Source organism: Bombyx mandarina, chromosome 23 (genome assembly GCF_030267445.1).
Source record: "Bombyx mandarina strain Sakado chromosome 23, ASM3026744v2".
Classification (NCBI taxonomy): domain Eukaryota; kingdom Metazoa; phylum Arthropoda; class Insecta; order Lepidoptera; family Bombycidae; genus Bombyx; species Bombyx mandarina.
In genome coordinates, this window is record NC_143229.1 from 8814507 (window position 1) to 8886595 (window position 72089).

The window sequence follows — 72089 nt, forward strand, 5'->3', positions numbered from 1 at the left end:
ACTATGCGGGCGAGTGAATCCGGCAGGCAGTTACGACGTCTGAAGTCGTCGCGGCCTAACGGATAAGACATCCGGTGCATTCGTGTTGAGCGATGCACCAGTGTTCGAATCTCAGGCGGGTACCAATTTTTCTAATGAAATACGTACTCAACAAATGTTCACGATTGATTTCTACGGTGAAGGAATAACATCGTGTAATAAAAATGGAACCCGCAAAAATTATAATTTGCGTAATTACTGGTGGCCGGACCTCTTGTGAGTCCGCACGGGTAGGTACCACCACCCTGCCTATTTCTACCGTAGTGCGTTTCGGTTTGAAGGGTGGGGTAACCGTTGTAACTATACTTGAATACTTGAGACTTGAGACTGGAGACTTGAATACTTGAGACTTTAGAACTTATATCTCAAGGTGAGTGCCACATTTACGTCGTAGATGTCTCGCCTCCGTAGAGGGCTCCAGTAACCACTTAACACCAGGTGGGCTGTGAGGTCGTCCACCCATCTAAGCAATAAAAAAAAAACTTAGCAACACAAGCTCACGAATGACTTCCACGACAAAAGAATGAGCAATACAAAAACAAAAAAATATCTGAGTATATTTTCCCTGTAGATCGAGCTTTTTCTGTGTATCACTTATTCAACATGTAAATAACAGTCACCTTTGATATTAAATTTTAGTACAAGATTATTTCATTGCAAGTTTAACTCATCAACAGGAACACTTTTTGAACGACATTTATCGTATTAATCGTCTTGCGCTGTCCCAGCTTATTTTAAAAAGAAATGAAAGCAAAAATTGGATATCCAAACAAGTATGGAGTTGTCGAACGATCCACACAGGTTTTATTAAATAAGAATAACTGGTATATTCTACTCTGTTTAACCAACGATATTTTTTTTGTTGTTTATCATATTGTTTTTTATCGTATTTTAGTCAAACATGACAATTATTTAAACAGCTATTGAGATTGAAACGATAAGAGCCCTACAGAACGTGCGTCATTTCGATTAATTTTTTTTGTATATATTGTCGTTTTAATGCTAATATTTTGTTTCAAATACTTAGAATATGTTCTGGAAAATTCTTAAGTTTTTCTTAAAGTGTTTTTAAAAATTTAAATCTTCTATCTATAAGTATATTATTATACATAAAAATGAATAGCTGTTCGTTAGTCTCGCTAAAACTCGAGAACGGCTGAACCGATTTGGCTAATTTTGGCCTTGAATTATTTGCGGAAGTCCAGAGAAGGTTTAAAAGGTAGATAAATATGAAAATGCTCAGAATTAAATAAAAATAAAAAATTTGTTTGTCCTTTGATGTGACCCCCGTTGACGGATTCCTTTTGTTTGTTTTAAGTTTATTTTATACATAAGTTTAGGTCTTTTATTTATCGATCGAGGCACTACGAAGTCTGCTGGATCAGCTAGTTAAAGATAAAGAAACAAATGACAACGATACACTCGCCTATTCATAAAATTGTACCGTTTGATTAACCGTTGAATATAAAGAGTTTTGAATTAAGAGCGCTCGAACTTAAAAATAAAATATAAAACTTGTTTAAGGGATATTGCCATAATTTTTAGCGGTGTTCATGCTAAATTTGACAGCTATCGCTTTACCAAGATGGCCGCTATGAGGTGTCAAAGTTCGAGCGTCCCCATTGAAAAACCGTATATTGAATTGTCTATGTAGCTAATATAATTTTGCTGAGAAATGCTGTTATCTGAAAGAGAGAGAATATTTTATTAATTATTCGATTCACATACAAGGCCTTTAATTCCGTATGGAGGTATTCACGGTTCATCTAGTATTAAGTAGAGCTATCAGATATTGGATTTTAGCATTCACTTTTAGTTTGAAGTTTCTATTCATTTGTTTAACGTAACGTACGTAATCTATTTTAGGGTTAAAATTGTTACATGTCACTAAAGTACTTCGTAAAGATATAGGCTAGATGGAGGTACCTACTTATTCACAGGGTTCATCGACATCAACCCCACGAAAGGCACAGTGGTGGTCTTCAAAAGGGGTCGCCCTCCGAATACCACTTCGAGCATCCCACTCCCGAATAGGCGTGTAAGCACCTCCACCATTCGCCCATCACCCACCCACCCACCATCACCATGTACGACAAACCCATACCGTGGGCCCCGAAGGTCAAATATTTAGGCGTCACTCTCGGCAGAGGGATGACATTCTGCCCCCACATAAAGACGGTACGCGACCGTGCCGCGTTCATACTAAGACGCCTCTATCCGATGATTTGCAGCGATTTGCAGCGAAGTAAAATGTCCCTTAGAAATAAGGTGACCTCCTACAAAACTTGCATACGCTCCGACATGCCTATGCAAGTGTAGTGTTCACTCATGCGGCCCGCACCAACCTGAAACCTCTTCAAATCATTCAATCCCGTTTTTGCAGGATAGCCGTCGGAGCCCCTTGGTTCATCAGGAATATCGACCTGGACCTAAAGTCCATCAGTAAGTATTTACAGTTGGCATCAATGCGCCATTTCGATAAAACGGCACGACACGAGAACCCTCTCATCGTGGCCGCCGGTAACTACATTCCAGATCCTGTGGACCGAATGGTAAGCAGTCAAGGTCGCCCAAAACACGTATTTTCCGGTCCTCCCGATCTACTAACGGTGCTTTTAGGTACCCCGAACAGCGGGCATCGTTCTCGTCGAACCCGTCGCTTGCGACGAAGGGCTAGATAAATTAACCCACAGACACAGACTACTGAGTTTCTCGCCGGATCTTCTCAGTGGGTGGCGTTTGCGATCCGGCTGTAGATTCTGCGAACCACAGCTCTTGTTAGGATTCGTGTTAGCAACAACGTCAGGTTTGAGCCCCGAGAGAGAGAGAGGCGTCAGCTGAGGTAGGATAAAAAAAACAGGCTTCAATACCATCTATCACAATTACGCAAAATTGGCGGGTTTTAGTTTATAACACGAAATTATTTTGATATCTTTGTTTTATTGTTAAAATCCTTTAAACCAGCCTGCCGTAATATGTTTTTATATTAAAAATAAAACCCAACTGCTAAAAGTAATAATAAAATTGAGTAGCTTAACTATAAATAGATTATTTTTTCTTAAAACCGCGCTTACTTCATAAATTAACATTCATAAAATATATATACGTACATGAGATGAATAGGCTACATGCTTGACAACTTAGAACAAAACTTCCTAATTGCGAGTTCTGTGTTGGTCACAATATTATATTGAACTTTGAACTCAAACTAATTTGCGTCATGAATAATTTATTACAGCACTAAGAGCATAAACACGTGGCTCTAATGAAATATTCAAAGTCACTTAAATAACACCAAAAAAATCAACAGGATTTCTGTAAATTTAATAAGTTTTTACCTTGATTCTCCGCCGGCTCAAAGATAAATGAAAAGTTTGGAAGGGTGTAATCGTAACGTAATTTCCACGGCTATTTCACGGATGCCATAAAATATCGGCCAAGTAAAATCTGAACTCGCTCAGAGAGATCTGTACTTTTCCGTTATCTGTGAAACTTTTTAAACTGTTTTTTTTTATTGCTTAGTTGGGTGGACGAGCTCATAGCCCACCTGGTTGTTATGTGGTTACTGGAGCCCATAGACATCTACAACGTAAATGCGCCACCCACCTTGAGATATAAGTTCTAAGGTCTCAATATTGTTACAATGGCTGCCCCACCCTTCAAACCGAAACGCATTACTGCTTCACGGCAGAAATAGGCAGGGTAGTCGTACCTACCCGTACAGACTTATAAGAGGTTCTACCACCAGTGTTTTTTTAATCCACACATTTATTTTGTATTACATGGTACTTTGTGTTTTTATATGTTTGTGCTTTTATACATGGTACATATATTAGCATCGATTAACAATCAACATATATAGCACTAGCGACCCGCCCTCGCTTCGCTTCGGAAACATTAAAACACACATGAAACAAAAAAATAAAAATAAAAATAAAATAAAAAAAAGTAGCCTATGTTCATCAGGGACAATGTCGGCTTCTAATGGAAAAAGATTTTTTCAAATCGGTCCAGTAGTTTCGGAGCCTATTCGAAACAAACAAACAAATCTTTCCTCTTTATAATATTAGTATAGATTTGTATAAAAATTAAGAACTATTGTTAAAATCCTCTTCTTCGCGTCGTTTTCCTCATTACTAAGGTCGTGACTCCCCCGCTGCATCAATTTCTCCCGTACGATTTCCCTCCATCTGCTGCGATCCTTAGCTTCATGAAGGACATTGCGGAAGTTGATGTTTAGAGAAGATTTGGTCCGACCATCTCGTGGGACTGCGTCCTCTGGGACGGTTGCCATCTACCTTATCTGTCACCATCAGCTGTTCTGGATTGTGACCCTCTTTACGAGCAATATGTCCGAAGAATTCCAGCACCCTACGAAGGCATATAGTGGAAAGTGTTGTTAAAATAGTATAGTATAATACTTAGTATAAATAATATAAGTAAACAACAAATCTTAATCAACTTGAACCTCCTCGATCTATTATGTTATTACTTCATCATGGTAGTATAGAATTCTATGAACCTCTGACTTTTCTCTTTTCCTTTAAAAAAGTTCAGATACATAAGTACTCATATCTTGACCATTTATACCGCAACTATGATCTCTGGTATTCGCCTAGAGCCTTTTCTACCTTATTTGTTCCTGTATGCCTTTAATTTCAATTATATACTCCAATGGAATCGGATAAAACAGGCTGTGAGAAACTTATGGATAATTTTAAAGATCATGAATATACCAATTCCAGTTGTTTTAACGGGTACGGAAACCCCAAAATAGGCAAAAATCTAACGTAAGTCAAAGCATGTCGGTTTTAAGTGGTTTTATACGTTTCGAATTTAAAATGTAATGAGAAACGAGGATTGATATTAAATGGTATAATTTCGTAACGAAACCCAATTTTGAGAGTTTTATTAAATATTCACGAATTTCTCCCTAGGTTTAATTGTTATGAGCCCGGATTGAGATTAGGACCTAATGAGAGTGGCGCATCTTATCTCATATACTAATTTTAATATTTGTTATTGCAGGAATATGATGAAATTGATATTCCGCACTATTGAGACATTGTAGCGTTGTGGTGTGTGATAAATGTAAGTCTATGTCCGTTGAATACATATCAGCATAACCCTAAAAGTCGTATCTTCGTTAATTAGAGGTATCCACCAATAAAACAAAACAAAATTCAATAATTATTATGATAAAGGAAAAATGACTTTAAAACTCGCTCGCTAATTTTAAACCTTTCTGTTTCTTGCGTGTGCATTCGCAAAAGCGGATCTTTACGAAAGGTGATTTATTTAAAAACACGAGAAAAACCCAATATAAATGTATGTAATTCTTTTAATGTTGTTTACGCAAAATCACTACAAAAATATTCCATTAACGTTTTTTACACCGTAGCGTAATGCATACCGATTCGCAGTCTTTACGTTCTTAAATAACAAACAATGACAATAAAATATGAAATAAGGGCATACGATTTGATTTAATACAGCAATTAATTTGTCTATTGGAAATATATGAACACTTGGGTACCCGGGAGATAATTTAATGCCACGGGCAAGCAAAATAAAAAGAGAAATTGTGGACTCTATATTGATTCTATATTAAAAATAAGAGTAGGTGGTGTACTGCGTATCTTTTATGTGTTACAGATAGAAATTATAACAAAATAAACGAAGCGATATGACTTAACTAGCTTTTGCCCGCGACTCCGTCCGCGTGGAATAGTTACTTTGGCATAACGCTAAATTTTACAATCCCACTTCATTTATGTAGAAAGTGAAAATATTTTGAAACATTCTTTATTGGTGCTCCACTTGTATTGGTCTTACCGTAATGTTATATAGCCTATAGCCTTCGTCAATAAATAGGCTATCTAACACTGAAATTTTTTTTTCAATCGGACCATTAGTTCCTGAGATTAGCGCGTTCAAACAAACAAACTCTTCATCTTTATAATATTAGTGTAGATTAGTTGTTGGTTCTAATGAAATGAAATGCTTCGCACTGTTGTAATACTTGCTCACGATAGTGTGACTGATGCCGATTTGTTGAACCGGTCTATGAGCGTGACGTTGGTATACCTTCCAGCAGGAGAACGGCAAGACCGCCGATCTGGTAGTTATTGCAACAACCAGACTGACTGCGCACGCGACTTGTTTTGAAATACGTTCGCGAACGGTCGTAAACTGAATTTAATACAAAAATATTAGTGCACATCTATTCCGTCCGAGAAGTGAATTATTTGCAGTGAGTAGATAAAATTGTTTTGTTTATACTAAATCATAATCTAAGTATTTAAAATGCGGAGATAATACCAATTCCTTCTCATTATTGTACGAACTTCATTTTTATATTCAAGTAGATTATGGAATGGTCTGGTTCTAAGACAGTACAGTTGCACTAAGGCTATTAAGCTGAATTCATTGAAATTAAATCTTAAAAAGGTGGCTTCTGTTTACATCAATTCACTGAACTATTCAAAATATTTCATTAGACTACGACATCACGCTTAAGCGCCGACACTTGTGAAAGGACAGAACAATAGAATTATCTCGTATTCTTGTCTTCAAAGCGATCCCGTACAATAGGTACCCGATAAGGCTATATAGCATTGCGAATAATACGCTGTTATTAATAATACGCGTTAAATTTGAACGTCTTAATAGTATGTGAATTAAAGTATGTCGAACGAAAATTTTGGATTCGGATCTGGCAATCTACATGTGTATATACATACCTTTGTACTCCTGCCTATATTTACATACCCAATCCTTATTTTATGAGTATTTTAGTGTGAACGGGTTTGTAAGTCGCTTGGTAAGTACGTATCGACTGGCGCAATTATGCAGGAGCATAAATTAATCTAAAGCAACCAATTAAATGTAATCAAATCTTAGTTCTATAATTTTTTTGTTGTTGTTAATGCACTGTCGATTGTACCTATAATTGAGGTGACATCTGCCATGAGCATTTGTTAATTGTTCAATAATATGTTCAATAAATAAATGCTAGAGGTGATCTTTTAAATAGATACGTACCTAAAACTGAGAATTTCCAATGGAAAGAATAGCTTTAATATCAATATTGCAAAGCTTAGAAGTCTTCGTAAGTAGCAATAGAGCGTAATCCCGCGTGAATCCACGACTGCCCACACCCGTCTTAAGCGTTCTAATTTTAACTACGAGACAGCCAACAATACATTTGAGATGTCGACCATATATTAAGGTGGGTCTGAGATCCTTTCCCTATCTATATAAAAATAAACATATATGAACGTTTCTTTAGTTGAGACTCAAATTTTCCCTTTTTTTGTTATCGCAATGTATTATAATTATGTATGTAATTGTAACGCAATGTATGTAATTCTATAATTATTCTATAATTTTTATGTAAGTTATCGATCAAATTATATGCACCCAGGTAACGTTGATTTTAGCATCAACATACGATAGGATGAGGTCGAGTACTTTTAATAAATCTATGGTTTTCATACAATTATTGGTGGTCAGAAGAGCGTAATTCGCTTCCATTAGTGAAGCATAAGAAACAAAGGATTAATTATTTTCACTTGAATCGTGACATTTTACATAATCTCGTTATTTTATAAGCAGTAACTTTGCTCATTACTCTTAATTAAGGTTTTTGTTCTTAGTTCAGTGAAGACTGTCAGTTTTCGCGACTAGCAATTTAGTGACGGTAAAAACGCGATAATAAATCGTAAAAGTAGTTTCTATAATAAAAAAGATGCGATTAAAATATTTTTCATCCTAATCACTGTTTAGTTCGCTGTTTGAATTGTATTTCGATATGTTTGTTTTGGTAATATGTAGGAATTCTCAAGGAAATGTAATATAAAATAAGGAAATACGTATTAATCATTGACTATCGCACTGAACCAGCGAACGGTGGTCGGTATCAAGCGCGCACGAGTGCTTAGCATACATAATGGCTTTTTAGTACGCTGCCATTGTCTTTAAAATGACTAGTGCGGAGCCATGGACGTGAGAATCCACGTAAACTTATCGTTTATTACGCCTCTTTGTTCGGTAATTGATGCTATGTTAAGTTCATAGCACAAATTTTAGTCAGATATTTTCGGTTAATCAATTTAGACAAGAAGAAGTAAAATATTGAGTAACCTTTCGGTCATAATTAGCATGATAAATAATACTCACTGGTGGTAGGACCTCTTGTGAGTCCGCGCGGGTAGGTACCACCACCCTGCCCATTTCTGACGTAAAGCAGTAATGCGTTTCGGTTTGAAGGGTGGGGCAGCCGTTGTAACTATACTTGAGACTTTAGAACTTATATCTCAAGGTGGGTGGCGCTTTTACGTTGTAGATGTCTATGGGCTCCAGTAACCACTTAACAGCAGGTGGGCTGTGAGCACGTCCACCCATCTAAGCAATAAAAAAAAGTTGACCGAGTAAGTACGTTTATACGTATTATAACAACGGAAGCTTCCTCACAAATTTAACTTCCATTGTTTGGAACTTTGGAAGCTTCGAATTTGATTAACGGGTCGACTGATCTAGGCATGTACTTTTCAATTCGGCATTGACATTGTAAATGTCTATGGGCTCCAGTAACCACTTAACACCAGGTGGGCTCTGAGCTCGTCCACCAACCTATGCAATAAAAAAAATACATTATGATTAAGGCTTTAACCTCTGAATGGGTTTCAAAAAGGGTGGTGGAATTCACGTTATAATATGTTTTTCTTTTTTTTTTATTGCCCTTGTAGGCAGACGAGCATACGGCCCACCTGATGGTGAGTGGTTACCGTCGCCCATGTCTATAATATGTCCTTTAATCACTTAAAATCTTTTTATCACGGCTATCACACTCTTAAAATCAGACCACACGACTGAGACAGAAATATACAGGACGGTGGTACCTACTTACCCGTACGTGTTTACAATAGATACGCCCAACTGATAACAAGCCAAACTTATATTTTGCGGGTTTGATTTTTATGATCTTATTCGTGTGGAATCGTGAATTAATGTTAGGTACGAATTTACTCAAAAAACATTGGTCCTGCCTGTGAGATTAGACCGCTGGTATAGTCACATCGCTTGAAACGAGTACAATGATTGTGTTATCCTTTAGGCTATTATGCTTTTAACGGTGAACGGTGAGAACTTTGTTTTGTTTTATTAGAACAGATATCGCATTACATGCTGTTTAGACGAGGCGAACTTGCTCCTGTGTAGGTACTACAGTAATTCGATCGAATTCTCACGAAAGTTTAAAGGTCAATTCGATTTTAAGCCAACATAAAGTATGTGCATACAGATATATCCCCGGTCATCGTTCTCGTCGAACCCGTCGCTTGCGACGAAGCGCTCGGCGAGTAAATTAACTCACAGACACAGCCCACGGTTTCTCGCCGGATCTTCACAGCGGGTCGCGTTTCCGATCCGGTGGTAGATTCTGCGATGCACGGCCCTTACTAGGGTTCGTGTTAGCAACAACGTTAGGTTTGAGCCTCGCGAGCTCACCTACTCGCCCGGTTACGCTGAAATGGTCTCTCAAGACCATCAGCTTAAGTAGGGAAAAAAAACGGATATAAAATATAAATACTAATATGTTATCACTATTCCGATTTTTTTTTAAATTTTTTTTATTGCCTTTGTAGGCAGACGAGCATACGGCCCACTTGATGGTAAGTGGTCACCGTCGCTCATGGACGTCAGCAATGCCAGGGGCAGAGCCAAGCCGCTGCCTACCAGATTGGACTGACTCGAAGATCACACGCTGTGTTGTTCTTCTTTTGATTGATTTGTTTTAATTTACTAATACAAAATCTAAGATTAGAACAATAATTGACCGTTTTAGGATTACAAATTTTAATATAGTACAGGAATATCGAATTTAACGACTTTCTGTTGAAAGCCTATTCGAAAATTCTGAAGTTAATGAGTATTAAGGCGAATAGCGATTATTAATGATGCAATTAGCCGTTTGACTCATTCACTGAGTCTATCAATGGAAGTTCATTTTGTGTTCAATGGTACGAATTAATGAAAGTTAGATATATGATTTGGGTATTACGAGGAAGAAAATATTATTTTCACTATAATTTTGAAGGATTTCATTGAAATGTAAGTCGATCATTCGAATGTTTTTAAAGTATTGTTTTGAAGTATCAACCTGCTCAAGTGAAATTATACTCTACGTTGCGTTACAATAAAGCATTTTTTTTTAAAAACGTTCTAGCAGGCAAGTAGTTTTAATTAATCAGTCGAACAAACTCACGCTTGACCAAGCTCTTGTTTCCTCTAGTTTCGAACAACATTTTACCTTTATTAAATACTTCGTTTCATTTTAGTGACGTGTAGCAATGACGTGTAGCAATATAATGAACACACCATACTTGTCAACCACCGTACTCGTCGAACTCGGCAATGAGTTCAGCAACGTCAGCCCGCTGAGTTTCTCGCCGGATCTTCTCAGCGGGTCGCGATTCCGATCCGGTAGTAGATTCATTCGTGAAGCAGCTATTTTTGAGTTTTTAAGACTTCTGTGGAGGCGTTCTGGTAGCTGTTAGTAAATCCCACCCGTCCTGGCTGAGCCCTTGCTCGCCCACCTGTCCTGGTGAAACTGGAAAGGCCTCCGAGCTATCAGTTATGCCCCAATCATAAAAAAAATACAATGAACACTAAATTTATGAAAATAATAGAAAATTATTTAAAAGACAATTTCAATTTAATTCGTCTTATATTCTATATAATTTATATGATTGATTCACAAAAAGTAATAATGATTAAAATAAGCCCTTTTATTTTATTATATTTTCATTATTTGATATAATTAAATTGAAACAGAAATTAAGCTCTTTCCATTCATTGTCTGTTTCTTAGTATTTAATATGTACAAAGGTAAAATTTGCGTTATGAAATTAATTCTATAACTAGAGTTCGTCAGGCACGAAATTAGACTGAAAAATACACGTTCTTATTCCGAAAACTGCTATAATGAGCAATGTATAAATATAATAAATATAATATAAAATATAAATATAACTTACTGGTGGTAGGACCTCTTGTGAGTCAGCACGGGTAGGTACCACCACCCCGCCTATTTCTGCCGTGAAGCAGTAATGCGTTTCGGCTTGAAGGGGGGGCAGCCGTTGTAACTATACTGAGACCTTATATCTCAAGGTGGGTGGCGCATTTACTTTGTAGATGTCTATGGGCTCCAGTAACCACTCAACTCAGGTGGGCTGTGAGCTCGTCCACGCATCTAAGCAATAAAATAATAATATAATAAGTTCGCGTATGGTTTTTTTTCTAGTAGATACTTAACAAATCCATACGAGAAATTTTTAAGCGAGGCTGTATTTTAGGGCATTCGGATTAGTTGCTACATACAGTACCAGGCAATAAATATTGCACATCGATATTTAGAAAGAGACAGTCGTCTAATTTTGTTATTGTTGTAGACTGTTACCTGTGTGCGATGAAACACCAACGATCCCGTATCCTATCTATGGAGATTAAATGTCAATTAGGTAATGTGCGACAGAGATTGAAGTCGTCGTGGCCTAAAGGATAAGACTTCCGGTGCATTCGTATGTAGCGATGCACCGGTGTTCGAATCCCGCAGGCGGGTCCAATTTTTCTAATGAAATACGTACTTAACAAATGTTCACGATTGACTTCCACGGTGAAAGAATAACATAGTGTAATAAAAATCAAAACTCGCAAAATTATAATTTGCGTAATGACTGGTGGTAGGACCTCTTGTAAATCCGCACGGGTAGGTACCACCACCCCGTCTATTTCTGCCGTGAAGCAGTAATGCGTTTCGGTTTGAAGGGTGGGGTAGCCGTTGTAACTATAGTGAGACCTTAGAACTTATATCTCAAGGTGTATATACATTGTAGATGTCTATGGGTTCCAGTAACCACTTAGCACCAGGTGGGCTGTGAGCTCGTCCATCCATCTAAGCAATAAATAAAAAAATATAACGCTCTACAAAGCAAAAATTAACCGTCTCTTTCCCACGATCGATGTGCAATATCTATCGCCGGGTACTGTACATATGTTTTCTGAACTTCCAGACAACGATATCTTCTCAGTATTGAGCTTTGTTAAATTTTAATTTCTTAATAGATTACATTTTCCCTATCGTTTCAGAATAATGTAGACTTATATTATAGTCTTGATAAGCTACAGAGATACCTTGTATTCAAATCCGGATCCAAATCTTTAAATAATTTGAAAAGGAACGTCGATTGCGTTCTTGTATCTTTAAGGACATATTGGCGATTGAAGAATGGAAATTGACACCGCATTCTATTACATGTATCGAAAAAATGTATAATTAGATATTAAATTTTATGTATCTCCTCCTTGCGTCGTATTCCTCATTGCTGAGGGTCGTGACCACCCTTTTGTATCACCTTCGCACGCACGATTTTTCTCCATCCATTCTTGTCTCTGGCGGTGTGGAGGGCGTTGTGAAACGTGGAATCAAGAGCGGTGCGGATCTGGTCGGACCAATGTATTGGGCTGCGCCCCCGAAATTTTATGTATAATTAGATATAAAATGTATAATCAGATATAAAAATTATTTTCAACATAGAAAAAATAACAAAAAAATATCTTACTCGAAATAAATGAAGTATCACCGAAACACCTTTCATAAAACTAAAACAACTTAAGGTAAAAATCGAGAAGTAAAAAAAAATGTCCCTTGTAAATTGTACTTGGCATTTACTGAACTAAAATTACCTTTAATAGTCCCTTTCAAATCCTAAATATTAAATTAGGCTCTAAATGCGAAGAATAGATCTCGTAATAGAATTTTCTAAAAGCTTTACGCTCAGGTACAGAAGACATGGCTCTTTACACCGACAAATATGACTAATGGACTTATTCTGATGGAAAATTGAATTTTTCATAAAACTGCGGAAAAGACGTTTGAGATTTTTGTTTGATATTTTAGATATTTATTTAATAGCTCAGTAGGTAAAAACGTCAGAGGTTCTTTTAAAAGTCAAACAACTCACGTGCACGACGCGCAGTCTAGGAGTTTTTCGTAATATGCGTATCGGACTATACACTTAAGACAAGAAAAATTGCATCCAAACTTCCAAATATTAGCATTTTCGAACCGGAAATCAGAGTGGTATTCCATTCTGGGTCCATGACAAGACCGTCGAGGAGATAATCTTACACGTTCAAACACTCACAGCCAATGTTTATCTCGAACGAATGTAATTCATATAAAATGACGTAATACAGTGAAAGTGTTGTAGAGCTCTGACGACTCGACTGGTTTGATGCAATGTGTAGTCAGATTTAGAACACAGAGATGAATTTAATATAATATAAAAAATAAAGTTGCAGTAATCGTTTTGAAAAGTAATCATTTGGTTTTAAATAATGATGCCAGCCACCCTCAGCTGTGAGACTATGGCTAGGTCTGTGAGATTAACTCGTTTGTTGAAATTACACATACAACACATGTCGTCCGTTGATTGTGCTGTAATAAAAGCCGATCCTAAGGTGTCAACAACATGTTTCGTAATAATTCGATGAGTGTGAGTCGTTTAGGGACGTATTAAAGACAAATATTTATGAAATATGTTTTATACATATATATATGATTGGATTAAAAATATTAAATATTTGTACGAAGCGATTTGATTGTGCTTCTCGACTTTTCCAATCTGTAATAGCGTCGGTAAATAATTAAAATCGGTGGCTCGTTGAGTCATAAGATTTTATCGAAATTAGTATTATCCATCCAATAAGTTTAATTTCGACCAAAACAAGACTTTTCAAATTTATTTATTAGAAAAAAGAAGAAAAAAAATGTTAGCATATTTCATACAAAAACAAAAGTTTATCCTAACGCATTTATCTCGAATGCTATATTTAAGACACGTGAATTGCGAACATCCATTTCAAGTGTAGGATCCGATCTATAACTTATTGGGATCCGGACGTTGAGTAATTTCCATAGGTCTGTCCAGGTAAGGAATTATTCGTCAAGCTCATGAATAAAGGACCTCTGATGTTGCCGATAACATTCCGATTTCGGATTTGGTACGGCGAGGAAAAGCAGAAAGTTTCAATGTCTCCGTTCTGCATATTCAAATGTTTTACCTTTAAGTTTACTACGTATTTGACCTAACTTAAAAAGTTATCCTTGAAGATATAAATGGCTTGAAAGCCAGAAAATACGTTGAGAAATGTAATACTGTAGATATCGAAATAAAGAGCTTATGCAGAAGGTATAAATATTCAATTCTAGCTTGTATTAAAAATATTGCCGAGTGATTCCTTCCAATTTCGTTATGAATAATTTAATTTTCCATTATATCTTAAATACTATACATAAATATCGTTTTGACATCAATTTGCATATTATTATCACGAAAAGAATTTTCGAAACAATTTTGGCTTATGGAAATATATTTGCATTAGTTATGTAGACATCAGCTCACTGCTTGCCTTTTATTAAGCTTCTACCAAAGGCCACTCAGACATTAATATGAACGTGAATGTCTAGTGAATGCCGAAAGCGTGAATGCCTCACTTCACGTGAGTTCGAAGTCTCAGTTGACCCCTCCACAATGCATAGCTGCTCCACGGATGAAATAAGCAGGACAATCTGTGATTGATTTAAAAAAATTATATCATGCTTTTCTGTTAGTTAACGCTTTGACGCCTAGGCTTTTAAATATATTAATATTGCATTTGTTTCAAAAGAAACAATATAACTAGTATTTTAATAAAAACCTGGCACAGGGGTTACAGGTTATTTTCAAAAATTGTATTCACGTTTTTGGGTACATTTTACCTTTGACATGATTTTACGAATAAAGAAATTTAGCTAAGTTATGTTGAATTGCATGCGACGAATGTTAATAAAATTTCTAGAATTTTCCAATGAAGAATATATCGAAAAGCTATGTGTATCGTAGCTTATGAAATTCTTGACACACATTAAAAGCGTACCCTTTATTATTAAAAACAAAATTAAATGTGTGAGCTCCTAACTCATGTTATGCGGACACCGCAGTCCATAGAAAACACTATTATGCGCCGGCACCCATCTTGAAACATGAAACCTAAGACGAAATTGTAATATCTAACACACCCCACAAACTAAAAGGCACGACTGTTTCGCGGAATAAATATGCAGATTAATAGCAGCTTTTTGTGCGAGTTAATATTACGTCCTATCTTGAAAGAAAGCAGTATTCTGGTGTATTTTCCTATATTTTCCTTATACATATACATACACGTATGTATGCAAAATCCACAAACATCTAATTGTACTTTTTGTCATCATCTATCATCTATATATACTATAAAAATGAATTGCTGTTCGTTAGTCTCGCTAAAACTCGAGAACGGCTGAACCGATTTGGCTAATTTTGGTCTTGAATAATTTGTGGAACTCCAGAGAAGACTTAAAAGGTAAATAAATATGTAAAATGCTCGGAATTAAATAAAAATAACATTTTTGTTTTTCCTTTGATTTGAAACCTTCGCGTCGGTCTTTTATTTATCGATTGAGGCACTTCGAAGTCTGCCGGGTCAGCTAGTTTCTAATAAAACTTTAATATGCTACTTTGTAAAAACGAAGTATTTTACTTTATTTATCTCTATTACATACTACTACTACTACTACTATGACACTAATCAAAGAAATTACATTAAAATTCTATTTTTTTTAGTTATTTAGGTCATAATCATAAATAGAAATTAATTTAATAGCTTCATATTTTTTCATTTTCACCACTGTTTTATAGACATTTCATTTTGATTCGAACTGCTCTACAAATAATCCAAATCCAAATAAATAAACCAAATTAGCGTGGCAAAATTCAGATTGAAGATCGTCCCACTTTTTTACACATTTTACACCCTACCTCTTCTAGTAAAAACGTGATGATTTTAATTGATAATTCTCGGCTGGGAAAAATCAAGACCCAAATGGCAGTACAAAATTATATTTTTGAAGAGTTTTTTGGCACTCGTACACTTGATTTCTTCAATAAGGGCATTGAAAATTACCGGAGCACTGGCAGAGATACCATGGGTGCTTATTTTGTTGGATATTGTACATTAATTTAACGGTAGGCAGCGGCTTGGCTTTGCCGCTGGCATTGCTTGTCCATGGGCGACGGTAAACACTCACCATCAGATGGGCCGTATGCTCGACTGCCTGCACGAGTAATAAAAAAAAAGTTCAGTTTTATTGAATATTAAGATTTTAAAAAATACAAACTTCTGATTTATTTTACGACTGACTCCAAATCTTTTACACACTGCGGCAATACGTAGAAGAAAAGCAAGCGGGACATTTCAAAATTTAAACCCCAAAATTGAACAGATAGAAATATTTTACTTTATTTAAAAAATATATAACTTTCTATGTACTAAACAGAAAATTGATAGGTAAATACTTATTAAAAGCAAACGATTTTACGCACTAAATTATTTACTATAAATTACGAATGCCCTTAAGAAACTGAAGATCGAATTCAAATGTCGTATTAAACTCTATTTATTTTCACAGGTAGAGACAGAATGAAGTATATTATAGCAGTATTAACGATATTAATTATATCGCAGGTGTATTCGGTAAGTATTTTCGCATATCTACTATGTAACGTATACTAACTATTGTCATTAATAAAAGTACTTATTTGAAATGTAACAGGAGTTTTGTACGTAATCCCGATCAAAACATTTAATTCTGCTGAACAATTAGTGTTCAGGGAAAATGATCTAGTAATCCCACTATAATAATTATATTTTGGATAATAAGTATTTTTATTTTTAGTAATGGTCGCCCAGAGGTCGAAATTCGGCTATAATTAATTTAAATTATAGGTTTGTATTTTGATTCTATTGTCAAAGATAATTAATTATACTTCTTTAATCACAGATTTCGTCAATACTAAACTATAGACAAATATTAATAAAGACAAACAATATTACTTTATTTTTTTTAAAGGGATTTTATGACCTGGTAACTAAGACTTTTAGGTCAAGTCTTATTTTAATAAAACTTTTTTTTAAAAATAATATTAGGTATGAAATGAAATGAAAACGAAATGAAATGAAATAAAATGAGATGATATGGGATGAAATATAATCTCAGTAAAATGGTGGCTTACTGAGTGGTTTACTTTTTCAGTGGACTTTTTGGAGAATCCCGAGAAGTTACGTTCAGAGGCTTTGTTTCATCTTCCCACATTTGTGCACTTTTACAAATACTAAACAGTTATTAAACCACCGTTATTACACATTTAAACCTGAAGAAACACAAAATAGACAAAATAAAACATATCACACAACTTCACTCCTCGCGTTCCCGCCAAAAAGTATCAATATTACTCTATTCTCAATTTGACCACAGCCTATAAGCAATAAGAAAATGGCGGAGAGTTTTAGGTGCGTGAGAGCAGACGTAGACACTAACGCGCATGCGCACTTGTACCCAGGGAGGAAAAGTTACACTTTCTTCCCTGTACAGCGGGACGAAAACCGAACTTTCGGCGTCAGTAGGAGAAAATAATAATTTTCATTGCCTTCGTAACTGGATAATCCGAAAAACTACACTATCGTAGCTATTTATAATTGGTTATGAATATGGACAATGTCAAAAGACAAGCTTTGCTGCTACTGAAAACATCACCTCGTATGTTGTTAGCCACTTACATCACTAATTTGTCATTCATATCAAAACGATGTTGAAATACCACTGAAGTGCCGCCACCAGAGTTCATTCCAGAGGCTGATGAACGCAGTAAATATTTAAATTTGCATTACCGGCAGCTTTTGCGATTGTAATATGGAAGGAATAATCTTGTGCCAGAATTAAATTCGTAACAAAGTTTATGGTTCTGTCAATTTCTTTATTTATGATTATGATTAATTTATCATTTCACAAGTTCATTCACTTGCACTAAGAAATTTTGTGTTGTTTAAAATGAAATAAACTCCCATTTTGCCGGGACAAATGTGCGTCACCATGTCACTCACTCTCCGACCTTTAAACTGCAAAAGTCCAAAAGTGTTAATTGATGTATTGCCACGCGAATATGGGAAACCGACAATACTGAATTACAATAATACGTTTACTAAGTTTTTTATTTTTATTTTTTTTATTGCCTAGATGAGTGGACGAGCTCACAGCCCACCTGGTGTTAAGTAGTTACCGGAGCCCATAGATATCTGCAACGTAAATGCGCCACCGACCTTGAGATATAAGTTCTAAGGTCTCAAGTATAATTACAACGGCTGTTCCACCCTTTAAACAGAAACGCATTACTGCTTCACGGCAGAAATGGGCCGGGTGGTGATACCTACCCGTGCGGACTCACAAGAGGTCCTACCACCAGTAAAAGTAAAATGGTATCATAAATTAGTTTTTTTTTCGTTTCAAGCAAACTTCAAGTGTTTCTCTCGCAAGCGCCTTTACTTTACATACACGTTGTAAATGGTTGTATGAGTTCGTTCCACAAAAGATATCTAGTGCAAAGGAATATCTTGAAAAACAGAGATAAATACAGCTAATAGTCAATGGTGGACTAAATAGCGCTGTTATATTGATAGGTCGTCTTGTGAGCCCGCGTGAGTCGGTAGAATAATCCCGCTTATTTCTGTTTCGAAGAAGTAATACGTTCTAGTTTGAAGGGTGGGGCAAGCGTTTCACTATAGAATTGAGACTTAAATCTCATTTCTCAAGGTCGGTCGCGGCATTAACGTTGTCGATATCTTTGGGCTCCAGTAACCACTTAAGACACACACACACACACACACACCGGTCTAAGTAATAGAAACAAATAACGTTTGGATATATTTTTCAACTTAAATTTATCATGTTAAAAATAGACGACATTGACATTCAATTCCATAAATGTGGACAAATAGATTTCATGGAACATTCAATATTTCATAAAGGGAATAATTGTAGGAAGGAACACTCCGTTGCTTGTAATCTGTTCGTAATCTAATCTGATTTTCAAAGCTTCTATCAATTCTGGGATTAATTATTTTGATGATAAGTTTATACGTAATTGGTTGTCAGTGCCAAATGATATTATATTATAGGTGGTACAGATGTTCTTATCCCTTTCGGCTCAAGAACTATCTCTGTCATAATTAGATTCAGCCTACAGTTCAATTAGCTGGTAGACCAATTCTCAATTTAAGTGTTCGCGAAATAGTAACATTAGTAGAGTTAGTATCGCTACTATAGAAAATGGGAATGTTAGCTCGAGGTGGTCGAATGACCGTAATTTCTGATAATAAACGGACAGACTATTATGATGTAAGATCCTGTTACTGGCCAAACATAGGTCAAGCAATTAAGTTAGGTAATTGTTCGTAACTGTAGTTAGTGCAGTGAGGATGTTATTGTATAATGTAATTGTGAAAAACTGCGAACGGAATACTGGGCGCAGTCGTTAGGTAGATTTATTAAGTGATCAAGCTTAATAAGTTAAAATTAGTCAATATTCCTTTTTCGATGAATTCAAACCACAATAGTTGTTAGTGGCACAGAAAAATAAATTAGAATGAAGCAGTCTTGTAATGTAAATTAGATTGGCAGCATTTCTTTACATTTGATTATATTTATAGTAGACATTTGGAGGGTATTTCAAACTAAAGTTATTAATTAATAATGGATTTTCAGAAAAATATTTTTCTGAAAATGCGATTATGATGTGAAAGAATATTTTGTGTGATTATTGGTTTTAACTGTTATCACGATGATAAATTGATTGATGACGATAATTCGCTTGGCTTGTCTAGTGAACTTTAGTGATTAGGAACCTCGATTGTATCACGTGGTCCGAGTTTGATTCGCGGTTGGAATCCGTATCTTCGTTATTTGGGCTCCAAGTTTATTTCTGGTCTGTTACCGGTACAGACAATAAAAAAAGGAATCTTGTTTGCGATCTTTGGTGCAGAATATTTCTTTTATAATAGAATATCTGATGTTCTTCTGATATGATATTCTTCAGCCAGCGTTTAGGAGATAACACTTGACTTTCGAATCCCAAAACTCGTAAAGTATGTTTACACGTGGCAAGAATATTATGTTCCGAAATTGTCAGCTGCTTTTATTTTAGATGCACTTCTCACGTAAATCAGCATTTACATTACAGGATATCATTACTTACTACAGACAGCATTTTGGCTGTCTAAAGCTAATAATAATACTAAGCAATATCTAATATTATAAGTGAGAAAAGGACTTATTTAAGATTTATATAACTAATTAGCATATGTGAATAGTTTGCTCGTGCTTTTCAACTAGTATACAGGCAAAATTTATGCAATTCTTTAATCAACAATGAGAATAAATACAAAAATACAATAAATTGTATTTTTTTTTGTCGCAGTGAATTTCCAAATCGCTCTTTTGTTTGGAGAAGTTTAAATAAATTTCAATTATAAATTAAAAGGCAGAAGGCAGTCGCTGTTTGTGTCATTCAAAAGTAACTTCGATTTTAGAACTTTTGTCCGCGAATTTGTTCGTGACTACTCAATTATTAACTTTATTCTGACTTACGGACTATATTTGTAAATAAATATATTATATTAGAAGCGACAGTGTAGTTGCATGCAGTGTAGTAGCAGTCATGTTTTTTGGCCTCTGTAGAGGTACTACCAATTTTTTTTTAAATTTTTTATATACTACCCTTTTCCCCTGACATTGTCAGAGCTCTTATGTGTAATGTTTGTGTTAACTATATCTTGTATTTATTTATTGTTTGCTTAGTATTTTGATGTTAATTTACTACCAAGTATTGTGTTCCTTTACTTACCTCATACCTCGTTTGAACAGTCATATGTCAAAAAGTTCAGAGATTTTCTTTTTTTTACGTCTAGCTTAAACTAACCTAAGTTCCCACCTGAGTCTTCTTCTGAGCAACCAGACCCTAAGCAACCTGGGCGAAAGCAGACACCACAGTAGCTCGCGTTGATAAAAGAAAGAACGTGCATAATGTTCTGGGAACTTTTCTTTAACTAGATGAGACCGTGTAAAATACAGTGCGCACATATGAATGCTTTTATGTACCATCACTGTCTTGCTTCAGAGGAACATTTCCAATGTCCGATTTGTTTTTGCATTAAGTCACACGAGTGCGTTTCCAGATGGCTATAGGATCCATGGTGGGGTGTATCAGTGGGTTAGCTGTACAATGTTTAGTGGTACGTTTGAGGAGTATGCACATTACGCGTCTCCTACTCATTCCTTGACAGAAGTTGAATAACTATCTTTTCACCTTGAAAATCTTATTATAGAGTTGAAAAGTACGAAGTAAAATGCAAGATAGAAGAAGTAGAATGCAAGATAGCAAGAATGCAAGAAAATAGATTGCGGGTTTACTTTTCGGTTTAATGTTCACTGTCTCTTGATTACTTTCGTGAGTTGAGAATTTTGGATAGTATTGGATACTCATCAGGTAGTCCTCAAAGAATTTATCATCAAAAAAATTCTAATATTTTCACGAATGAAAAAAATATTTTAATAATTTCAATCATAAACGTCGACTATACCAATGTCTCAATACAAAAGTCTCATTAAAGACACTTATCAAGTCATGCAAAAGCTTTACAATTGAAAACGATGAATAGAATAGAATAATGAATATGAAATTAAATATATGTAACAAAAAAATATTCCTTTGAAAATAAAAGAAATGATAAATTTTACGAGATGTCCACTATATTTTATTTTTAGGGTTCAGTGCTAAATACATTCAACATTATTAAGCGACATAAAGCGTAGCAGTATTACCTATATATAAGTATTAGAGATTTTCGCAAAACTCAAAATAATTATCAGATTTAATTGAGCTATTCATACAGATAAACGACTAATTATTACGAACCAAGAAATTGTTATGAATGACTGATACAATAACCAGTGGGAATTGAATGATATGCAAATAAATTAATATATTTTCATATTTGAGTTGGAGTGTGCCCGTGCCGTGCGTGTAAGTCTTCTGAGCCCGTCCCATTCAATTAAATCAATGAAATAAGTTACGTGCCAAATCCGTGCCTCGCATTTAGTGCAGCGAAACGTAGTGGCAATGCGTCAACTGTGCCAAGAACCGATCTACTTAATATTCTCATATTCTTAGATACATTGACTTATGCAGAAACCCTGAGCGGCAAGGTTGCAAGTTTATATTTGAGCTCATTATCTCACTGTGAGTATATAAACTGTTTATCTATATATTAATATGTGAAGCAAAAACTTTGTACCCCTTTTTACGAAAATTGCCCGGACGGAGGAGTATGAAATTTCCCACACTTATAGAGAATATAGAGAAGAAGTGCAGAATGCTACAACACATACATAAAAACATACTATTTGTTTACTGTCAATTGGGAAACGTTTGTTATTGTTTAAAGGCTGTGGTCGAATTGAGAATAAATTAATATTGTTTGTCTTTAATATTATCGGTCTATAGTGCAGTTTTGGCGAATACTGTGATTATATTATCGAATTATAATAGTGTTTGACAATAGAACCATAATAATGTTTAAACTTATAATTTCAATTAATTATAGTCGAATTTCTACTACTACCACTGGTATATTATAATTATATAACAAAAATTATTATTCATTTAAATCCAATTCAAATAACGAACTTAGTTTTTGTTTATAACGCATGGCAGAAGAGCAAACAAAACCTTCACCAATACCATTAAGAAGTTAAACAGACCATATATGTTTAGCGTAAACGAATTAACTATGTAAATACACTGCTAACGAGCTTCTATCCATGACCACTCGTGAACACAATAAATATGTACATTTGTTACATTAATTAAAGCTAAGAACATAGTATGTTGTACCAAATTGTAAAACTGATACTTCTAACATATAAAGCACGCGTGATAGCTCCGGTATATGAATATGATATTTCAAACAGTTTCATAAATTACATAAGTGAATAATGCATACTATGACAATTGTAAATAAGCCCGTAGCTTCGCCTGGGTTAAATTTGGAATCACAATGTAAATTGATGGATGGATATGGAATGCCTGTTGATATTCTGTATGCACAAAAGACATTCCATTGGAATGACGATAATGTGTATTGGATATCTTACTGTTTATTAGTTCTGCAAAGGAGTAGTTCTTTTGTATTATGTATGACTTTGTGATTCAAGGATCGAATATGTGGATTATTCAAATTTTAACTTACAACAAATGATTAAAATTTGTACTGTAGTTTATAGAGACGTTGCTGTATCGGGTTAATATTAACAAAAAATCGTAAACATCTCTGTTCTGTATGTTTCTTGAATACTAATGTTAAGTCGACGACATAGAATGGTGGTATTCAGTTCGTGATATCTCTGCTTGGGAAAATACATAAACATTTTTCTTTAAATTCATGTAATTAACAGAGATATTACATACAAAGATAAAGAGCAAATAAAACTGTTCCTCAGACGAATATTCGCCCAAAGTGGAAACCAGCTGAGATATCGTCGGCATATAAATAAATTTAATTTTTGAATTCGTTGTGGCCTAAAGGATAAGACGACCGGTGCATTCGTCTCTAGCGATGCATCGGTGTTCGAATCTCCCAGGCGGGTACCAATTTTTCTAATGAAATTCTTACTTTACAAATGTTCACGATTGACTTCCACGTTGAAGGAATAACATATGTGTAATAAAAATCAAACCCGCAAAAATTATAATTTCGTAATTACCTTTTGTGGGTCCGCACGGGTACGTACCACCACCCTGCCTATTTCTGTCGTGAAGCAGTAATGCGTTTCGGTATGAAGGGTGGGGCAGCCGTTGTACTTTACTGAGACCTTAGAACTTATGTCTTAAGGTGGGTGGCGCATTTACGTTATCTATGGGCTCCAGTAACCACTTAACACCAGGTGGGCTGTGAGCTCGTCCACTCATCTAAGCAAAATAGAATAATTATGAAAGTGTATGGTATAGTTGTATGAAGGCTAATGGGCAAGAAATATCAACATCAAAATAGATTGTATTCGTCAATAAAAAAAAAAGTGTAATTAATTATGAATAGTCAATTACTTCCCACATGGTCAGCACTATAGCCTCGTTAAAACAGTACTTCATTGTAATTAAGAATTTTGAACGCCAATATGTATTTTAAAGCGATACTGGTTTATTATTATTTACAAAATGAATACGCAAAATATATAAAAAATGTTTGTTTATTTTGTATCGAATATAGATTTGTTTATTTAAAAAACAATTGTTTCCAATCACTTAAAAAAATAAAGCTTTCACTATAGTGTCAGTGATATCTCAGTAAATCTAAAAAAGGCCAATACATTATGACTAACAGAGAAATGTCAATAGTGTATTAAATTCTATAAGCTTGCGTAATTACTGTTGGCAAGCGCATTGCAAGATGGCACGGTAAAACCCATCATCTTTCCTATTTCTGCCGCGAAACATTCATGGGCTCTGATTTGAATGATGAAACAAGTTTTGAACAATACAAATCATGTTTTAACGTAGTCATCCATAGGGGTTCTGGTCGTAAGTTCATTGACCTCTTTTTTATAGTGAATCAATGAACTCACTATAAAAAAAAGGCTGACCGTAAATGCATATCTTGGAGTGAAAAAATGATTATATGTTTAATTTCAAGCAGCATTAAATTTGATTTTAAATTATGCATGAGCACAAAAGAATTGACGAAGTGGAAAATATTTGATGTATAATAATTAGCTTCAAGGTTTGTTACAAAAAAAATGGTGTTGTTCGTAATTGGCGTCGAAGCATTAGGTACACTGTGCAATGGGATATCCTGTTGTGTTTGTACACCGTCAGTAATGTTCATTCACATTCAATTGTATAGTTCCGATAGATTTAAAATTGAAGTATATATCATAATAATATTATGTTGTCTATTTCTGATTAATGTGAGGCGGAGAAATTGATATACACAAAAACTTAGCACATTTGTTTGGCTTACAACATTTCTGGTTCTTCTTTGAATTTACGATCTCAAGTATTTCCCTGAGTTAATTTAATGTTGTTTTTTATTATTCTCAATTTTGTTGTTTCATAACACAGGAATATAGCGTTTGAAATAAAATAAAAATTGAATTGAGGACATAATTAAATTTTTATAAAATAATCTCAAACTACTTTAGTTCGAGTATTCTCAGAAAAAAAGTACCTTTTTACGTACACACATTGCATAATTTGCTTAAATGAAGAGGTGCATCATATTATCATGTGTCTTTTCTCAATTCCTATATGAGATTGTTATAATACCTATATATAGCCGAGGTGTTATTTTTTTTTCTATTTAGTGCTTAGATCGGTGGACGAGCTCACAGCTCACCTGGTGTTAAGTGGTTACTGGAGCCCATAGACATCTACAACATAAATGCGTCACCCACCTTGAGATATAAGTTCTAAGGTCTCAGTAAAGTTACAACGGCTGCTCCACCCTTCAAGCCGAAACGCATTACTGCTTCACGGCAGAAATAGGCGGCGTGGTGGTACCTACCCGTGCGGACTCATAAGAGGTCCTACCACCAGTGAAAAATGGTAGGTTGATGTTATAGTGTTAAAAAATAAAACAATATACCTAGGTAGGCTGTTAATTATTCCTTGGGGTAAGCTGCGTGCTTGGGGTGAGGTGCGCTGTCTGGTTTCAGCGTTGACGTTGACCGCGGTAATCCCCTTACCACATCCGGGTTCTGACCTCGAGAGGAATCGGACGCTTGAGCGAGAGTTCAGGGGATTCGTTTAGTGGGTAGGGCACTATGTTCCATTCCTTGGTACCCGGTCCGCTACCAATATCTGCGGACCGTTCCCACAAACCCCCCGCGCGCGGGGGCCTTGTAGGAGGTTCGGCGCACGAGCCCAAACAACAAAAAAGGCTACTAATTAGAAATTTACAAGGCAAACAATTTAAAAGAGTTCAAATAAATACTAATTATTGAGCGTGCAGTGCCCTTTCACTAATCCGCAACGTATATTAAACCGTATATTGCACAATAAAATATCTCCGTAAACGTTTTGTTGTTCATTAAAACCCGATATTTATTTTCAGGCGCCTCAGTTTATAACCTTCAAGGATGGTAAGATAGGCGTGAACTTCGGCGGTTACCACGCTGGAGTCGGGCTCGGAGGTTTATTAGGTGAGAATTTTCATTCATTCAATTTATTTAAATAAGCGTTTGGGTGAAGGGTGAATAATATTTTGAAGTGATGATAAAACTAAATTAAAATTCTCGTGAAACAAGAAATTATGAAGATGCGATAAGTATTTTAAGTATATTAGTAATAAGATAAGTATATTGAATTGCAATAAGATAAGTATATTAAATTGCAATAAGATAAGTATAAGATAATTCAATGAGATTTTTGTAAAAACTTTATTTGCAAGAAAACAACAAATACTTATTAATTTATTTATTGCCCCTCAAAACATTTACATAATAATATGACGAACATTGTCGTGAATTTATACTAAGCCTCTTCGTAATACAATATACAATAACAATTGCCATATAAAAAAAAAACTGACAAAAAATATTCCATTCTTGCATACGTCCTTCGCTAGCTATTGCATGGGAGATAATCACACGTAATTCTTGCAAAATAATTATCAACAGCGCAGTAAACAAAATGAATAATTTATAACCTGTGAGTGATTAATAGATACTTAAATACTTTTATTGCATCCATACTTGCAAATACTTAATTTGAAAATTACCAAAGGAACAGCTTAGCTACTTTCCACTTCAAACGCAAGTTTTGAATTCTTCTCCTGAATTATTCAACCTTAACCTTTCTAGAGTTATCCGTATGGCAGTACACGCAGTCAACAGATATCATTGATTTGCAGGATAAAAAGAGTGTGAAAAGCCCCGAACTTTGTGGAATACCAGCATTAATTGTCATTGTATCGGAGGAATAGCCATTAATTTATAACATTTTATTAAATTGGACGGCCAGAAAACTTAAGCTAAACAAAAGAGATAACCACTCGCTTAATTTACGCTCGTGCCGGACTTTATAGGCCAGTTTATATATACATTAAATATTATTTTTAGTGTAAAATATTAGCTGCTTTTAGACACCGCTCTGTCTGTACTGCTGCCTAGAGCAGCGGTGACATCTTTTTTAGGTTGAAGATGACAGATGTAAAAAAATGCGAACACAATAGACCGCATTATTTAAATTCAATATAAATATTACATATTCCACGGACGCAAGGAATATTTGCTGTGTAATAGGTACTAAAAAAAGAGAAGTTAGTATATATTTATGAGATTCCGAACGTAAATATTAAAAAAGATATATTAATTCCGACTGGCAATCAAATCGAGATTTCCTAAACAAATAGCCCTATTAAAAAAAAAAGTGTTATAAATATATTTTTTTTATTTAGGTGGTGGTGCAGGTACTGGAGGGTTATTTGCTGAAGCAGGAACTCCTCATGGCCAATCAGCAAGAGCAGGATTAGGTGGAGCAGTCGATGGCAATGGCCGAGCCGGAGGTTAAGATCGTAATTATACTCTAATTACAAAATGAATTTGTCTTATCCGACAAATGGCTTTAAATAGTTTCGACAAATTTATCACCTTAATTTATATTTAATAAATTTTTTAAATAGAACAGTGAATTTCACGTTTTACTGTCCACACAAAATAGAACGAGATTACGACAAAACAGCAATGTCGAACGAAAAAGCAATAAATCTGTTTAATCAGATGTTGGTTTCTAGCTTTCAAAGCAATAGGTTGTGTTTTTACAAAAAAAATTTTAAAAGGTAACAAGATCTTATTTTTTTGTTGAATAGCAAAATAAATTTAGAAAGATAAGTATTTTATATGACTATAATGATCTTTTATCACTATAATGTGGACTACCAAGTGCTTCCAGTGGTTTCAAAATTAAATGATGAAATAACCATGCTGATTTGTAACTTATCTTAATATCATAGTTATAAAAGCTATTTATTATATAGCAGTTATCATTTGTTATCAAATATTATAGTATACTTATTTTTGAATTAACTCACTGTTTCTTAATTTTCTGAAATGCAATGCAAACTAAGAATAAATTGTACAAAATTAAGAACGATAGCACAATGAGATGGCACGACAGATTACCAATTGATTTGCAACATCTCAAAACAAATGAGATTACTTTGAAATGAAACAAAAAACCTAATTTTACTAAATTCATAGGTGGACTTTATGCTGGAGCTACGGCAGGTGGCAACGTCAAAGCAGAAGCTGGTCTTGCAGGAAGAGTAGCTTCAGAAGACGTAGCAGGCAATGGATTTGCAACTGCTCAAGCAGGAGCTCATAATGCTGTTTCTGGCTTGGTAAGAAACAAAGAGGAACGACGCAAGCGCAAAGAATTGAAAAAATTGTTAAAGAATCAAAAGCACCTTTAATTGGTGAAGGACGTTATTATATTTACCTATTATTATTAATTGATGTGGTGGTATTTTTGAACTAAGTTTTACGATTAACTATAATAAAAGAAATAAATAACTTTAATAAAACTATACTTTTTTTACTTACAAACTTATTTTATTAATTAATTAACTATTTAGAAAAGCACTGTATGAACAACGACCGTGTTTTACGTCAAACTAACGTGTGGTTTCTGAGAACAAACAGGTAAAACCAGCTATCATTTTTAAGTATCAAAATGCACAACACATAATCTTGCTTCTTTACTGATCTTATTTCATTAATCCATTCGCATATTTCTAATATATAAGCACGCATTTCATTTACTGTATTTCATATTTGGTTTATATTCCTAATTTTTGTCATCATCATTATTGTTCTGCATTCAATGTGTTTCTGTTATAATATTTATATTATAATTAGTAATGTTGCATTAAAGGCTGGTGAGTCTTCGATTGCTGGAGCTTCTGGAGTAACATTCTCCGGTACGAAATCGATCGGTATATCGGATCACGGTGTAAAACTTAATGAAGTGCATACCGATTTTAATGATGCACTGAACGAAGTTAAACCTTTGAGTTCCATTGGAGCAGAAGCTAAAGCCGATGCACATTTCAACATTGAAACTGAATCGCGTCCAACAGTTATTGTTAAAGAAGTGAGTTAAACAACATGCTATATTTGAGTTGAACATTAATACCAGTATATTTTTAAATAAAGTACTTTCTTCAATTGGTGAATCAGAAGTACTGAATCAATTGGGATTTAGATCAATGAATTTTATTATTTTAAAATATCATAACATCAGGATGGCAACTAAAATACCCCCACATAAACAATATTAACCATGTTAATTTATTAACAATATTTTTATAAAATTGCAGTTTCACTATCTGTGCAGTTGTCTTCATAACATGGTTGTGATGAGATTTTAATTTAAATTACTATAAAACTTATTACAGGTCGATATAGAGCCACAACCACAAATTATAGAAAAGCACATTATTCACACGCATACAAAACCACATCATAATCTTCACAAAACAGCCTACATTGGTGGTTTTATTGGCGGTGCTGCTGAAGTAGCTCCGGAACCTCCAGTCGTAGTTTACAATACTCAACCAGTAATCGAAAAGAGGATAGATGTTGGAGCACAGAGTTCAGCTAACGTAGGTGCAGTGGCTGAAAGTAGTGGCAATGGAGGCGGTCAAGTAACCTACACTAAAGAAGTTACAGTGTCAAGAAATCCAACTTTGTTCCAAGATATTTTTAACGTATGTTTTCGGAATCTTAATCAATTACCAAATAAATTTCATAAATTTATTTACATCAGCTTTCACCGTATGATCAATTTTCGACAATAATCACTGATACACCAAAATTTAGATTTTTTGTATAGTCTCGTCGATTATTGGAATCTATTGTTTTGTTACTGAAAATAAAAACGAAATGGTTATTTCCCATATTTTTGGTATTGAAAACAAAGCTTGTAAATAGCTAAAAAACAAACAAGAACAAAAAGCATTGCTTAATAAATGAGAAAGAACGAAATTGTACTTAAACGTTTTGTGTTTGCCTATCTATGCTATTCAAATAAGTGTGCAGAGTAAAAATCATGACTCAGTACTATTCTCAGTACTATTTATAATGGTCATTATTTTTATTTCATATTTTCCGCAGATTCCAATTTCGGCACTGAAAGCTGTTAGCAGCTTCCTTAGTAACACAGCAGCCAACACAAACGTTTCCGTTCAGAAATCAGCGACAATCCAAGCAGGTGGATATTATAAATGAAATACTAATATAATAAATTTTGTATCTAGTTTTCAAAATAATAAACAGGAGTTTGGAATATTTTTCTTACTGTATTTAATTGCATCACATAGTATTAATAAAACAATTGCTATAAAAAACATGATAATAATGAACATCTGTAGGCTTAAAATTATTCATTTTCTAAGGACAATAAACGGCAGCATAAACTTCCAAGTAAGAGTCAGGTATAATATTGACCTTCTAGCCCTCGTAATCTTGATTACGTTTTTATGCTCTGCTTTTATTCTTTTTATTTTATGAGAAGAGTCTTTAGGCAAATGCTTTAATCTTTTTGGACTCTGAAGACAATGATCAGTTACAGGCTGTACAAATAGCATATAACTTTACGTTATGTTACAAAAAAATCTATATAATAATTAGGTATAACACAAGAAATATCTTATACTAATATTTTAATTTTCATAATTCATTAAGCGTTACTTTAATTGGACTATTTTAGTAAGTTGAGGGTATTATATTAAAGTACAATATTACTGTTATAACCTTTCTATGCCGCTAACGGTTGACCACAACATTTGTAGTACGTTTTCATGTTATTTTTTCATATTATTAGTAATTTGTAATGCATTGTAATTATGGTAAGCTAATTAAATAAATAAAAGCTCGACTAAATAAAATAGTTTATATAAATAGACTTGAATAGACTTGAAGACATTAGACTTGAAATTCACTCACTGCATGACTATGACTCATTGGAATCTCTTGTCATTTTTATTCATTTTAGGATTGAAGTATCGAACGTCTTTTCCATTTCTCCGATCATGAAATGTTCAAAAATATACATTCGTTTAAAAGGCTTCATATTTTGTCTTTCATGATGTCGTATTCGGGATACTTTATCATTTACAACTTTTCAATCTTCAGAATCTGACATCATATCACCGAAACATTCATCATCATCATCATCATCAGCTTTATCTGAATCACACATATCGGTACAGACTCCGAGTGCATCTCAAGTTATAGGTGACATTTTTGCAGTAAGTTTCTAATTAAATGTACGTTTTAATCGGTTTTTTACTAACAAAGGTAATCCATAATTTCCAAATTAATCACATTATTATCACCTAATATTCACATTGTATTTAAAACGTTAATAGACTAAAGTGTTTTTAGTTTTAATTTACTTAATATAGTAATAAAAGGAGTATCTAATTTATTTTCCAATTTGAGAAATTTTGCAAGCTTATAATAAAATATACTAAGGTGAGGTGTGAAATTATACAATAATAACGCTTTTATTTTATAACCACACGCAAAACATACTCGTATCATTTATTGAAGTGGTGGCTATTACATACTAGGAGAGGATTCAAGTTTTAACTTTAATACTGGAGATGGAATTTTAAACAAAGGTTCACTAAAAAAGGTCTAATAAAAGACAAAAAGGATTCTCATGAAAAAAATAGCGTTTTGAAAAATACTTATCGGTACTATCTATGACTGTCATCTTTAAACCACAGATGCAAGGAAGTGAGTACTATTTATTTAAGTTCGAAACTTAATGTTTTAATGATTATTAAGGGACTTTTATTTAAGATGTCGAACTGTTTAAAATGCATATTTGGTATTGCTATTCATAAAATCTGAAGAATGACTTCGTGGAATGACACAAGCGTAAACTCCAGATAAACTTTTTTTTATTATTTAACAAAGGTCATAATTGTTTTTATTATTCCGTTCGGGTTGCACAACTACTTTTGTGTTCCAATTTGTTTATTGCATACAATGATGGAAGACGTCACTCCCTGACTTACATATTATGTTAAGTATTTACTGATGTCCACAAACATGAAAGCGTTACCCATATCCTGAGACATGAGGTCTCGGGATCTCAGGTCAACACCATAACGCAGCACTTCAAACCGGAATATCTGATACGGATGGATACTGACTATTGTGGTATTATGGTATTAGTAGTAGTAATAGGCAGACCAGTAACATCTACTTAATTTTTTGTTAATAATCTAATTAAAATTTTGTTTATTCTTTAAATTATTCTTTATTTATTGTTACATAATAATATAATCTGTCATAATTCTTTATTTTACATTAAATTTATCGTTTAGATACCGATTAATACTCTCAGTGCAGTGAACAAGCTTTTGGAGAACAATGTTCCAGTAAGGAAAAGAGTACAGGTGAGAACAGATTTATTGTGAAACATTTTTAAAGTTTGCTATAAATACTTTTACGGATAACGGAAATTTTAATTGGGTAATGAATCTATTGTTTCCGAGAACAAAAAGTTGAGAAAACTTCAACTTTCTTTTGTTTACATAATTTTTTGTAAAGATGTATCTCCCGATTAACAATGAATCATATTTTTATAGACTATAAAGAAAGTTTTCTGCTTATCTGTACTATTATGATTAAAAATAACAACCAAGGCTTGTTTAGATGTTTAAATGTCAGTTTTGGGTCTGTTGGAGGTAATCAGAATGATAAGGGATCGACGTATTAAATAGTACATGTTGATTGCTATACGTAGCTATCTAGGTGTTTACTTTCAGTAGGTATAAATAAATAGTAGTGCAGGTGATTTTTCTTAAAGGACTGCTACATTCGGCCATTTTTATTTCTCGAGTATGCTCCGTCTTTCGAATAAAATTTTTCAATTTGTTTTACAAAGTTATTTATATGCGCAAGGAAACTTGAGCTTACCGAATAGTTTTTGCAACACATATTGCGGAGACGATCGAAAACAGGGATCGAAGTAGAACTTTTTGGAAACTTTATTTACTGGTCATAAATTACAAGTAACGCTCATTGTATTGGTTTGTATACAACGTTGTGAATTATCCTGGATGATATGAACGACGTTATTTGAAGTGCATTCCTTGGTTCAAATCCTATAGTAGGTAATGGTTACTGATTTTTCGAAGTAAATTCACAACTCCATGTATATATTTATGTATGTATGTACATATGAAGGTACGACTATAATCTCAATAATAATATCGAATTATGAAATTTACAAAATTACCGATGAGGTTAGCTATATTGTTAGTTCGGATGAGTCTTGTCTATTTATATCGGGAAAGCCTGCATAACATATGTTCCGGTTTTTACCGTTTCCGTTTCCGGTCCCAATTTAATTTATTTGTCAACTGATACTTCGATCTCACAGTGAGCTGTTGGATCGTTTACATATCTGAAGGAAAAAAAAAATTTTTTTTATAGCTTAGGCTATATGTGGACGAGCTCACAGCCCGCCTGGTGATAAGTGGTTACTGGAGCCCATAGACATCTACAACGTAAATGCGCCACACACCTTGAGATATAGTTCTAAGGTCTCAGTATAGTCACAACGGCTGCCCCACCGTTCAAACCGAAACGCATTACTGCTTCACGGCAGAAATAGGTGGGTGGGGTGATGGTATCTACTCGTGCGGACTCACAAGAGGTCCTACCACCAGTAAATACGCAAATTATAATTTTGCGAGTTTCATTTTTACTGCACGATGTTATTCCTTCACCGTGGAAGTCAATCGTGACATTTGTTAAGTACGTATTTCATTAGAAAAATTGGTACCCGCCTGCGGGATTCGATTAGTTTTTTTTTTTTTTTTAAAGGCGGGTGTTAGTAACCAATTGAAATTAACATGCGCCGGGCGAATCAAAACTCTCTTATTGCTTTAATGCCTTTAGTAAACTCGTTAATTTTATATATTATATTCTAGGTTACGCAGGATGAATCAGGAGAGCCTACCAGAGTGAGATTAGGCCCTCACGCAAGAAGACGTGCAAACAAACGTGTGGTGGTAATACAGGAGAGTGACGACAAAGACAAATCCGATTGAAATTTTTATATTAATACTTATTTTGTACCTGATTCTATTGCGATTGCGTCAATAAAACTAAGTATAAAACTAACTGATGTTCTTACTAGAGTCCTTTAAATGTTTTTTGGAGATTTTTTGATATCCATATGTACCTACATAGATACCAATTATTTGAGCTCACTTATAATATAAAAAATCTATACTTGTAATTTTGGTATTGTAAAATCTAAATTTTAGTGTAGTAGTTAAAATCTAAATCATATAGTAAAAAACTAATGAAGTAAATAAAGTACCAGAAGAAGAAACAGAAAAAGTGCGTCGTTACAGTGCGTTCGTTAAATGGATTTATGGAGACATAAACCAAGGAGGGTTGACGTAAAGCAGGTGTAAAGTTGGTCGTAAACCTCATGCCGAGCTCCTATCCCCCAATCGCCGTTGCACATCATGAGGAGTAAGAAGAAGGGTGGGGCAGCCGTTGTGACTATACTGAGACCTTAGAACTTATATCTCAAGGTGTGTGGCGTATTTACGTTGTAGATGTCTATGGGCTTCAGTAACCACTTAACACCAGGTGGGCTGTGAGCTCGTCCACGCGTCTAAGCAATAAAAAAAAAAAGATTAAACCTGTAGAAATCTGATAGCAAAATTGTCAGAAGAAATATCTTTAAGAGAGTCTCAATCCTGATCCTAACTTATGAAATGAATATCACTATAGACCGAACTTACAATTAATTTAATTATATTTTTGGGAGGAAATTAATTTACCATACGAGACTTCGGACACCCGATATTATTTATCAAAACTGGCTGATCTTAAAAGTACCATTAAAATTTCTGCTTCCTGCTTCTTAAAACTCTGAAATCGTAATTCGCGCGATATTATACGACTTAATAAAACGTGAAATCATATTCGTATCATAAATCAGTAACTATTTAAAAATATGTGATGAGTAGTTATCATAAGGATGAATGAAGGCATTCATCCTTATTGCATGAATTAGACAAATTAATATTATCTCTGAATGTAAGCGGATTAAAATAAGTTAGTTAAACAGTTGAAAGTATGGCTTTGTACGTTACAGCAGAATATTCGGCCCAGAAGATACGTCAGATAATATAATTGGGGTATATCTGTTATATACAACTCGATTACTGATAGTACCGATGGAGCTGATGAGTGTGAGAAAAATGCCGTTCCATTTAACAATCAATCTGTCGGTACTCATGAAATCATAAAATATCTTGTGAAAGTACCGAAGCCGAATAATAAGGCGCATAAGTTTGTTAAAAGTATCATAGTTTTTGATATATCTCTTATTTTATCTTATATTTCAAGATTTACTGCTAATACTCTGATTTGTATTGCTTCAATTAATTAATATCCATCAATGATTCGATGTGACTGTATTGTCATTAACTGTCCAATCCAAATATAAACATTAGAAGGGAGGTAGTGGCTGTAATGTATTTTCCTTGCTATTTACAAATAATCTTACGGTTCTTAGTAAATTATCGACATAATGCGGACCCATGAAGAACAATCCTTGTTTATAGCTTTGGGCAAAATGAAATTCTCAACGAGATATTTTATGGTGTCAGATATCAAAACAAAACGTTTCAAGGTATTTGTGAAAATATTGTTTGAGAATGAACACAGAATATTAAATTTGTTTGGATCGTATGATGTCTATAAACTCCGAGATAACGAAACATATCGGAGTAATTCGAATTCATTTCTTTCATGATTTATTTGACGTAGCAGAATTTGGGACTTACGCGTCCTCCTCCTTAGGAGGATCAAAAGTCAACAATAAAAAATCAGATACAAAACTTAATAACATTAATATGTAAAATCTATACAAATTTGAGTAGCGTTTAAGGTTGTGTAGTATGTAAAATAATTGAAAAAATAGATTCTATTTAACATGATATAAAAAAATGTATACTTGAAGAATAGAATTTTCTTTTAGCCACCTAATCTTATAAGGAACAGTAATGTGATATGTTTGAAATTTGATATTGTGTAACTTGCAGAATTTGTGGTACATTATTCATCTATCGCAGCTTTCGATAGGCATATTTCAGTACGAAACCGACTACCAACTAGTTTGCCTATAATTTTCGCATAATTAGCCCTGGGACTCTGTACTTATTATGCGATTTGAATATTAATGATCCCAGCATCAGATAAGTACGTTCGCACATTCCACTGTTGATTCAAGAAGCGACCCTCGTTACTACGCCATTCTAATTAAATTAGAACAACCCAAGTTATCGCAGTATGTATCGCTGTGGCCGCCAAATTTTCAAATCTTCAGATATTCAATTAGACAATAACAGGACAACAGTTGACCTTGAAATATTACGGTTAAATATTAGTATTTTACGAGGGTTATTCAAGAGTACGGGTTTGCTTACACCTGAATTTCATCATCATAGTAAAATGATTCGAAACAAGAGTATCATACATTAAATCCATTGGTGTAAAAGTATATTAACAAAAAGATTACTGGCTGACTGCTACATTCTCCAGGACAGAAGGCAAGATTTGGACAAAAAAAATATGAAATTACTAAGCAAAAACAGCCTTAATTTAAAATTGTAGCAGCATACACGTTGTGAGGTCTATTGGCTTTCGTAATTATTTTACACCAGGAGCTCGTTTATCCATTAACCCAATTAAGAAATAACGCAAAGATAATAATATTGATAATCAGTGGATTGGTAAAGAGGAACTTAAAATAATAAATTAAAAAAAAATTACATAATCCAAGTCTGTGTTGAAAACTTATTTTACTGAAAAAGCTTATCAAATGTATTTGAACAAACAAACAACGGTCTGTGTTTTAACCAAAACCCTTAAGATTGGAAGGTTGTAGATAATATATTACCTCTTAATTTACGATCTAAGATTAAATTTTAATTAGGATCAGTTTCACTAAAAATCATCTCGTTACAATGCTAACTGTATACATCTGAAATTTGCCTTTATCGTCTGAAATTTTGAATAAATCTGTGGTTAAATTAAAAGTTTATCATTCTGTACTTTTTTTTATTGCCTTTGTAGGCAGACGAGCATACGGCCCACCTGATGGTAAGTGGTCACCGTCGCTCATGGACGTCAGCAATGCCAGGGGCAGAGCCAAGCCGCTACCTACCGTAAAATACTTACTATAGTTACGTCTAAGTTTAAGGTCCTGTTTATTTCACAGTTTTTTATTTGATGCTGCAAATACTGAACAGGAAACGTTGGTTAGATTTATGTACGCTCCGTACCTGGATAAGATCTAATAGACCTAAGAAAATACTTTTACACCATTAGATGTTTCTGTTTCGTCGCCATGCCATTACCTATACTCGTAAATCCTTCGAGATTGGTTTGACTTCAAAACTCGTGTGACTTGTGTGTTCTTAGTAATATTGAGAATTTTATTTTCAACTATTGTTTACATCGATGTGAAAGTAATGTCGCATACACATCCTCTATATCGGATATTCATAATTTATTACATCATACCATTGTGGTGGTATTAAAACCACGATCCCGAACTCATCATTTATGTCTCCATTCAATCACTAGGACGAATGACAAGGAACGCCCAAACATTTTCCAAGTCACTTGATAACTGTTCCCGAAATTAGATCAGCTCGTCCCGAGAGAGAATTAATTTTGGACCCTAATCAAACTTACCCCCATGTTACGCGAAGTCAGTTTAACTTGAAACTGTATACTTTAGTAGCAGGCGTGGTACACCGAGATTACATATTATACTTTTATCTAAGTGCAGTGTTTTGTGTAGGTCTCTTGGTAGTGCTCACAGCATCACTGACTTCCATGAGCTATAATAAACATGCACTGAGTGCACGTCATTCACCACGGAATAAAATAAAAAGTGTGGGGATTTGCAATAAGAATTAAACTTGATTTTTTTGACTGGTAATTATTAAAATGTTATAACTAAATAGTAAAAGCTATATAACTCTTTTGAACACATTTAATTTTGTTATTAGCTTACGAATATGAAATATCAAAACAATAAAATGGAAATATTGCGTGAAATTTATATATAATTTCATATCGAATTTAAAAGCCCGTATTTCAAACAATTTGTTGCTGTAAAATTAAGGATCTTTCTGAAATTGGCAACTTGATAAGGACACACAGCAATGCTAATACTATGTAGATTTATAATTTTTTTATTTTAAAAATAATACGTAATATGATGTACGTGTTTTTCCATCGTTTATGTCCTCGACACGTATTAATCTATGCGAATACAGCGCGCCTTAAGCTAAAGAACAAAGAATGCTTCAAATGCGAAATATCTTCAACTAAAAAACTTCTATTGGGATTTCGTACCCTGGGGTTCCAGTAGTCGCCAAGTTACAAACATACCAAGATAATTTACTTTAAGAGCACACAATGCCATTGGGCCACCAGCTAAAACTTGAAAATGCAAAGAGCATTTACTTCATGTGTTCATTAGAGACGTTTAAAAAATAAAACACCACAAAAATTAAACAGGAAGGAACAAGTGTAAATTTGTTGTTCAACAAGGGTCCTATTTAATTATGGTCTGCATAAATAAAGGTTCCTTTCCCAACAGTAGATAAATAAATACGTATGTATTCATCCGATGTTTTCGGTTTAATATTTCATAGAGATCCTAAGTAGCTTAACCGTAATTAAGTCTTTGGACTAATTACAGTTTGAATTGAAATACACACAAGTCCGATTAACTTCGCTTTTCGTTAAATACAATTTGTATTAAAACCACTTAATCTAATTAGACATTCAACTCAATATTATGAAACGCCAATCGTTTGATATTAATACATTCGGTTACCGATCAAGCTCAAATCTGTTAGCACGAGAAGATCGAGATCGCATCGAAAGTATCCTCATCTATTTTCCTACTACTCTGAGTAATTAGAGTAAATAACTCAATTTCTGTTTTGGCTACTATTCCGAGTCAGTAAAAGGTCTCTTTTCTATAGGGAGCAGTTGTATTTTACATTTTAAAGCGGGTGACATTGTTAATGGCTCTGATAAAAATAAGAGTGTAAGGCGTTTCTACGTCTTAGCTATTCAAAAATAATTTAGTATATTCGGGTTTCTGTCGTAGCTTCGTTAAAGATACACCTATTCTCCTCAAGCTGCTCGTAACAACGTTTTGTAATACACCACACAAAACCACGTATTCAATTATGAATAAGGTGAACCTCGTGCTCGGGAATAAATTTACGATTTAGATTTACCCTGTTTTTTGTATTATCCATTTGTTATACATACAAATTTGGAACTTTGAAATTTTTTTCGTCCTAAGCGAGTAAACCGCGTGTCTATGAACCCGCATCTGGCTGATGCAAAGTTTTAAAACATTCATTTCGCTCAAAGTTTGCTTGGGACCTATTCTGGTAACGCTTACAATGAAAATTAGAGAATCAGAGTCTTTATTTGAAACTCAAAGTGGTTTACCTAATTTAAATAAGTTGTATGAATTTAAAATTTAACAAAACTAAATTGCCAGAACTATACTTTAGTTCGAGGTGAGTGACAAATAGCATTTAGTTTTGTTATGTATGAGCTTTGCAGAACTGTTTTAACCAATTAAAAGCAGGCGGGCCGTAAGCACGTCTACTCAACGCGTATTCGCGATCTATGCATGACCTTTATGAGACTATATTGCTCTAATACAAATAAAAAAGTTGGCTAGTACTAATTTAGTAAAAATGTCGACTTCAGATTAAATTAAATCAAAAGTTATATATTATTTGTCGGCGCAAGGCCACTATATGACCAGGTTGACTGTTTTCTTAGTGTTGCACATGCCAGCCGAGGTGGTCTTTCTGAGTGTTGTGCATGCTTAAGACGGTGTTCGGGAGAATTCATGACCGGGTTGCCCCCACTTTTTACTATGGATGCGAGTGACTGTTGTCGCACAGGGCATTCCGTCTTGAGCAATCGGACGGAGTGGAGCTTTCTGGTGTTATCGTTGTACACTTGAAATGTAATAAATGGAATTCGTTGGAAAAGTGAGTCTTAATTACTGTCACTATGGAAGGCAATAATAACGATGAAGAGAAGAGCAATGCTGACGTCATCATTTTAAAAACACCATGGAACCAACCAGCCTGCTCCGTGATATTTAATTCAAGCAAAAGCACGACTCTAAATTTTCATGTACTGAAAATATTACAGATTATATAATTTAATAAAAAAAAAATTAATGAAAACTGTTTTGAACACAAAAGAAATAGTTTTGAGATTTCAAATATTTCAGGTAATGATTTCTGACAAGAAAGCCCCAAATAATATCTGCTATTAATTTTATTATAAACATTCACTCAACTTTGAAAATTAGTTCTAAATACAGGATATTTCACTGTGCGTAATCCAATACGCATCTACCCCTTTCTTGAAGTCGTCGTGGTCTAAAGGATAAGACGTCCGGTGCACTCGTATGAAGCGATGCACCGGTGTTCGAATCCCGCAGGCGGGTACCAATTTTTCTAATGAAATACGTACTCAACAAATGTTCACGATTGACTTCCACGGTGAAGGAATAATATCGTGTAATAAAAATCAAACCCGCAAAATTATAAATTGCGTAATCACTGGTGGTAGGACCTCTTGGGAGTCCGCACGGGTAGGTACCACCACCCCGCCTATTTCCGCCGTGAAGCATAGTAATGCGTTTCGGTTCGAAGGGTGGGGTAGCCGTTGTAACTATACTGAGACTTTAGAACTTATATCTCGAGGTGGGTGGCGCATTTACGTTGTAGATGTCTATGGGCTCCAGTAACCACTTAACATCAGGTGGGCTGTGAGCTCGTCCATCCACTAAAGCAATTAAAAAAAAAAAAAAATGAGCTCTAACAGTAGATAAGTACGGTTTGCAGCAAATAAAAAGAAATATCAAATAAGAAATAGGATCCGGTGCGATCTGATAAACATAAAGTAACATTTGTTTTGTTTGTCTTTTGCATCCAAACAGTTTCATTCAGTTCAGTTTCAGCATATTTGACAGTATACAATATTTTGATTATAGTAATTATAAAACTATACAACTGTTATGTTTTACTATGTATCATTTTTTCTCCGCTTTTCTTATACAGAAGTTTATCTCTTTTTGTCCTAAATTTGTAGCTCTATTTTTGGCCTTTTATTTGTTCTCGTAACCACTCTTAATGCTTTTTTTACAATCCCACATCAAATCTTACCCTTAGGTATCTTAAAAGGCTTTTAAGAATTACTATTTGCAGTAAATAATTTCTAAAAATTAAATTAATGGATCTTACTTTAGAAACCCTGTAAAGAATGCCTTTTCCTTGCCCATGAGCATAAATATGCTGATTAACGAACTTGAAAAAAAAAGATGTGTAGTGTCATGGGACACCGGATAGGAACGAAGTTTTTTATTATAAAAATATTCATTTTAAGTTCTATTCGAGGTATAAAGAAAATAAAAGTGGAGGTTTCGCAACAACCCATGGTCATTCGGTAACGTGCAAACTTGTTGTGGTACACTTCATTCACGGTTGTTTGCATAAGAGTTAGTGTATTGCGCAAGCGAACGCTCTGAGATCGTGGTCAATGAATGATAAAAAAATATGTTATTTTTTGTACGTTATTACAAAGATAAGTCGTATACTGTGTGCATTACTAATTTGCACGTTATTACAAAGTTAAGTCCTACACTATGTGCATTACTAATAAACGTTACGGACGTTTTTACCCCTCCGCATCGCCAAGAACTTTGTTCCAAAAGCAGAGAATGTAAGCCTTGTGACGGACGACAAAACCTATTATTTGCTCTGCGTAGCAACAACGCCCTAACTATGATGTTCTCCAAATCATTGTCATCTACTGGCCACCTAAAAATATTTTTCACTACATGATTAGTTTTAGTGTGACTTGATACGTTTCGGTTTGAAGGGTGGGGCAGCTGTTGTAACTATACTTGAGACCTTTTTTTTTGGTCAGGAGAAAAGCGCCGGACTTCCGCCCTTTTCTGGGGATACTGGGCGGGGTATGTCAGAGTCGAACTGACTAAAACCTCCTGTCGCTCAACAACCAACGTCCAAACCTCGCATGAGACAGAACTCATGACAAGGCAAAGGGGGGAAAGTGAAGCGTTTAGTGCGGAGCACATCTCTCCCATCACCCTCCCCCTCGGGACGCCGGACTGGCGGTCGTCGGCGCCACGACCACCAGCCCTCTCGGTCGGCAGACTGTCCGAAGCCCGCCTAGATGGCGCCGGTTAGAGTGGGTTACCCTACGGAATACCCCGCTGGGCCAGAACCAGCGTGGGTCGAGGATAGCCGGCCTTCCATCACTCGGATGCTCTTGCGTAAAACGCGTGCAGAGCAGCTTGCACGTCGTCTTCTTAGGCCCCCCTCGCCGGTCCCCAGACCGACATGTGAGGGGGACCCGAAACACTTAGAGGGCCAGGGCTTGGGCGAGATCCGCCTCCCTGGCCCCCGCTCGACGGCGGCGGGATTGTGCGTCTCTCACGCGCCCCGCCGCCTCCTTCTGCGAGATGGTGCACTCGCAGAAGTCGAGCATCGCCTTCCACGACTCGTCGTCGCCGAGCATCGATGCCACAACACTCGGCAACGACAAGTCGGTTCCTATTTTTGCGACGAGGACACGGCGCCACCCCTCCCATGCGGGGCAGGCGACGAGCGTATGCTCTGCCTTGTCCAAGTCGCAACCACAATGGTGGCACTCTGCCGTCGGCTCGGCTGTGATCCGGTGCAGGAACTCACCGAAACAACCATGCCCAGTGAGCACCTGCGTGAGCCGGAAAGTGAGGCGTCCTCTGTCACGATTCACCCAATCCACAAGGACCGGGCGAATCGCCTCGACGGTCCTACGACCAGCCGAAGGATCAGCCAGCCGTCTGGACCATGACTCCAGCACGGACCGCCGAGATTGGCCCCTCCGCGCTCTGAACACGCCCCGGGCACGAAGGTCAGCCCGCCACTTATAGTCAGCGGCGAGCGCCTCCGCTTCCAGAACCCAAGGCGGCGTCCCAGCCAGTACACACGCCGCCTCAAAGGAGATGGTGCGATAACCACGGATGACCCTGACCGCGATGGTGCGTTGCGGCCGTTGCAGCAGCTTCGCTACCCCCACGGCCAGGGACTGGCCCCACACGGGTGCCCCGTATAGGGCCATTGATCGCACCACCCCCGTATAGAGACGGCGCGTCACCTGGTCAGGCCCCCCGACGTTGGGCAGAAGCCGGCTTAACGCGCCGGCCACCCCCAACAAACGAGGGACCAGGTTCTGAAAGTGAGCACGGAAGGTCCAACGACTGTCCAGAATGAGGCCGAGGTACTTCAACTGCACCCCGACCCCGATACGGACGCCTCCAACCACGATATGGGCATCGACAGGTGTCACTCTCCGGGGCCTGTGGAACCACATGGCCTCGGATTTACTGAGCGCCACGTCGAGGCCCAATCTCCTAATTTTGCCGACGACATGCGCCACCCCAGCCGTAGCAAGACGGGCAGACTCAGCAAAACTCCCCCCTCGGGCCACGACCAACGTGTCGTCTGCGTAACAGATTACGCTCAGGCCCGGGAGGAGGGCACCTCTCAGCACCCAGTCATACCCGATATTCCACAAAAGGGGGCCGAGCACCGACCCCTGTGGAACACCGCGCACGACCGGGAACCGGTGCAGGATCCCACCGTGTCCGGTACACGTGACCGATCTGTCACTATCTACTTGAGACCTTAGGACTTACATCTCAAGGTGGGTGGCACATTTACGTTATAGATGTCTAGGGCTCCAGTAACCACTTAGCACCAGGTGGGCTGTGAGCTCGTCCACCCATCTATGCAATAAATAAATAATAATAAATCGTTTCGTGGTTTTTTGACGATGTACTTGTATCTCAAATTGAATATTTAAGACGCGTCAATTATACGAAGCGTAGCGCGTTAGAAGGAAAAAGTGTTTGGGTTATTGAACATTGTACCATTGTACTTTTATACATTTGTTCAGTGGGTGGTCTTATAGCTTAACTTAAATAGAGCAGTTCTATGATTACATAGTTTTGTTGTCAAAATCCGTTTAAAACCATTCAATAGCGAACAGACCCTAATTTCGATGTTTCGGTAAAAATATATCTAATTTTATACATTTTCATAATAATCAAGCAATATAAAATAAAAATTACCAAAGCAGATATGATTACTTCTATATATATTTCCGAATCGCCTACCGATGAAAACAATATTTAGCGACATTTGTTGCGCATTATTCACAAATGTTAACGATCAGCTCTTCTCCCAAATTTCACGTTCCATATTTGTTAACACAACTGAACATTAATACGCTCATTTGCTATAACGAATTGCTGCCTAACAATCACAATTCCGACGAAATTACCAATAATTCGGCAAGTTTAATCTGGTTCTAGTTTTGATTATTTTAGTACTTAACTGCGATTCAGTGCTTACAGTTATTTTTTTACTTTCGATGGGTCAATTGTGGTTCAGGGCGGACGTTGAAAGAACATTAATACCTCGAGCTATTATATCGCTATATACAAAAATGAATTGCTGTTCGTTAGTCTCGCTAAAACTCGAGAACGGCTGGACCGATTTGGCTAATTTTGGTCTTGAATTATTTGTGGAAGTCCAGAGACTTTTAAACCTTAAAAGTTAGATAAATATGAAAATGCTCGGAATTAAATAAAAATAACCGATTCCTTTTGTTTGTTTTAAGTTTATTTTATACAAAAGTTTAAGCCTTTTATTTATCGATTGAGGCACCACGAAGTCTGTCGGGTCAGCTAGTTTTTTATAAATAATGGCAGACGTGCCGAGCTTAATTACATTCTCGCTCACGACTCGGTCGTGCGCGGACGTGCTTTCCGATCCGTGGCCCGCTTGCGAGCTGCGTCTCTGAACTCACAGCTGTGCTCGACAGTGTAGTGACCGTGAATACATCGTGCTTACAATTCGGTAGTGCGGACGTTCCGATCCGTTGGTTGCTTGCGATCTGCGTATCGGAGTCCATTTTTGTGCGCTAAAGTGTTGTAACCGCGAACCCACCCTTTACCAACTGCCTTTTTCAAGGCAAAACCAATCGCTACGATCAGGCTTCCTGTGGCACTCACAGGCTAGCGATTTCCTAACCCTTCCCAAAACAACAGTCTTTTTCAAGACTAGACCCCCGCTCGCGATTCTGCCTGCTGTAGCACTATACAGCCCGAGCGGGTTCCTTTCCTTTTCCCCGCCGATTGCCGTTTTCACGGCATAGGCATTCCCCTCCCCTGCTCCTTGCTGTCCTGCAGCACAGGGGGGTTACAAATCCTATCCGGGGCCTCGCCTTTCGGCGAGTTCAACAAAAGTCCCGGGGCCGCCCCCCCCGGGCAAGAAGACCGAACGAAGAATGGAGCAAGAAGATGCTAGGGATATTGTCGGGTTCCTCCGGGATAGGTACCCGTCAATTAGGGCCGAGTACCTAGCTTATAGGGCCTCCCGTGGCAATCCCTCCCCCCCCGCGTCCGTCGCCGCGTATTTCAACCGTGCCTCGGAGGCACGCCGCGCACCCCCCGCCGCCGCGTCAAGTTCGAGCGCACGTTCCCACGATGCGACTCACGAAGCGCCTAGCGCTATCCCCACCCCCGCGCCCGCGTCGGTTACGTCATCACGCGCTACGTCCGCCGCGACCTCGATCGTTTCAAGTTCAGGCTCCGATACCGAATCGGAGATGGATTTCGAATCCGCGTCAAGCCCTCAGCCTGGAACTTCGGATGGGTTCCAAACCGTAACGCGCGGTAAAAAGCGTACTCGCGCCGTGGAGTCCCGGAGCTCCACGACGAAGCAGACTAAATCCGCGACCGCCTCCCGCCCGCAGGTAGTCGTGACACCGGAGTCGGACTCCGCTCGCCGCGTAACCCCACCGCCGCGTCCCAAACCCGCGCCCGCTCCTAAAGTAGCTGCCCCGCCCCCGCTGATTCTCCAGGAAAAAACTGCGTGGAACCGCGTTTCCCAGGCCCTTCAGGCAAATAAAATTAATTATACCCATGCGCGTAACGTCGCGCATGGGATTCAGATAAAGGTCGCAACGCCGGGCGACCATAGGGCCCTCTCAGCATACCTCCGAAAGGAGAACATAGGTTTCCACACCTATGCTCTTCAGGAGGACCGCGAGCTCCGCGTAGTAATACGCGGAGTCCCAAAAGAACTCGACATCGACTACATAAAGGAAGATCTGACCGCTCAGGCCCTCCCGATAGTTAGTGTGCACCGGATGCACAGCGGGTGGGGCAAACAGCCCTATAATATGATACTCGTGGCGTTAGAACCCACCCCGGAGGCCAAAAAGAAGATCGCATGTCTCACGACAATTTGCGGCCTATCCGGGATCTCGATCGAAGCCCCCCATAAGCGTGGCACTCCCGGGCAGTGCTACAGGTGCCAACTCTATGGCCACTCGGCGCGTAATTGCCACGCGCGCCCCCGCTGCGTGAAATGCCTCGGCGATCACGCTACGTTAGATTGCGTTAGAGATAGGGAAACCGCGACCGAACCTCCAAGCTGTGTCCTATGCCTTAAGCAAGGGCACCCCGCGAACTACCGTGGATGTCCCAGGGCTCCGCGAAAACGCCCAACCCACCCAGCTCCGCGAACCGTCGGCCCAAAGACTTCGGCACCTTCAGTGCCGAAACCCGCCTTCGTGCCGGCTGCAGTTCCCACGGTCTCGGCGTGGAAAAAGCCGCTGCCGTATACGAAGGCGGGAACGGAAACCGCACCCCCGCCCCCACTCGTGACACGCCCCGCGCCCCAGCCCCTGCTCGCACCTCGCCCCGCGCCCGCGTTCCGTCCCCCGCAACCCTCTGCCGTCAACGACTTCGCACTCGTGCGTGACTTCGTCACCGCGGTCAACTTCGACCGTCTGCGATCGTTCGCAGACGCGATACGTAGGTCGGTAACCCCCGAACAGCGGCTCGCGGCCGCTTTCGATCACATGGACGTCTACGAGTCCGTGTCGCGTACGTTATAAAATCTTTACCGGTAATAAATGGCGCAAAAAGGTAGAGAAAAACCGTATTCCCTTACGTTAGCATTCTATAATGCTAACGGACTCGCGCGGCAACGCGATCAAATTTTTGAATTCCTCCGCGATAATCTTGTAGATATTCTATTAGTGCAGGAAACCTGTCTAAAGCCCTCGCGTCGCGACCCGAAAGTCGCGAATTACGTCATGGTTAGGAATGACAGACTCACCGCCTCTAAAGGCGGGACTGCCATTTACTATAGGCGGGCCCTGCACGTTGTTCCTCTCGATACTCCCTCGCTCTCACATATCGAGGCGTCAGTGTGCCGTATCTCGCTGACGGGACACCAGCCGATCGTCATCGCATCCGTTTATCTCCCCCCGGACAAGCCCCTTCTGAGCAGTGACATCGAGTCACTGTTCGGCATGGGAGACTCTGTCATCCTGGCAGGCGATCTAAATTGCCACCACACTAGGTGGAACTGCCATCGTACAAACGTCAACGGTAGGCGTCTCGACGCGTTTATAGACGACCTCACCTTTGAAATAGTCGGTCCCCCAACTCCAACATGTTATCCGTATAACATCGCGCTCCGTCCGAGCACTATAGACCTGGCATTGCTTAGGAACGTAACTCTGCGCTTGCGTTCCATCGAAGCAATGTCAGAGCTCGACTCAGACAACCGACCTGTCGCTATGCAGCTCGGTCGCCCTCACAACCCAGTCACTGTTACGAGGACCATGGTGGATTGGAATAAGCTGGGCACGTGCCTAGCCGACGCCGCTCCGCCAATCCTCCCTTGCGGCCCGGATTCGAATCCATCCCCCGAGGACACCGTCGAATCCATAAACATCATTACCGATCACATCTCTTCCGCGATCATTAGATCTTCAAAAGAAGTCGATGTGGAGGACAGCTTCCACCGCATCAGACTGTCCCCCGATCTTAGGAATCTCTTAAGAGTTAGGAACGCGGCAATCCGGGCCTACGATCGTCTTCCCACGCATTCAAACCGGATTCAGATGCGTCGTCTACAACGCGAAGTCCACTCCCGCTTAAGCGACGCGCGTAACGATAATTGGCATAGTTATCTAGAACAACTCGCGCCCTCCCACCAAGCATACTGGCGACTAGCTAGGACTCTCAAATCCGAAACTACCGCTACTATGCCTCCCCTCATACGCCCTTCAGGCCAACCACCGGCATTCGATGACGATGACAAGGCTGAGCTGCTGGCCGATGCACTGCAAGAGCAGTGCACCACCAGCACTCAACACGCGGACCCCGAACACACCGAGTTAGTCGACAGGGAGGTCGAGCGCAGAGCTTCCCTGCCGCCCTCGGACGCGTTACCCCCCATTACCACTGACGAAGTTAGAGACGCGATCCACAACCTCCAACCTAGGAAGGCACCCGGCTCCGACGGCATCCACAACCGCGCGCTAAAACTCTTGCCAGTCCAACTGATAGCAATGTTGGCTAAAATTTTAAATGCCGCTATGACGCACTGCATCTTTCCCGCGGTGTGGAAAGAAGCGGACGCTATCGGTATACATAAGCCGGGCAAACCGACAAACGAAACTTCTAGTTACCGTCCGATTAGTCTCCTCTCGACGATAGGAAAAATTTACGAACGGCTCCTTAGAAAACGCCTCTGGGATTTTGTTACCGCGAACAAAATTCTCATAGACGAACAGTTCGGATTCCGCTCTAAACACTCGTGCGTACAACAAGTGCACCGCCTCACGGAGCACATTCTGATAGGACTAAATAGGCGTAAACAAATCCCGACCGGCGCCCTCTTCTTCGACATCACGAAGGCGTTCGACAAAGTCTGGCACAACGGTTTCATTTATAAACTGTACAACATGGGAGTGCCAGACAGACTCGTGCTCATCATACGAGACTTCTTGTCGAACCGTTCGTTTCGATATCGAGTAGAGGGAACTCGTTCTCGTCCCCGTCAACTGACCGCCGGAGTCCCGCAAGGCTCCGCGCTCTCCCCGTTATTATTTAGTTTGTATATCAATGATATACCCCGGTCTCCGGAGACCCATCTAGCGCTCTTCGCCGATGACACGGCTATCTACTACTCGTGTAGGAAGATGTCGCTGCTTCATCGACGACTCCAGATCGCAGTAGCCACCATGGGACAGTGGTTCCGGAAGTGGCGAATAGACATCAACCCCACGAAAAGCGCAGCGGTGCTCTTCAAAAGGGGTCGCCCTCCGAACATCACTTCGAGCATCCCACTCCGTAGTAGGCGCGCAAACACCTCCGCCGTTAGTCCCATCACTCTCTTTGGCCAGCCCATACCGTGGGTCTCGAAGGTCAAATATCTAGGCGTCACCCTCGACAGAGGGATGACATTCCGTCCCCATATAAAAACGGTACGCGACCGCGCCGCGTTTATACTAGGACGACTCTATCCAATGCTTTGTAGTCGAAGCAAACTGTCCCTCCGTAATAAGGTAACTCTCTACAAAACTTGTATACGCCCCGTCATGACGTATGCAAGCGTAGTGTTCGCTCACGCAGCCCGCACCCACTTGAAATCCCTTCAGGTTATTCAATCACGATTCTGCAGGATAGGCGTCGGAGCGCCTTGGTTCCTTAGGAATGTGGATCTCCACGACGACCTGGAGCTCGACTCTTTTAGTAAGTATCTACAGTCGGCATCGCTGCGCCATTTTGAGAAGGCGGCACGACATGAGAACCCTCTCATCGTAGCCGCTGGAAATTACATACCCGACCCAGTAGACCGAATGGTAAACCGTCGACGTCGCCCAAAGCACGTCATTACGGATCCTCCTGATCCATTAACGGTGCTTTTAGGCACCACAAGCACCGGTCACCGTCCTCGTCGAACCCGTCGCTTGCGACGAAGGGCTCGACGAGCGAACTAACCCATAGACACAGCCCACTGAGTTTCTCGCCGGATCTTCTCAGTGGGTCGCGTTTCCGATCCGGTGGTAGATTCTGCGAAGCACGGCTCTTGCTAGGGTTCGTGTTAGCAACATCATCAGGTTGAGCCCCGTGAGCTCACCTACTAAAGTTAGGGTTACGCTGACATAGCCTCTCAAGGCTATCAGCTTAGGTAGGAAAAAAAAAAAAAAGAAGAGCTTAATTAGATTTAAGGTGATCTTACTATGATCTAAATGCCCTTTAAATCTTAATTACAATGCAATAACGTCCATCGTGTTTGACTACGGAAGTAGACAAGACCAATAAAATTCCATAATACCAATATCATATTCAACTACCTAACCCACTCAAGCTAGTTTCAGATAGAAGAGGAAAATAAATTTAAATTTTACCAACAACAGATGGTAGTCTACATTTGAGATGAACGGACGCACATATGTAGCTTTGGATTGATAGAATAACAGACTAATGTTTATTTAGGAAAAAGCCTAAATCAAAAGTAATTTCTCCATATATATCAATAAAAGTTGTCGCGCCCTAGCAATATGGTTAAGGAGTTTCCGTAGTGTTCATATTACTTCAATAAATAGACTGTTGTTACTTGATGAAAAGTGATTTATGGTATAGATGATTATGGTATAACGATTACCTTAGCTACAAATATGTCTGTCAGTTAATAAAGTCACCAATAGAAATTATCAAACAATTATAATATGACGCAAAATGAATTAATATTCAATTGAAAAAAATTCACGACTTCGGAAATTTAATTAAACCTACAATAACGGTATCAAATAAGCCGTGTGTTACCGCATCTAGTATGCCGAAGTCATTGCAGATAAAGAGCTTTTAACAGAATATAGAAGCCACACGAGATTTCGATTTGACTCCGCACACTATTTGGATTTACCGTGAATCTCTGCTCCGTAGGAATTGACAACGGAAGCTCGAGTGAATTTCATTAAAGTATACAAATTCGATTATTGAATTTCAGTAAGGAAGATTTCATTTTCTTAAATTAAATAACTATAGAGACAAATCTTATGTTGCATGTTGCTAAGTTACGTCTTAAAAAGGTAAGTATGCATGCACCGAGAAAATTGAAACATTTGTAATAATTAATTACTATTTGTTATAATTGTTATAATTTAAATTAGGTACAATATTTACAGGAGAAAGTTGAACTTTTTCCTCTAAAAAGTAGGGAGCGAAACCAAACTTTTCCTATGGGTGCTATACAAAATTTCGGACTTGAAAAAAAATACTATTGAGGAACATTATAATTAGCAGAATGACAGGCTTATGTCCAAAGCTCTACGGATGCTTCTAAATAGCTCCGATGGGAACAACTTAAACATTATCCAGCTTTAGTATTGGTTAGAAGTGTTGTTAACTATGAAGGACATAGCCATATCTTTGTGAAAAAGGTATCAAAGCATCTCCCCCAGTGAATCAAGATATGATTCTTGGAAACACCATGTTCTATGATCAAGGATGGTTCTTTCAGAAATACCGTGTTATAAAGCTCTAGCGTTACTGGATAAGAACATTTCTGACGTCATTAAAGTTGATAACGGGCCATCCCGATCTTAATCCGATCGATTAAAGTTACTGATATATTTTAGAGAGTATGGCATCTTCTATGCGCTATGTTAATGTGGAGTCCCTAAAGTATTCCATATGAACGGGAGTCGCAATATTTTCCATGAAGGTAAGGGGCTTTTCAATTACTTTAAAGTAAACGGAGATAATGTTGAATATACCACATCGTTTTTAGAGTTTTTTTTTTATTGCCCTTATAGGCAGACAACCATACGGTCAACCTGATGGTGAGTGTTCTCTGGACTAGTTACAGGTCGCACATGGACACCAGCAATACCAGAACCCAGCCGCTGCGAACTGATAAGTACTCTCCACAATTCTTGTATGAATCACACTTGTATTATGCATACACTACTAGAATATTACTATGTGCAATGAAGACGTCTTTTTAAAAAAATCCTAAATATATAAAAAGAAGAATAATTAAAGAATGAAATGTAATATTAATGTATAAACTTATCCACATTGCAGTTTTTTTTAAACCCTACCTATTCGCTGGTAGCCTAAGGGGCTATTTTTGCTACGCGAGCTCACGGGCTCAACTTAAGACAATTAGCTAACATTTGCCCTAGCAAGAGCAGTGTTTCGCAAAATCTATCACTGGATTAGAATCGAGATCCACTGAGAAGATACGGCGAGAAACTCAGTGAGTTGTGACTATTGGTTAGTTTGCTCGTCGAACTCTTCATCGCAATCGATGAGTGCATGCGGGTCACGTGATCGCAAACTACACTTGTATAGGTCATAACGGACCGAATGCAAGTTTTGTAGAGTGTCACCTTCTTACGACGGCATTCCAGTAACACAGCTTACTTAAAACAACAATTATGGTAAAATCAAATAATCGCCAATTAAAAACACGTTAAAATGTATATTGAATTTCAAAAAAAACTCATTCAGTAAATAGTTAATAACGGTTGGTTCCATTTCGTAGCATATCTGCTTTGTGTCATATTGTACTCAGATTAATAATAACAAAATGGTCGCTAAGTGACTTGCGGTGATCAATTTGCTAACCCATAGCAATTATTGTAATTATTAATTACTTATAATTATTAAATCCCTGTTATAATAATTACCCTATTATCCCTATTACAATTATTAAATCAGAATTAATAAACAGAAGAGAAATATACCTTAGCTTCTATAAATTATGAGACTTAATTAATATTTCATCGGATTGTCTATTTAGCTAGACAAACTTCCGGCCCACCTGCATTTCGTAATCCAACTTTAGTTATGTGGATTTTGTGTCAATTTAGCGTTTCTTCAGATTTGAACATAACAATGGTAGATTTTTAATGGCCTATTTTGTGTTGAAAAACACAAGGGCGGGGAAGTGAAACAAAATAGCTAGACGTAGTTTCTTGAGATCTTTCAAAAAGCCCATTGAACTCTCTGTATATTCTAAACATGATACTAAGAGGTTTTTTCTAAAGTCGTTCTTGAAGTTTTTAATTACTGAAAGCTCTACCATCCTCCACATTTCTGCCGTATATTTACCAGTTTAAGGCTTTTAGGTGCTTTAGCCCATATCCGAATATAAAATATATCGTAATTAGAAAACTGATCGATACCTGTTAATTACAAGTAAGCCAATACCTCCACGATGAGTCAATCGGAAAATAGCATTTCGATGCAATTCGAAAATACACAAGTGACGAACGTGGCGAAACAGATTACATTTATTGGAACGTGAACTAAAATATTATAGGAATTACTGGTGTTTATGAACCAGTATTTAAACATTGATGATTTAATGATGCCAGCAAATATTGTATGTATTTTGTGTCTACAACATAAAAATACTCTAGCTTTGGTGTAAAAATACTTTAAATTAACTAATTTATTACTTAGTATATAATATTTTATTTAATGAGTTTTTTTAAACTTGATGATATTCTAATTTTAGAAAATTGTTTTATATTTAATTCTTTTTATATCAAAAATTACTATTGCTTATGGGATCATAAAAAATCAACGGCTGTCTGAAAAAACAAAACATAAAAATACAATAGAAGTAACAATCATATTTGTGGATAGAAAAGAAACTACTTATATCCTATAAAGTAAAATAGAAATGAAACCGCCGTTATCTGTAAATCTAAATTGCGATGTAGCCCGGAAACCTTACAAGTGTTCACCTATTCGAGGTAATTTCTAATGGACTGTTTCGGGCAATCCATCATCCTTGTAATTTACCCAAGGTAGCATGAGCAGGCTAATGGAGGAATGAAGTTTCGACGACGCACCCTCTAATTTATGTTTTCCGAGCACATCGTATCGCAAAAATTTCACCTACAGTACTTCGGAAGTCTGATTAATGTATACAAGTTAGGTCTAGACGAGTTATTAAAGTTGAACAAATGTTTTTAGCTACTCCCTTTGATAAATGTGCATTGTAATAAACGTGTTAACTTGTTTAGAATTTTTAATTTAAATAGACACCCATCTCTATACGTTATAAATTCGAAAGTAAAATTAAGAGTCAAATGACAACCTAAATGATAAATAGTTTCAGAGCTATGATCTGATATTACTACAGGTATAAATACGTCTATTAGAAGAAGAAACGCTTATAATGTATTGAGCACCTCGAGCTAGTTTATTTTATTTGTTTATTGGATAGATTGGTGGACGTGCGCATCCAACAACAGTCCTTCTTCTACTTCTTGTCGCTATCCTACATCATATAGGATCGGTGCAGCGTGTTCTCTTATATACAGCATACAGATTTGAGAAAAGTTTTACAAAGGCCCGCTGCCTGATATCAACTCTCCTTGGATTAGATATCCACCCATCTGGTACAAAGTAGCTACTAAAGACCAAATGGTAGCATAGCGTGACTGTCACCACTCTCATTGGGACCTTAGGTTGAAGCCGCAACGAGTATCCCAACCTAAAATGAGAAAGTATGCAATCCGGACACAACAAAAAAAACTTTGAAATAAATATTTTCTAACGAAAAGTCAACAATACCAAATGTCACAACTGTGACCCTCGTGATTAATTCGGCTATTCATCTTTCCTAATGTCCACAACTATTCGGCGGCCTGATCTCCGATGACGGCTGCGTAATCCCAGCATTATCCCGGCATCACATCGAACCGCCATTTATTTTATATCTACAGGCCCTGTTAAGGTAACTCACGTGTGGCTTCAGTGAGGCGATTGCCTGATGGCTTATTAACGGTTCTGGATTCCCGTTTCGCTAGCTATATTTCAACTTTTACTTTAAATTTAGTAGCATTCTGTCTCACTTTCCCTGCTATTAATTAAGTTGCAAGCAAAAATTGAGTAATTATATGTAGATACTAAATGATTAAGCCGAGGCCATTTATGAACGATCTCGTACAGATGTATGCTAAATAATTTAGATTTTCTTATATATATTTATAAAAAAAAAATACAAATTTCTTATAGAAGTCGTCATAATAAGCTCTTAGATACGTCGATAAAAATAAACGCATAAACATTTGGACTCAAACTTTTCGGAATTTAAGGAATTGATTCTGTAACATTTACGTAGGCACCTAGGTCGGTTTGCAATTTATCCTTGATCACTTGAATCCAATTGGATTGCCTTGGGTAGGTTGGTGATTTCGGTCAGTGTTTACAGTCAAAATCTATTGGCTACGTTTCAAGATGGGGAAAAATAATGATATGGGTTTGAATAGTATTGTATTGAATAGTAGGTTTGAATAGTAGGTCCAAGCTTTAAGGCAATTTATTCTCGCAATAAAATACATATTGTAAGCCCAAATGAGTCGGCACCATCGTTATTCTTATTTGTACCGCACAGCATAACGTTTTTGGATCGCAAGAACAAAATTTATGCAATCATCGTGGAAGGATTAGACGCCCAGTACATTCGTATTAAGCGATGCAACGGTGTTCGAATCCCGCAGGTGGGTATCAATTTTTCTAATGAAATACTTACTTACAAAATGTTCATGATTGACTTCCACAGTGAAGGAATAACATTGACTAATAAAAATCATACCCGCAAAGTTATACATAGCATAATTACCAATGGTAGGACGTCTTGTGAGTCCGCATGGGTAGGTGCAACCACGTTGCCTATTTCACTTCACACCAGATGTGCCGTAAGCTCGGTATATAGGTATATAAGCAATAAAAATATTCTGAGTACTAAATTATGTGCTAAGTTGAATGGCGGCGTTGATTTTGTAAAGTCTATTAACATTAGACTATTGACATTTCATGAATTTGATTTACAGTTTTATCACACTCTTAATTCCTGCATTTTTACTTTATCACAGCTTAGTTATATCACTGTTTAGTGTACGCATCATTTTAGTTAGTTGAGTCAATAAAATTAAGTTAATGTACAAATTTCAGAATCAATAAAAAACTACTAAAAATGTGAGCACAGTCTCGAATCGGATAAGACACAAACCGAACAGCAATCGAGTAAAATACATAGTGTGGATAGATGAGTTTTATCATTAACTTAAAAACTACTTTTTGATTAGGAAAATCATTTAATATTCGCTATTAATATTCAGTCTTGGTAGAACTTAAATGATATTTAGATAAGAAGTTATAATACATATAATTGTAAGCCCACAAAGTCTCCTAACTTGCACCAAGACCATAACAGTGGCTCAACTTGCGGCAAATGTCTGCAGATACGGATAATAGTAGCTCGCTGGATCTGCTGTTGTTTGAAAGATATAACCCAACTTCGGTGCTCATATGTATTAGCAAGAGCACGAATTTCACATGATGTATTGATAAGTTCAATGTTTTCTTTTACACAAGTTGCTATTTGAAGGGATCGTGTTTTATATTCGTAAATAAATTACGTTTTAAATTTACTGGTATCAGTTATATCAGTTTATTCTACGAAAGGCAATTTTTATTCATATTTTAGAGTTATAAAAAATATATATTCTTTTGCAAGATACTTTGCTAGCATTTGTTATGTCTTATTTGATAATCTATATATTAATACGTGAAGTAAAAATTTTGTATCCCTTTTTATGAAAATTGCGCGGACGGAGGAGTATGAAATTTTCCACACTTATAGAGAATATAGAGAAGAAGTGCACAATGCTAATATTTTTTTTAAATAATGCATAAAAGATACATTAAATCAATAAAGAAAACATTACACACACTACATACCATGTATTTGACGCACACACGCATGCATACTATTTATTGTCAAACTTTTGTTCTTGACGTCTGTTGTCAAATTGAGATTAAATAATTTTTGCCTATGTTAATATTTTTATAGTTTAATCTTGGCGAAATTTGTGGTTATAGAAGTTTAAAATACAATCTTAATAGTGTACAAACTTACAATTCCAATTAATTATAGTCGAATTTCGACTACTGCGGGACCTCTAGTTTAATATCAATCGTTATAATATGTACATGAGAGAGTGTGATGGTCGAATATTGAACTCGGCTAACTAAATTTCTTCCTTTCAAGCGAAAGTTTCTAGACTTAGTAACGAGGTGTATTTGCGAAGTTTACCGATAAACGAATAAAAGTCTCCTTTTGCATCTGACGATACATCTATGTCAGAAGGCTTAAGCTTCAATATTTATATTCTTATCATTTGGGATAGAATGCTTGGAACCTGAGACCCTTTGCTAGTGAATCTAGTGAAAATATTAAGATTTATTATTTCTTTATTCTAGCAATATTAAATGTTTTGATCTTAGAATAATGGTTTTGAAATTTATTTTAAAAATTAAAAATAAATAAATTTTGTTAGCTATTCAAATAATTTTTCATAAAAAAATATGTTGAAAAGATACCTTCAGATTTAAATGCTCGAATAGTATTATATTTGTAACATATACTTAAATTAATAAATTTCAACAAACTGCAATTAGCTTGTTTCCCTGTTTCTATTTTCTCGTGAACATTACACAACCTTCGCACTTACACGTACCGATGTACTTGTTTCCTAATTACTGATAGTAGTCACGTTTGCATTTAGCAGTCCGGTCTGATCCTGACACTCCACTTGGCAAGGACCCTCATTCCACTTTTGCGGACGTTACTGACAGATCGCGTATTTCATTTAGACAAAGCCGAATTTTGAGTTTCTATATTACTGGAGGAAGGGCATATTGTGAGCCCGTACCACTAGATACTATTACCCTAGATATTTCTGCTGAGGAGGATTTGGGAGTTTCAATTTATGGGGTACGTTGGCTAGTTTAAAAAGTAATTGATACTCCAACCTCAGAGTTTGTCACAACAATCATGTTGTAATGACTATAGGTCTCTGTGGCCATCTGATAATTAATGACAGGGTATGCTGAACTTTTATCAATAGAAATATATATTCAGCTCAGTTTTGTTTGTCAAATTGTTTTGACATTTAATACTAAACTTTGTTTTCTTTTACGCTTAAATGGTATTTTTCCTCCTGTTCATCCACAGCTTATAAATATTCCTATTCTGGTCTATCTATATATTCACAGTCTGTTCTATTTATTAAAAAGTATGCTTATGCGACTGCGACTCCATATAATTACTACAGTCATAAGTATATGGCTGACGCATATTTAAAGATTATCTTTTCGAAAACATTGAAGGAATTAAAAATTTAATTAGAGATTTAAGAAAAATACATAGAATAAATTTGAAGAGAATTTTCGAAAAATTATCCCTTTAAAATATTATAACTCGTCGAGTTTTATCATAACAACTTTTATAGACGTTATAGTGTTGACCTTTTTTCAAAAGATAATATCGCGAAAACGGACGAATATAACTTTCAAACAATTTCATGCGCTTCAACAGGCATTTGTTTCTAACCGAAAACAAACCTTTTCTTACCGGATTAGGATTTACATCAACGGAGCGTAAATTCTCAACCGATTATTAACAAATACAAATTCGTTCTCAATAAAATGTAATTAAAATATTTCGCCCGAGTACACCAGACACAATTTCCCGACATTCCGAGACAAATAGAAGATGTAACAAAAAAGAAATACGTAAAAGTAAGTGATTTATAACTATTCGTTTATTATAATCCGTAATAGTATTTATTTGTTCATTCCACATTCAATGGTAGAATTTTTTCTGACTTATGGCCGGCGGAAATAAATACAATACATACGATACAAGGACGATTTTTTCTTTTTTTCTACCTGTGCTGATAGCCTTGAAAGGCTATATCAGCATTACCCTAGCGTGTAGGTGAGCTCTCGGGGCTCAAACCAGGAGGTGTTGCTAATACTGGCCCTAGCAAGAGCAGTGCTTTGCAGAAACTACAACCGGATCGGAAACGCGACCCACTGAGAAGATCCGGCGAGAAACTCAGTGGGGTTTGTTTATGGGTTAGTTTACTCGCCGAACCCTTCATCGCGAGCGACAGGTTCGACGAGAACGGTGACCATTGCTTGAGGTTCCTAAAAGCACAGATAGTTGATCGGAAGATCCCGAAAACCAAAGTATGTATTTTTCATCAAATAAAATTAGGGAATGAAATTCGATATAATCCATAAGTAGTTTTCTAAAACGAAGATGTTGAAAACTGTTTTGCGCTATTATAGTTAATGACTAGTTGTGCAGCGATAATTTGTACTATGTACTATAACTAGTCAGGTCATAAGTATTGTCACACAGTAAAAACTTTTCTTTTAGAATGCTGGCCACAAAAAAGTTTATTGAATTCGAATTTCGAATTATTCATGAAAATAAAAATGTATACTTTTAGAATTTTACTCATTTTTAAATATGGAGTGGACGCTTAAAGAAGACCGTGTTGCAGTTATTGCGTTGCATCGTTGCGGTTACGCGCCAATTCAAATTTTTAACATACTGAAAAAATTTAATATAACCAAAAGATTCGTTTATCGTGCCATCAAACGATACAATATGAAGACTCTAGTGTAGATGACAGGTCCAGAAGTGGTCGCCCTCGGTCTGTTAGGACGCCAGCAGTGATAAAAGCTGTGATGGCGCGAATTCAAAGAAATCCCAAACGTAAGCAGAAACTGTTGGCCCTTCAGATGGGGTTAAGCAGAACCACGGTGAAAAGGATGTTAAATGAAGACTTAGGGCTTCGGGCATATCGAAGAAAAACAGGACATCGTTTGAATGCTCGTCTAATGGAACTGAGACTGAAGAGATGCCGCGCTTTGTTGAAGCGGTACGCGGGAAAAAAATATCGGGAAATTCTTTTTTCGGATGAAAAATTTTTTACCTTAGAAGAGAGCTACAACAAACAAAATTATAAGGTGTACGCACACAGTAGTGAAGAAGCGAGCAAACCGTATTCCGCGTGTCCAACGAGGTCATTTTCCATCCATGGTATGGTTGGGAGTTTCTTATTGGGGCTTAACAGAGGTACATTTTTGTGAGAAAGGTGTAAAAACGAATGCAGTTGTGTATCAAAATACAGTCCTGACGAACCTTGTGCAACCTGTTTCTCATACCATGTTCAATAACAGGCACTGGGTATTCCAACAAGATTCGGCGCCAGCTCATAGAGCGTAAAGCACACAAGACTGGCTGGCGGCGCGTGAAATCGACTTCATCCGGCACGAAGACTGACCCTCCTCCAGTCCAGATTTGAATCCGTTATTATTATTATTATCCGTTATCCGTTATCCGTGATTTGAAGTTTGATTTGATTACAAGATATGGCAACACTTGGAGGAAAAGGCGTGCTCAAAGCCTCATCCCAATTTGGAGTCACTCAAGACATCCTTGATTAAGGCAGCCGCTGATATTGACATGGACCTCGTTCGTGCTGCGATAGACGACTGGCCGCGCAGATTGAAGGCCTTTATTCAAAATCACGGAGGTCATTTTGAATAAACTTTAGTTTCATAAGAATCTATGTTTTGTTAAGTTCATTTTGGTATATGAATGGTTACATAATGAATAAACTTGTTTCAATTATTTTAAATTAAACATGTGACAGAATTTATGACCTGACTAGGTATTTACATTTCTGATCATAGAGTTGCTGGATTGAATTCCCAGAACTGAGACATCACAGAAATATTTGAAAATCTATATAAGTAGCTTATTTTATTGCAGGAAAAGCAAAATTGTCGACCACTACGTTTTACTACTTCTGTTCGTCTGTGTTCCAGCTAGGTTACATACAGACAAGCCTGCACAAACCGTCCGCAGTGTCACCCTGATTTTCGTAATAACATTTAGAATCACGTAACCAAGTTTTGGTTCAATTATTGTTTAGAATCCTTCAAAGATCCATTACTGTATACATATAAATAAAAGACAGTTACAAAGGATTTACGACCGGTTGTAGATCTGGGAAACATCATTAGTGGCGCGTAGAGAACTCGCTGACATTGTTCCGTAGAGAATCTCCCGAGGGGTTAGCGATAAGCAAAATTTCTTTAGTGATGAAATATAATATTTCGATTCTATATTTCTTTGATATTGAAAATAATAAGGTTGGTTATTAAGCACAAGAAAGAGTACAGAAGGATTATAGAAGTTGGTATTAGAAACAGAATTATTTCCATCCTTAGTTTCTCTGGTTCTACGGCAGTTGCATTTATTTAATTGCTATTTTTTTATTGGGAATATGTGATTATGTCTCTTTTTTTATTGCTTAGATGGGTGGACGGGCTCACAGCCCACCTCCGATACTGGAGCACATATACGACGTAAATCCAGCGCCACCCACCTTGATATATAAGTTCTAAGGTCTCAAGTATAGTTACAACGGCTGCCCCACCCTTCAAACCGAAACGCATTACTGCTTCACGGCAGAAATAGGCAGAGCGGTGGTACCTACCCGCGCGGACTCACAAGAGGTCCTACCACCAGTTTGATATTGAAAAATTACCATCGAGCTAAGTAAATGCTAAATATTCGTTTTCGTTTGCAAATATATTTTATTGTAGGATGTCTGGGAATTATGGTTATTATCATTGTCATTAATAAGGCGGGCACGACCAAACCTAGACATTAAAAAATTAAATACTCGTGTAAATAAAAATAAAAAATCGAATTAAATCGAGCGCCCGTTTATCTAAGATTCCAACGAGGCGAAGATTTAATTGTTTGACGTTAATTAGAAAGGGTAGTCAGAAATATTTTCTACGATAGAATAAAATATCTAAAAGAGAAAAAAGAAAAGAACAAAACGTTTAGTTGTCTACAAAGAAATATTCTTAATCATAATTAGTTCAATTAAGAAAAAAGTGTACGAAAACTCGAAGAAATTCTAGGTGTAATTATCTTTGCAAGCGTTAGTGAACAGAAGACGGGAAAAGCGGACAGGAATTCCGAGTCAGCGTGAGGTTGTATTTTTTTAAAAGCATAATGCAGCATTATAATGGGCTCTGAACTTAAAGAATAGCATACGTAAAAGGCTTTGACAACGCAAAAAAAAAAGAAAAACAATAAAATTCAAATCCAACCCTTCAATGATATCTTCTCTTGTTTTATGAGTACAGGAAACAGGCATTTACGTATGTAATTACAAGTAAACAAAATTTAATTACCACACAGATTAGATCTAGGTACTACTTACACGATTTAGCTAATATGTAGGTACTGTAATGATTGTAATTTGTTTTGTGCATCAATAAATTAAAAGAAAAGTTCAGGATGGAACTGTTTTTTTAATTTTTTTTATTGCCCTTGTAGGCATACGAGCATACGGCCCACCTGATGGTGAGCGGTTACCGTCGCCCATGGACTTTAGCAATGCCCAAGCCACTGCCTACCGCTTAATAATCTCCACAAGCCTCGTTTGAAGAAGGACATGTCATAGCGCTCGGGAAACACCGTGGAGGGGTGCAAATTCCATAGCCGGATGGTACGTGGCAAAAAAGACCTCTGGAAACGTACTGTGGCCGCAGTGGCTCCAGGTAGTATGGATGAGCTCTACTCCGGTGGCGGGCGGTGCGATGGTAAAAACGAGATGCCGGTATCATCTCAAATAATTCCTCAGAGCACTCCCCATGGAACATACGGTACAAAATACAGAGATATTACATTTTCGACTTCGTTTGTTGTTGTTTCTTTGTGCTAATGCTTGTTTTGTCTCGGAAGAATTTACCTACATTCAAATATTTCGTTGGCCAAACATTTAAATCAGATTATAGAACAAAGTATATTATTCAAATAGTGAGTCGTCGTGGCCTAAAGGATAAGACGTTAAAAAAAAGTGATAAGAAGTTAAAAAAACGTGTGGCACTCGGGAACTGCCGCGGTAAAGCTATTGCATAGCATTTTTTATCAACTTATGCAATTATAATTAGACAATGATAATTAAATATTAAAACAATAATAAAACAAGACCACGCTATATTAAACATTAATAAAAGCAAAACATCAACTGTCCCCTTCACACTCATAAGCTATACCGCGCGAGAGAGAGATGGGCAGACTTTTCATGATGCGCATGCAATATGACGTCACGCCACGCGCTTATTCACAAACACTACACAAGCGCAACGTGAGAATGTGTTGATCGCGAGGTACATAGTAGGCGTAGTGGGGGTGTCAGGTTATTTTCGTAACGGAATTTCTTGATTCAGTCGCCGTGCTCAAAACCCGCGATAAAATCTATGCAATAGCTTAAAAGTATTACAAAATTACCTCAAGTAAAAATAAATTGATTTATAATTTAATATGATTTGTTTGCGTATTTCATTGCTAATGAAATTCATAAAATTTTGGCAACAAATGGCTTTTAGCATCAAAATTCTTCGGTTTGTTGTAACCAAGCCGTTGCTAACCTATAAATTAATATAATTTTATCATTGCTAACGTGTTAATAAGTCGATCGATTAAACTAAAACCAACATTCCATGCGTGTGGTGTTCTGGCATCTAATAGGATTATACACATATTGTATTTACTGACATGTTATTACGTTACGATAAACATGTTGGTTTGACGTTTTGTGTGAAGAGTATATAAGCTATTTTGACAATGCAATTTATTTTCATAGAGAAAATAAAACACCTTTACTTTATTCATTATATACAGGTTTTCTATGACTTAAATTTCAATTTAGCTATCAAGCTTTTCAGAACGCATAGACACTTCGCGACAAAAATGAGTAGCATACTATTATTATACTTACGTATGTGAACCCATAATACACTTCCTCCCACCTGTAAGATTGGAGGAAAATTTTGGGGCGGATGGAAATTTCTGAGAAGTTTTTGTATTAGTCAAAAGGTTGTACGTATCTGTTAGAGCTATATAGGTAGAGGTGGACATTTAATCCGAATAAAATCTTCAGATAACAACATAGTCGGCCTAGGATAGCAAGTACCACTCCTTGTCTTCTCTTAGGTAACGGAAAAGGTAACTAAGATATATAGCATAGAATAGTCAATAACGCTGTCTGAGTGTTAAACCAGGGTTCGGAGATGGCCAACTGACATACATAGGGCGTATTGTGGCCCTATATGGGGGGTGCTACTGCTGCGATGCAATAAAAGCAGCTATGCGTTTCGGTTTGAATAGCTCCATTAAATACTAAATGGGCCGTGAATTCTTCTACCCATCAACAGGAATTAAAAAAAAGTTTTTCGTTATTTCAGGTTATTTCATATTCATACTAACACATTTGGTCATTAAAAGATTTCTATGAATCCATTTTCAAATTAATTCGAATCGTCATAAGGACAGTTAAACGACTTCATAAAAGAACGAGGTTCTCTGTTTAACTGTATTTTTATGTGTTACCTGGAAACTTTTTTCTAGGTGAACCGCTTTTGATGTAATTTTTTTTTGAAAGTTTACCTCATATGATCCCATTAAAATGTTATTCAGATCGAAAAAGAAGCTTATAAGTTATCCTTAATAATACACTTTTAATTAAGTCCGATCACGAAACAATTAGAAACTGGAAAATAATTCTCACGTTCTCGTGAAAAACATTATAAAAGTAGTTCCGTAAATTTTCCTATTGTTAAATTATTCTTAGTCGAGAAAGTTTCGTCTGCAACCTAATACTATAAACATTTTACTGCTCTACCGTAGCAAGTGTAAAGTATGTTTCCTTTTGAACTACATAAGAGAAACTTAAGAATATAAAGCTACCTCAAAGGTTTCACGTCGATTCTTTGACTTATGTAACGTAGTTTCCTTTCAAACTCACAACTCTAATGTAATACCGAACTTGTGATATTAAGCTCTTATTCTATAGTTTTAGAGCACAAATTCTTATGAGACAGAAAAATATTTTAAGCAAACATTGTAAACCTAAGTGTTAAGAGAACGGGTTTTAATCTAATATCAGTTTTACGTAGTAAGCTCACGTCGCACGAAGATGTGTTATCTGCAGCCAAAGCTTTAAAGAATTTTGTATTATAAATCTTTTAGGGTCGCCTTGCATAATATTGGATAGATATTTACATTTGTATTAACATAAAATTTGCGTTTATTTTACATTATTTACAGTAAGATATTTTTAAGAAAGTGCTTTGTTTGAAAGAAGTCAAGTGAATTTTATTTTTAAATTCTTGAATACTGTCGTTATTTTAGATACTAAAAAATCACTACACTGAAACATCACAACCCTATTATGGCTACGCCAAATGACTAAAATATAACTGAGACCTAAGTTCTCAGCAACAATTCGTTGTCGACAAACAAGGAGGAGCCGGTTAGCAGAAGCGCGCACAAGGTCAGCCTTATGAATAAGCTCGCTGATGCTGAAGAGTCAGACTTTGTGGGGTTAGTCAGTAACGAAGAGGGATAGTAAACGAGATTTTGGAGCAAGCTGGGTGAAGCTTCCCAATGAGCCAGGTCGTCCAGTTGGAAAGCGCAGTGACCTGTTGAAGGCGACAGCGTATCGGACTGTGATCTTACCGAGATTAGGAAATCCGTGGCGAATACTATTTACCCTTTACACTAATGGAGTAAGTTATGAGAAACATAAAGACGGCAGGATATTGTAAGAGTTGCTCGTCCTTAAGTGGACCATTACATACATTCATCACAATTTACTATGCTGCCCCGCAGTTTTTGAGTATTTAAATATATTTCTCGGTTGCTCTACCTACTTTGACAGATGCTCTCATTTATATTTACCATATATGTATTATATGTACATATATTTTCCAATTTTGAAATTTAAAACTGTTTCTCGAAATATACGAATTACGAACGAGTGTAAAACATTTTTTTCAGACTTCGCTTTTAAAAGCAAACAATAAATTTGAAAGCACATTTTTAGCAGTCACATCAAGCGGAGTTTAAAATCACATCACCGTTTAAGAAAACGAAAGAATAAAAAAATTCCCTTCATGACTTCGTTCAAAATATAAAACTCTTCTTTATTTTAAATTTAAAGGGACGAAACGTTTTATTTCTTTGAAATTTTCATCGCAACTACTGAAGCTTTGTGATACCGAATTCATAGAGCACTTACTTAATGCTATCGAGTATGTATGTATGTTGGGATCCTCATCGTGGCACTTTATTTTAAACTTTGAGTACTTTAAATCGACTCAAAGTAAAAAAAGTCTAAAGTTTAATGGTGTTTAATGATTTTGTTTTTTTTTATTGTTCCGAACTCTCTCTGAGTATAAGTATAGTATTTGCATGATTTAAAGCAGCCAAGCAAATGGAGGTAAGGTTTTGTTTCAGTAAGCCAAAGCCATTGTCTGCACTTCTATTTTGTCAATAACAGATTCCGAAAAAATTCATTTGGAATCTTATCCACCGTAGCGGCAGTCTTTAATACTAGAGGTTTTTTATTTTTATTGCTTAGGTGGTTGGACGAGCTCACGGCCCACCTGGTGTTAAGTGGTTTTCGGATCCCATAGACATCTACTATGTAAATGCCATCGCTTACCTTGAGATATAAGTTCTAAGGTCTCAGTATAGTTACAACGGCTGCCCCACCCTTCAAACCGAAACGCATTACTGCTTCACGGCTGAAATAGGCAGGGAGGTGGTACCTACCCGTACGGACTCACAAGAGGTCCTACCACCAGTAATTACGCAAATTATAATTTTGGGGGCTTAATTTTATTGCATGATGTTATTTCTTCAGCGTGGCAGTCAATCGTGAACATTATACGTACTTAAATGTATTTCATTACAAAAATTGGTACTTGCCAGCGGGATTCGAACACCGGTACATCGTTAGATACGAATGCACTAGACGTCTTATTATCTTTTAGGCCATGACGACTTACTTAATGTTTTAATAAGATGTGCTAAAACAAAAAGTGATAATTAGTATGACGCAATTAAATTTTATTAAATGATATTTTATTTTTCACCTTAGTCACCTTTCCGGTTCATAAGCTTTTTATTGACTTATTCTAAAGCTAAAATTATCTTTAAAAAAAAATCTTCTTTCGGATCCCCTATAAAATCGTGTACTGCAGCGATTACTGAGATATTCCTTTAATCGCAAAAATAGTTAGAAATCACTAAGAATAAATCTGGTGTATATGGAGGATGCCTACCAATTCGAAGACAATTTCTTGAATGGTAGTCATTGGAACTCTGGACTTCTGCGCGGGATGCTATCTTGGTTAAACAAAACAACTTTAACGTTAAAGTTCTACGTACAAAGTTCCCATAATAGTGGCTCCATGATCAAGGTATTCGATCATTTCCACCCCTTGGCTTTCCCAAAAAAACAGCCCGTGATCTTACCTACGGATAAAATCATTTTAAATTTCTTCAATCGTACCCAAAGAGCATTGTGAAATTTTCAGTCTCATTTGTTTCTGCGCATTAGAAAGCATTCTGGACTCCCAGCACGCTGACACTGTTTTCATACCGAAACCGTTCTGTATAAATATTATGTACTCTTCCTGTATAAATCTTCATTTTTTCTGCTGTAAAACAAACAGTAACACGACGATTTGGCAAGACAATGTTTTCAATTTAATCATTTGTTCAGTCACTACCGTTGTAGGGCGTCCCGTGCGGGGGTCGTCGTTAATGGAAGTTCTTCCTCGCTTAAGCTCAGCACACCAACGCACAACCGTAGAATATGTTTTTTTATTTATTTTATTACTTAGATGTGTGGACGAGCTCACAGCCCACCTGGTGTTAAGTGGTTACTGGAGCCCATGGACATATACAACTTAAATGCGCCACCCACCTTGAGAAAGGATTGAAGGTGGATGAACCATAATATTGTTCTCAAGTCTTGATTTACCAGCTCCGTAGTAAAAATTTTCAACAAATATTTTGTTACTGCGCGAACTTCAACTTTATCCACATTTAAGAACACGTTCCATCACGATGCAAACTAATGACCTCTATTAAAAAAAACAAAAGAGAATTGATTGTTTTTTGTTATTATAATGTTTAATGTCTGGGCTACTCCTGTCAGTTTTAAGCTTTTGCATAGCTTTTATCGTTGGCTTTGAACACGGTGACCGAATCACGAAATTTCGTAACGAAAATAAAACCTAACACCCCCACAACGCTTACCTTGTCGCTCGCGTTCAACAAATTCACACGTTGCGCTTGTGTAGTGTTTGTAAATAAGCGCGCGGCGTGACGTCGCACTGCATGCGCATCATGAAAAGTCTGCCCATCTCTCCCTCGCGCGGTCTAGCTTATGAGTGTGAAGGGGACAGTTAATGTTTTGCGTTTGTTAATATTGACAAATATTGCGTGCTCTTGTTTTATTGTTTTTTTAATATTAAATTATTATTTTTTAATTATAATTGCTTAAGTTGATAAAAAATGCTATGCAATAGCTTTACTGCGGCAGTTTCCGAGTGCCACACGTGTTTTTTTTTTTTCTTACTAAGGAGAATGTATCGCATTATCATTATTTATTGAACACCGTTCTTCCGTTCTCCGAACTTTACTGCCGTTATTGCTTTGCGGTATTATTAGGAGAGGTTTCGTTTCAGTGAAGATTTCAGTTGGCCTTTTCGCCGATACTAAAACTAAGAATTACAGAGAGACTTACTCCCTTAACTGCTTTCAATCATGTTCAACACAATGGTACTGCATATAATAAAAATAGTTGAAGGTATACTTTAGAGAGGCAATACTCCAGAGGCGAAATCTGGCATTCGGGGTTTTTAAGGGTGGAATAATTTTAGAAGTACACGTAGTTCAAAATGGCCTGGGATACTTATTTACGTATTTGATTTAGAAACAATATTCTACGGCGCACGTCGTAAAGAATTGCCAAAAAAATCGACCTCAAAATGTTATTTAATAATGTCATAATTAATTTTGTATCTAACAGACTAACTAAATGAGATAAGCACGTGTAAGTTGTGATTGCTCAGTTAAATTTTGCCGGTCTGGTCATTCTATAGTTTCACTTCAAAATCATTGATCGACGAATCTTACTTAATAAAATCTTATTTAATAAAACGTAATAAAATATTTGCAGTATCTTTTACGATGAAGATTTTAATTTTATTGCAGCGCTATTTTATCGGTATTAACTCCATAATTTCGTTTCGCTGATAATATTGCATCGACGATCGAAGAGTTTAGCTCTGCTTTAGTTTTATTATGCCAGCGAACCGTTTTTCTAGTTTAATTAAACATCGTTGTTATTTAAGCTGTACCAAGCGATCCATAGGCAGTTTTGCAATAATTTAAATGTTTTAAAGCGGAGTTGTTAAATATATAAAAAATGTACAAAAGTAGTCCTATTTAAAGTTTAGAATAGATTTAAAAAAAGGAAAAAAACCTTTACAGTACCTCGCTATTTAATTCTTTTTCTAGTTTTCAATATATTTTTTTTGTTCACTAAAAACCGGCCGATACTTACAATAAATCGTAAAATCTCAAAAAAAAACTGTCAACCTACAGGCATAGGGTTGAATATCTATACTTCCTATTTTACATATTTAATTGCATAACAAGTAAATAGATCTAAATTTATATAAAAGTATAGTCTAGCAACGACAAGAGGCCACAACTCATGAAAATTACTAATGAAAAAATTCGTACAAAAAAGTATTTATAAATTAAAATTAGACCTCTTGCTTCTGTTACCTAAAACTGTGTTTTGGTACGTCCTTGAACAGTTCTAGTAACATAGATTTTCACTAAACAATTCACCTAACAAGAACATCTGTACGACTTGCGGTCTTAACGAAACAAATGCACACCCATATTCGCGTTAATAGAGCTGGTTAGGTTGAGCCCAGGTCTAATAGGGCAATATCATTAAGTCTTAATTAATTAAGGCAAAGAAGGACTGTAGTATCTATATTCATTGGTAATCGTTTTAGTCGACGTTGCTAAGTGCTATTCGGGATTCTTAGCGGTAATTAAGTCTGAATGTTCAGCAAATTGGTGCACAACAGACTAGTCTTAAGTGGTCGCTCAAATACACTTCCTATTACATCTATGAAGCATAACGATTCCCTGCATGTATTTGTACACTATTATTAACAACTAGCCGTACTCGTCCGCCTCGCTGGGCATTAACAAATTAACATTAACATTATTATTTATTGTCACTATTATTAGGGAGTCCAACACTCATATAAATATTAGCCTATTCGTTAAGTACATGTATTTTCTACATGGATACCAAGTTTCAAGTCAATCAAATGCATGGTTCAGTAGTTATAACGGAACATCCGTAAAAACCAGTGTAGATTTTAGTATAGATTATATTATATACTGTATTGTCCGCACGGGTAGGTACCACCATCCCACCTATTTCTGCCGTGAAGCAGTAGTGCATTTCGGTTTGAAGGGTGGGGCAGCCGTTGTAAGTGTACTGACAGTAATGTCAGTACAGTTACAACGGCTGCCCCACCCTTCAAAGGTCTCAGTAGACCTTGGAACTCATATCTCAAGGTGGGTGGCGGCCTTTACGTTGTAGATATCTATGGGCTGCGGTAACCATTTAACACCCAGTGGGCTGTAAGCTCGTCCACCAATCTAAGCAATAGAAAACACTATAAAATAATATATTCTCAGGGATTTTGAATCAATAACAAATACATATCATATTTGGAACTAGATCAAAATACTTATCATATATACCTATATAGGTATATTTTATTGCTTAGATGGGTGGACGAGCTCACAGCCCACCTGGTGTTAAGTGGTTACTGGAGCCCATAGACATCTACAACGTAAATGCGCCACCCACCTTGAGATATAAATTCTAAGAGATATAAGTTCTAACAGCCGTCTGTTGTTGTGGTAAGTGACATGGTCACTACACAAGGGGGTCGCGGGTTCGAATCCCGCCAAGGGAAGATATGATAAATATAAATGTCTTTTCCAGGGCTATGGATGTATATTAAAATATATGTATGTGTATAATAAAAATCTTATATTTATATCCGTTATCTGGTACCTGTAACACAAGTTCTTTACGAACTGATCACGGGACCAATTAACGTGGCGTGATTGTTAGTAAATATTTATTCATAAAAAAAAGGTCTCAAGTATAGTTACAACGGCTGCTCCACCCTTCAAATCGAAACGCAAACGTTTCCCTGCAGAAATAGGCAGGGTGGTGGTACCCACCCGCGCATACTCACAAGAGGTCCTACCACCAGTAATTACGCAAATTATAATTTTGCGGGTTTGATTTGATTTTTATTACACGATGTTATTCCTTCACCGTGGAAGTCAATCGTGAACATTTGTTGATTACGTATTTCATTAGAAAAATTGGTACCCGCCTGGGATTCGAAACACCGGTGCATCTCTCAACACGTGTTCATAATGATTAAAATTTTAATTAGAGTCGAACTCGATCGTAGGGATTTCGTAAATGCTTTCATAATCAATTAAGGCTTTATTTATTCACCAATTGAAAACAGTTGAATTATTGGATTGAACTTGTAATTGAATATGTACTCGGATAGTTTCGGTGAGAAGCCGTATATGACAAAAATGTAGATGAATTATTCAATTATTTAGTTTTGTAACACTGTGTGTACTTACATCTGGCGGGAAGTCGTTCTTAAAAGTAAAAATAGAAGCTTAGAAAAATTGGATACAAAAACAAAATTAAACGAAAACTGTGTTCATATTTAACGTAATAGAAAATTTTTAAAATAACACACACGGGTTTTATGAGCATTTTTGCTGTAGGTACCAAATTTAAATTAAAGTTCACCGAACCAAATTAACTACTGCGGCTTTCTCATTTCCTGCACTTGTACAAGTGTTCCTAGATTTCGAATGAATAATTATTCATTGCCGGATTCAATTAATACCTAAGCTTTCACGTATCGTTTATTTTAAATTTTCGTATTTAATATTAGGATGAATTGTATTTGTATAATGGCGAGCATTGTGTAAAAACAAAGTGGACTGTTAACTGCATCTCAGAGGGCGAGCAATCCCTGATCCCAAACTTGCTACTTCTTGATCGGAACAATCATTAAATAATCATGCCATAACCACATACCACTATTTCTACCGTGAGGCAGTAATGCGTGTCGGTTTGAAGGGTGGGGCGGCCGTTGTACTATTAAGTCTGAGAC

The 72089-nt window shown here is 36.9% G+C and overlaps 1 protein-coding gene across 1 annotated transcript; it reads left to right on the forward strand.

Annotated features, from left to right (window-relative positions):
- The first annotated feature begins 6142 nt into the window (after positions 1–6142).
- Positions 6143–34213, forward strand: LOC114245547 (uncharacterized). Its single transcript, XM_028177760.2, has 11 exons — positions 6143–6292; positions 16592–16656; positions 26122–26209; positions 27466–27573; positions 28268–28407; positions 28941–29159; positions 29464–29775; positions 30182–30278; positions 31202–31317; positions 32407–32478; positions 34021–34213. Exons 2-11 carry the CDS (start codon positions 16603–16605, stop codon positions 34138–34140), a joined length of 1326 nt encoding a protein of 441 aa, XP_028033561.2. The 5' UTR covers positions 6143–6292; positions 16592–16602; the 3' UTR covers positions 34141–34213.
- Positions 34214–72089: the final 37876 nt, after the last annotated feature.

Bases quoted from the DNA above. Each gene is read 5' to 3' on its own strand.
- LOC114245547 (XM_028177760.2), top strand. From the start codon at position 16,603: ATGAAGTATATTATAGCAGTATTAACGATATTAATTATATCGCAGGTG. The intron at 29,160-29,463 runs GTGAGTTAAACA...AACTTATTACAG, and splicing joins CAACAGTTATTGTTAAAGAA to GTCGATATAGAGCCACAACC. The intron at 32,479-34,020 runs GTGAGAACAGAT...ATTATATTCTAG, and splicing joins CAGTAAGGAAAAGAGTACAG to GTTACGCAGGATGAATCAGG.